The 71,592-nt window shown below is 44.3% G+C and overlaps 1 protein-coding gene and 2 long non-coding RNA genes across 12 annotated transcripts; 2 read left to right on the forward strand and 1 right to left on the reverse strand.

Annotated features, from left to right (window-relative positions):
* The first annotated feature begins 19,048 nt into the window (after positions 1-19,048).
* LOC309338319 lies at positions 19,049-21,202 on the forward strand. Its single transcript, XR_014154871.1, has 2 exons — positions 19,049-19,411; positions 21,015-21,202. It is a non-coding gene; the product is annotated as an uncharacterized lncRNA (long non-coding RNA).
* Positions 21,203-24,776: 3,574 nt separating this feature from the next.
* Positions 24,777-52,136, reverse strand: LOC309337838 (uncharacterized protein). 10 transcript variants are annotated; one of them, XM_081854756.1, is made up of 5 exons: positions 35,423-36,043; positions 34,518-34,643; positions 30,939-31,030; positions 30,573-30,746; positions 24,777-26,310 (listed from the first exon to the last, which is right to left on the reverse strand). In XM_081854756.1, exons 4-5 carry the CDS (start codon positions 30,670-30,672, stop codon positions 25,055-25,057), a joined length of 1,356 nt encoding a protein of 451 aa, XP_081710882.1. In that variant the 5' UTR covers positions 30,673-30,746; positions 30,939-31,030; positions 34,518-34,643; positions 35,423-36,043; the 3' UTR covers positions 24,777-25,054. The 10 variants fall into 10 exon arrangements, 7 of the variants coding, with proteins under 7 accessions (XP_081710882.1, XP_081710881.1, XP_081710880.1 ...); XM_081854755.1 differs by lacking the exons at positions 30,939-31,030; positions 34,518-34,643; positions 35,423-36,043 and adding exons at positions 47,506-47,679; positions 51,192-52,136; XM_081854754.1 differs by lacking the exons at positions 30,939-31,030; positions 34,518-34,643; positions 35,423-36,043 and adding exons at positions 47,506-47,679; positions 47,872-47,985.
* Positions 52,137-64,360: 12,224 nt separating this feature from the next.
* Positions 64,361-69,957, forward strand: LOC309338116. Its single transcript, XR_014154725.1, has 2 exons — positions 64,361-64,835; positions 69,735-69,957. It is a non-coding gene; the product is annotated as an uncharacterized lncRNA (long non-coding RNA).
* The last annotated feature ends 1,635 nt before the right edge of the window (positions 69,958-71,592 follow it).

The following is a 71,592-nucleotide window of genomic DNA, read 5'->3' on the forward strand; positions in this document are numbered from 1 at the left end:
TTCTGTCTTTCTGTTTTCCTGTTTTCTTTATCCTCTCTATCTAGATATAAATCCTTCTTTCAAGTCCTTTCACTTCACAAGGTTATTCCAGACTCAGCCAGATTTCTGCCCTTGAACCTTGGCTTTTGAGGTATTCATTTAGGCACTCCCATTCTTTTTTAACTTCACTTTTTGGTTTTTGTCTTATTATATTTGTCAATTTGGCTAATTCTAAGTATTCTGAGAGCTTACATAGCCACTCTCCCCTAGTGGGTAACTGATTCCCTTTCCAGTACTTAGCCACCAGGATCCTTGCTGCAGACTTGCGTATAAGGAAAAAAAATAGTTTTGTCTTTTGGAATATCGTCATATAAAATTCCTAAAAGGAATGCTGCTGGCCTTTTACTATATGATATTCTTAATATTTTCTTAATTTCTTCGTGGATCATGCTCCAAAATTTCCCAATTTCGGGGCATGTCCACCACATATGGTAGAAGGTTCCTTTTTGTGTCTTGCATTTCCAGCACTTATTATTATATGTTTTATTCATTTTTGCAAGCCTTTCTGGTACCAGGTACCACCTGTGATACATTTTCCTATACCGTATTTTTCGTTCTATAAGACGCACCAGACCACAAGACGCACCTAGTTTTTGGAGGAGGAATAGAAGAAAAAAATATTCTGAATCTCAGAAGCCAGAACAGCAAGAGGGATCTCTGCACAATGAAAGCAGCAATCCCTCTTGCTGTTCTGGCTTCTGGGATAGCTGCGCAGCTTGCATTCGCTCCATAAGACGCACACACATTTCCCCTTACTTTTTAGAAGGGAAAAAGTGAGTCTTATAGAGCAAAAAATACGGTAGTTCTCTCTTATTAGGTAACATGCTGTAAAATTTATAATTTTTGTCCATAGTCTTTCCCATTCAATATATTCAATTGGGTGGCCCAGATCTTGTTCCCATTTTTTAATAGCGTCTCCTTTTTCCTCCTTTTCTACTTTCCCATTTTGTAACAGTTTATATATTTTTGAGAGAGTCTGTTGGTTGTTATATAAAAATTCTTTTTCCCATACCGAAATTTTTTTATCAAACCCCTTAAGCTTAGTATCCTTCTCAAATATTGTTTTTAAATGAAAATATTCTAACCAATTCACCCCCTCTCTTTTAATTCTTCAAATTTCTTTACTGTTGGACAATCTTTTATCTCTTCTACAAGTTCCCTATATGTTAACCAGCTATCTTTCATATTGCTTCTATGCAAGGCTGATGACTCTATAGGTGATAGCCACCAGGGAGTTTTGGCTGTTACTATTGTTTTATTTCTTTCCCAGACTTCAAATAGGGCCTTTCTCACCAAATGATCAGTAAATCCTCTATGTGCTTTTATTTTATCGTGACCCAGATAGCCATGCCAGATATATATATTATCTCCATTGGTAGTATTCCTGATAGAAAAAATTCTGGGTTTTTTAGAAATGTAAATTTGAATAGTTTTTAAATTCACTGTAAATGTTGTTCCAAAATTCACGGATAACCTTGCAATTCCACCACATACGGAAATATGATCCTGTATCTTTTTTGCATATCCAACATAATGTTTCCCATTCTAAAGTTTCCCTTCCCTTACCTCCACTTCTGAATTTGCAATGGACAGGGATCTTTTTTGTTTCTCCTTTTGCAAAGGATTTGCCAAGGAAGACCCAAATCTTGGACCAGATTGCTATAAGAGAGGCAGCACGTGCAAATCTAACAAGTGTCCCAAAGGAATGATTCAAGATGGAATGTGTAACATGAAAAAGATATGTTGCAAGAGGTAAAAAGAGCTCAAACAAGGTGCCGGAGATGAACTTAAATATTATTATATTCTTAACATTTTCATACCATACTTATTTTCATATTTCCACTTACACTTTATTATTTTCCAATTTGTACATCTTAATGTTATTAAGTGTTAAATCGAACCCTGCTAGCAAGTCCACTTCTTTGCAGTTTTTCTGTAGGTAGAACATAAATGATTCCCAGTCTCTATTGTCCTTATCTCTAAGTTTCCCAGTCAACTTCGCCAGCATATTCCACCAGTTTTTCTTACCATTCTTCTTTAATTGGTGTCTTGTCATCTTTCCATTTCTAGGCTGATAAAATCCTAGCCACTGTTGTCACATACATAAATAACATATTCTTCTCTTTTGACAAGTCTTGATCTGTAATGCCTAGCAAGAAAACTTCTTGTTTTTTGTTAACAAATGTTATCTGAAACATTTTTTTTCCCATTTGGTTATAAATCATTTCCCCAAAGTTTTTGGTTATTTTACAGTTCCACCACATATGAAGAAATGTGCCTTCCTTTTCTTTACACTTCCAACACTTATTGGAGCCTAAACAAAAATTTCCTTCCAGTAGCACCTTAAAGACCAACTAAGTTAGTTCTAGGTATGAGCTTTCGTGTGCATGCACACTTCTTCAGATACACTGAAACAGAAGTCACCAGACCCTTCTATATAGTGAGAAGGTGGGGAGGGGTATTACTCAGAAGGGTGGTGGGAATGGGTGATTGGCAGATAGCTGTGATGAGCCTGTTGACGACTCTTAACGACTGCAATAGGTCTTACAGGAAAAAGCAAGGGGTGAGAAGGTGAAAAATGGCTTTGTCATGTATAATGAGATAAGAATCCAATGTCTTTGTTCAGACCAGGTCTCTCCATGGTTTTAAGTTTGGTAATAAGTTGCAATTCAGCAGCTTCTCTTTCCAGTCTATTTCTGAAATTCCTTTGTAATAGAACAGCTACTTTGAGATCTTGTATAGAATGTCCTGAGAGATTGAAGTGTTCTCCTACTGGTTTCTCTGTCTTGTGATTCCACGAAAGCTCATACCTAGAACTAACTTAGTTGGTCTTTAAGGTGCTACTGGAAGGAATTTTTTGTTTTGACTATGGCAGACCAACACGGCTACCTATCTGTAACTGGAATTATTGGAGCCTGTTCTATACATTTTAGCCATTTTTACAGCAGGGATATACCATCTGTACATCATTTTCATATGCAGTGGTACCTCGGGTTAAGTACTTAATTCATTCCGGAGGTCTGTTCTTAACCTGAAACTGTTCTTAACCTGAAGCACCACTTTAGCTAATGGGGCCTCCCGCTGCCGCTGTGCCGCTACTGTACGATTTCTGTTCTTATCCTGAAGCAAAGTTCTTAACATGAAGCACTATTTATGGGTTAGTGGAGTCTGTAACCTGAAGCATATGTAACCTGAAGCGTATGTAACCTGAGGTACCACTGTAATTCTCTTTCAACAGTATACAATCAGCAAATTTTAAGTTCACTTTCCATAATTTCCCCCAGTCTTCCATTTGTATATTATGTCCTAAATCTTGTTTCTACATCATCCTTTAGAATTATGATGCATATTTTATTTTACCTACTTATTTTACCTACTCGGCATCAAAATGATCGGGGACCTATGCTGTTGCATTCTTAGTCTAACTTGTTTTGGCTCATCAATTCCCTGTTCTATCATTTAACATTCTGCCGAGTTTTCTGCCTTCCTTTATATGATTGTAATTTATACATCAGATTCCAGGTGATATGGAAGTAACTGGAGGGTTTTTTTTGCTTTTGTTTTTGTCTGCTTGCTTTTAAGTGTCCCAGAAAATTAATGCCCAGGTTACACAGGACCCTTTGAAAACTGGGAGATGCTCTCTTACTTTGAGAGCTACTGGATCCTGCTTCAGCCCCAGCTAGAGTCTCCTCCTTCTCCAGCAAAGCACCCAGATCAGAAAGTGGAAGCCTTTGCAATATTCTCATTGGTTGTATGTGCTTCTCCCTCGCAATAAAAGCAAATTAAAAAGCCACATTGCCTCTGCTTCTGATTTTTAGCTCACCTTTCTTCTAATTCTGCAATGCAGTACTCTAACCTTATATCATATATATATATATCATATCATATCATATATAATAATGCATATAGTTGGTGAAAGTGGGCATGAATATGGCAATAATAATAATTATAGTAACAACAAATGTTATTATTTATATATCACCCATCTGACTGGGTGATATATTTTTAATTATTTAATTATTTTTAAATTGAGTGCAGAAAAAATCAAAGTGGTTTACAAAATGAATCCCTCCTAAACAATACTGACAGAATGGAAGAAACTTTCTTTTTAATCAGTGAAATATTGACAGAGGAGTTCATTGCTTTTTTTGAGGGGGGTGGGGAAGGACATACCGTATATTTAGCCCTGTCTGACTGGCATTGTTGGGTAGAAATCACCATTAAAGATGATAATGGCTTTCTCTTGCTTTGACCTATAGAGTTTGCATTTTTGTGGTTGTCCTCATTAATTCATCTCTTGCCCTCCAAACAATGTTCCTCTTTTATGCATTGCTTATCATCTCTGTAATAAACGGGCCTGGTTTTAAAGTCCCTCTGTGCATGTCTTTTGGAATGAGCTGCCAGCCACAGCAGAGGACATTCTTCCACGTAATTCATGGCCTCCCTAGGCCAGGTAGCTGGTGGTGACAGAATGTCAGAAAAAAGGGAAAGAGAGTTGAATGCAAAGAAGCAGGAACCCTCATCCTCCCAGAAAGCCATTCATTGATGTCAAGCCCTCTTCAGAAGCATCACATGGAGGTATGCACATCTAGAGAAGGTGTGGGCCAACTTCAGCCATGTGGGATCTTCGCTGGTTTTTACTGGAATCCTGAGATCATAGAATCATAGAAAGGTAGAGTTGGAAGGGGCCCAAGAGTCACCTTCTTCTTTTTCTTCTTTTATTTGATTAAAAATAAATAAGTTACACAGACAGCAAAACAAAGACGCCTAAATTAACATTGCCTTCTACCGATAAGAAATAATAATAACTATTAGGTAAAGGTAAAGGGACCCCTGACCATTAGGTCCAGTCGTGGCCGACTCTGGGGATGCGACGCTCATCTCGCTTTATTGGCTGAGGGAGCCGGCATACAGCTTCCGGGTCATGTGGCCAGCATGACTAAGCCGCTTTCTGGCGAACCAGAGCAGCGCATGGAAACGCCGTTTACCTTCCCGCCAGAGCGGTACCTATTGATCTACTTGCACTTTGACGTGCTTCCGAACTGCTAGGTTGGCAGGAGCAGGGACCGAGCAACGGGAGCTTACCCCGTCACAGGTATTTGAACCACCAACCTTCTGATCGACAAGTCCTAGGCTCTGTGGTTTAACCCACAGCACTGTTGGTTTCTGCTCTCTTCACTGTGCAGCGAAGTGCTTGTCACAAGACAGGTGTTTACATTCCACAGTCAGCGTACTGTTGGGTTTTCCCACGGGAAAGGGAGACTGGATGTGACGTACACTGGTTTCCTGTTTTTCACTGTTCTTTGCAGTTCAGTGTGTGTTGTTCTTCTCTCCGTGCTTTAGAGGAGAGAGGATGCTTTTCTCTGCTCCGGCAGAGGCAAGATGTTTTTCTGTAACATACCAGCTTTGAAGTGTAAATAAAGCAATATAGAGTATGTGGCACGTACTCCTCATCCTTCCGCTGTGCACGGGACACTGCTTATCAACAACATTTGGTTATGGGCTCCAGAAGTCGAATCGGAGTGCCGGCAAAGGATCGGAATGCAGAGGGACATATCTCTGCGCGTCAAGATGATTGATGAGGTATGTGCTACTGCTCCGGGCAGCCTGCCAGCTTCTAATTAATGGCTTTATGGCTGGACTTTGAACTTTTAAGGCAGTTTTTCCGGGCTGGGGAAATCGAAAGTAACTTTTAAAAGTGCTTTTGGACTAAAGCAGCTGCAATAGTGACGCAGCATGGATTTAAGGCAGCATAGAGAAAGCACTTTAGAACTTTCCTTTTGAACTTGCCTTTGGAGTAAGGTTTGAAGCAGCTGCAGATAAGCAGAGTGGCACAGGCTCACAGGCAGAGGCTGCTTTGAACTTGCCTTTGGAATGAAGCAGCACAGATGCAGCTTGTATAAAGCAGCATGATTTAAAGCAGCAGAGATGACGCAGAAGGCTAATGCCAGAGTCATGATGGCTAGCTGCAGAAGGCTGGCTGAGGCAAGTGGGGAATTTCATACCACTGATCAGCCAAATGCTCCACTCACAGTAGCCTGTGATACTGCCATGATTCAGAATCAAGCAGATCGCCGGGGTGCTAGCTGCATGGGCAAGGGGGAGACTTCACAGTCGTCATCCCATAGTGCAGTGGAACCACCAGATGGCGCCAAAGCTTTGAAGGCAGTGAAATGCTACTCGTGTGGACGTCTAGGCCATATGAAGAGGGAATGCAAATATCCCAGGGCCAAGACAGAGCAGCGCAGCGAAAGCTCATCGCGTGGAAGTGGCCAGAGCAAAGGCAAAGGTCCAGTGTCCAGGACAACGCAGCACAAGGCAATGGTCTCACGCTTCACTCCAAAAGTTGCAGAGGTCCAGAAGACGTCTAGATCTTTCTTCGTTGTTGATTCAGCGGCAACACACCACATGTGCAACGATAAGCGACTGTTCGTGTCTTTTACACCGCAGGAAGGTGCGATTCACCAGGCGGATGACCACAGAATCCCCAGTAAAGGCTACGGAACTGTTGTTCTTCACAGTTTGGACTTATCGATACAGAATGTGCTTTATGTGCCGGATGCCAAACATAACCTGCTCAGCGTTGGACAGCTGAATGAGCGGAATATTGACGTTTCCTTTAAGAACAAAAGGTGCATCATCACAAAGAAAAATGATTATGTATTGTATGCTGAATATGTTGATCGTTTGTATGTTTTGTATTATGATGATGTTGTGCAGGATGACACTTGTTGCATTGCAGGTACTAACAAAAGTTTGCATGCAGAATGTATTCATGATTTTCATCAAAAATTTGGTCATTTGCATTTTGAGGCAGTATCTAAAATGCCTGCCTTGGTTGAAGGTATGACTATTAAACCCTGCAGGTACCACATGAAGTGCAAGGCATGCGCAGCAAACAAGGTGAAAATGGCTGCGAAAGGTAAGGTGTCTAGTAGGCAAGCTACAGAACCATACCAAATTGTTCATGCTGATTTGGTTGGACCACTAGCGCCCTCTTTGGGAGGAAACAGGTACTTCATGGTTCTCATTGATGCATTTTCCAGGTATATTTATGTGTACAATCTCAAGCAGAAATCAGAGGCTTTTCCTAGGTTCAAGGAATTCTGTGCTTGGTTGGAAAATGTGCATGGTAAGAAGGTAAAGACCCTTTTCAGTGATCGCGGGGGAGAATTCACTTCTCAGCAGTTTGAAGCTTTTCTGTCTGAGAAAGGAATTCAACACGATTTGTCTAGTCCTCGCTCGCCATGGCAGAATGGACTTGCGGAACGAGCAAATCAGACATTGCTTCAAGGGTTAAAAACCTTGCTGCATGATGCTAATCTTCCAGAGAGTTATTGGGCCGAAGCTCTCTCATGTTTCACTTACAGTTATAATCGCAGGTTATCTTCAGCGATTGGTTGTACCCCGTATGAGAAGATGTTTGGCAAGAAGCCATACATCAAACACATGAAAATTTTTGGTTCTGACATGTGGGTTCACTCACCACAAAACTCCAAGTTAGACAAGCGTGGATTGCATGGTATCTTTCTAGGTTATCAGAAAGGGTCTTACAGAATAATGATGACTGACTCAAAGGCAATTAAGCTCACAAGAAGTGTTGAGTACAATTCCAAGTGGGGGGAGAATGTGGGAATTTTCCAATGTTATCCTGATGACAGTGATGAGACTGAGGATAGTCAAAAGCAGCCACAACAACCCACACCCACTGATGAAGGTTCTGATTCTGAGTCTGAAACTGAATCGGGTGATTCAGAGGATTTCAAGAGTGCGAAAGCCTCTATGCGACCCTCTGAAAGCTCTGATCAGGAATTGGAGGAACCATTGTTCACAATAGGTCACTTTTCTCCCAAGAAGGAAGAGGAGAGTGTTGAAGACCTACGGCTAATTCGCAGGTCACAAAGAGCCACAAAAGGCAGACCTCCAAAGAGATTTGCTGATGAGTTTGCTAAGATAGCAGTAACAGCTGTTAAAAGCTCCAAGAAGGTATTTGAACCTTCAAGTTTCCAAGAAATCCAGGATTTGGATTCAAAAGAAGCTGAGCCATGGTTAAATGCCATGAAGGCTGAGCTTGATTCCTTGGAAAGGAACAAAACATGGGACCTAGTTCCAGTAGTTCCAGGAATGAAATTGCTTGGAAGCAAATGGGTCTTCAAAGCGAAGACTGATCAAAATGGCAAGATAGTCAGACACAAAGCCAGATTGGTAGCCAGAGGTTTTGCACAGGTACCAGGTGAAGACTATCACGAGACCTACTCACCCACAGTGAGGTATGAGAGCATTAGGCTTATGCTCAAGCTAGCTGCAGAGGAGAATCTACACATTAGTCACCATGATGTAAATACAGCTTTTCTGTACGGATCTCTAGATGAATCACTTTATATGCTTCCACCTGATGGCGTACAGGTAAAACAGGGATTTGTTTGTGCTCTGAAGAAGTCCCTTTATGGTCTCAAACAAAGTGCACGGTGTTGGCACACAAAACTCACTGAAGTATTGTTTTCTCTAGGTTTTAAGCAAGGGAAAGCTGATCCATGTGTATTTGTCAAAGAGGAGGGGCAAAAGAAACTGTATTGTTTGTTTTATGTTGATGATCTTTTATTCTTTTGGAAGGATGTCACAATGTACAATAACGCCCTAGCTCAACTGAAAGAGCACTTTGACATGAAAGATCTTGGTGAGGTAAACAACTACCTATCTCTAGAAATAGAGAGAGATCAAGATGGTAACATTCTAGTACACCAGTCACGGAAAATTGCTGATGTGTTAAGCAAACTGAACCTGATGGATGCTAACCCTGTAGACACACCGATGACAACAGGTTATCAGGTAGATGACACTGAAGAAGCATTTTCTGATACTACACTGTACAGAAGTGTGCTAGGCAAGCTAAACTTCATTGCCAGATGTTCAAGACCTGACATTGCTGTTAGCTGTAATTTGCTAAGCAGACAAGTCAACAATCCTACTGTTAAGGATTGGAAAGCTCTGAAACGCATAGCGCGGTATTTGAAAGGCACTATGCATTACAGACTGAGATTTAACAATCAGAAGTCTGGTGGTCTTGAAATATTTGCAGATGCAAGTTTTGGAAGTGACACTACAGACAGGAAAAGTACGTTTGGAATTTGCTATATGTACAATCAGGGTCTATTTGATTGGTCATGCAAGAAGCAAACAACAGTTAGCTTAAGTACTTATGAAGCTGAACTGAATGCACTGTCTTATTCACTTAAAGATTGTGAATGGTTGTTACAATTGTGCAAAGACATGAAAATTCCTGTCAAATGTCCAATCCAGGTTTACCAGGACAACAAAGCATGTTTGGCTTTGCTGAATTCTGAAGGTTGTAAGCAAAGCACGAAGCACTTGCAATTGAAGTTGCAACATGCTAGGGAACGTATTCAAAAGGGACTCGTAACGGTGTCCTATATGCCAGGTAATGAAATTCCTGCTGATGTATTGTCCAAGATTGTATCAAGGGATCAACACTGTACCTATGTGCAGAAGTTGGGTTTGTACTGATATTGTACGAACACGCTGCCCAGTGATGTTCACAGAAAGGGGGAGGATGTTGGTTTCTGCTCTCTTCACTGTGCAGCGAAGTGCTTGTCACAAGACAGGTGTTTACATTCCACAGTCAGCGTACTGTTGGGTTTTCCCACGGGAAAGGGAGACTGGATGTGACGTACACTGGTTTCCTGTTTTTCACTGTTCTTTGCAGTTCAGTGTGTGTTGTTCTTCTCTCCGTGCTTTAGAGGAGAGAGGATGCTTTTCTCTGCTCCGGCAGAGGCAAGATGTTTTTCTGTAACATACCAGCTTTGAAGTGTAAATAAAGCAATATAGAGTATGTGGCACGTACTCCTCATCCTTCCGCTGTGCACGGGACACTGCTTATCAACAACAAGCACCACCCGCATCCCTGAAGTCCTTGTTGGCCTACAACAAATCAGCCATGGATCTAACAGGAGGTACTCAGTGACTCAACTGGGTGCTTTTTTCCTGGTTTTGCATCCTCTGCATCTTGCCAAAAGCCAAGACCTCTTATTTCTTCATATCTACATCTTGTTCCGGGGAAGACTTGCCAAAGGCTCAGCAGAGCGCAGTGAGCTCGTAATGTCCAATTTTTGGAGACGCAACACCGGGAGATGCATCTTCCGTGCTGTGCTCATTGGCAAGTCACATGACCCATGCCTCACTCCCCCCCCCCCACAAAGGCACTTTTTGAGGGGCAAGATCACGCCTCAAACCCAAAAATGCACTTGGCAGGTATGTGAGCTAAGATATGCCTCAAATAAAGGCTCTTTAGTCCTCCTCATTGGACTGTTCTGGGGGATCCTCACATCTCTGCAACAGCTTATACAAAACCCTGCCTCTGAAGACGGTGCAGAATCTTCATTTGCTGCAGAATTCAGCCCCCAGATTGTTCACCAGGATAAAACAGTTTGAGCATATTAAACCGATCCTGCCCCGGCTGCCAATTAGTTTCCAAGTGGAATTCGAAATGCGTTTTGTGTTTTCCTCTTAGACTTTTATACAGTGAACCGTCCCGAGATCCTACAACTACAAATGCTCATGCAAAACTGTTATACAAAATCGTGAATTTGTATCACTGTGTGCAGTTCTGGCCAACACTCCTGTAAAAGGATATTGTGGAGTTGGAAAAGATTCAGAAAAGGGCAATCGCAATGATCAAGGACATCAAGCAACCACCTTAGGAAGAATTCGGTTATTGGGAGGGTTACCATCAAAGCAATCAGCATCCATTTCATAGAAGCTTCTCCATGGCGAGAACCTCACTGCTTTTCAGCTTATTACTGTGTACGTAGCCCAAGCCCAGGAAATTGTTTTCAGCACCAGAACAGAATGGAGCTAATGGTCCTTCCATAGAAAAATTCACTCTTGGTTACCCTCCAAGCTTTCTTTATCTGAGTCATAAAGTTTAGATGGAAGGGGCAGCAGACCATGGAGGATGGACACTCTGTGCTGTTCTCTTAAACAATTGAGATTCAAAGGCCCGTATCAACTGCTGCATGCAACTTTCCTCTAAGCTACAGATCCTGCAACCTTTCTTCATACAGAAGTTGCTCCATTCCTTTCATTGTTTTGGTTGCCCTTTTCCAAACTTTTTCCAACTATTCGATACCCTTTTTCAGGTGAGGAGAACTGCGCACAGTATTCCAAATGCAAACACATCATGTTGTTGTTTAGTCGTTTAGTCGTGTCCAACTCTTCGTGACCCCATAGACCAGAGCACGCCAGGCACTCCTGTCCTCCACTGCCTCCCGCAGACTCGTGTTTGTAGCTTTGAGAACACTGTCCAACCGTCTCGTCCTCTGTTGTCCCCTTGTCCTTGTGCCCTCAATCTTTCCCAACAGGAAAGGTCTTTTCCAGGGAGTCTTCTCTTCTCATGAGGTGGCCAAAGTATTATCATATGTGGCCAAAGTATTATCATATGTGGCCAAAGACACATCATAGATTTGTATAATGGCATTATAGTACCAATAGTTTTTTTTCTGATTCCTTTCCTCATGCTTCCTAGTAAGAAAGAAATCAGTATTTCTGACATGGGTTCCCATGCACCAGAGTTTCCCCGGACATTTTAACCAGTTTTTGAGCATTCTGGTTGTTGAATCCCAGATATGTCCAGGATGTGTGGCATGTTGGAAAACACCCTGGGGTGCCCCTGCAGCCCCTACTGTCCGAGCATCCTCTGGTATGCGCAGCAATGGAAAAGTCATTTCCCTTCTTCTCCAGGGTGCTCTGGCAACATATATAAAATGATACATGCACACTTAAACTTCTGGCATAACACAGCAAGACGCGTGAGACATCGTAGAGCTAAACAACGTATTTATTTACACACAATGTTCGAATCCTGCTTGCAGGGTCCCCAAAGGGCATCTGTTTGGCCACTGCAAGAACAGGATGCTGCAGTAGATGGGCCACTGGCCTGATCCAGCAAGCTCATCCTATGTCCTGAATATATAATAATAATAATAATAATAATAATAATAATAATAATAATAATAATTTATTTATACCCTGCCCATTTGATTGGGTTTCCCCAGCCACTCTGGGCAGCTTCCACCTGAATATTAAAAACAATACAGCATCAGACATTAAAAACTTCCCTAAACAGGGCTCCTTCAGTTGTCTTTTAAAAGTAAAATAGTTGTTTATTGTCTTGACATCTGCTGGGAGGGCATTCCACAGGGCAGGCGCCACTACCAAGAAGGCCCTCTGCCTGGTTCCCTGTAACCTCACTTCTTGCAGTGAGGGAACTCCCAGAAGCCCCTCGGAACTGGACCTCAGTGTCCGGGCTGGATGATGGGGGTGGAGACTGAGGCTGTTTAGGGTTTTAAAGGTCAGCACCAACACTGAATGCACATTGGGGGAGCAGGGGAGCAACCTCACTGCTTTTCGGTCCACTAAAGTGTACGCAGCCCAAGCCCAGGAATTTGTTTTCAAATGGAGCTCACGGTCCTTCCACTCAAAAATTCACTTCTGGTGACCCTCAAGCTATCAAGATGGAAAGGGCAGTAGATCAGGGAGGGTGGGCGCTCTTTGCTGCCCTGTTAAACAATTGAGATTCAGAGGCCCTTATCAGGCTACTGCAAAGCAGCCATGCATAGACCAGTAGGTACTCAGTGGCACAGCTGGGTGCTTTTTCCTGGTGTTCCATCTTTCAGGTCTTGTATGAGGCCAAAGCTTCTTATCTCTATATCTCGTTGTCTCATTCTAGAGAGGACACTGTGCTCTGCAAAGTCCAGCAGCGCTACCTTCCGTCAGGGCATGGTGGCGACCTCTTGGACTTCACAAAGAAGTCGGAGGAAGCAGCTCCCCCAGGACCCTACAAATAGCTCAGCCTTGCCAACCTAACAACCTTCTGACTTGCAGCCTCTCTGCATCCGTCCATTCTGACTGAGCCATGAAGATCCTTCACCTGTGCTTAGCTGTCCTGTCTGTGCTGCTGCTGACTACTTCAGGTAAAGGACGGAGGGAAAGAAGGAAAGAGAGAGTGCTGTTGCACTCAGGGTCTGCACAGGGAAAAATAATAGCAGTAATTCTATATATTTTTTTCCAAATCTTTTTTATTAATTTTCCAAATTTATAACAAACATATCCACAAACATCAAAAAGAAAACATCAAAAAGAAAACAAACAAACAGATATCCTGACTGTAAAAATTCCATTTTTTTATCATTGTTAGGTGACTTCCTTGAATCCCCCTGGCTGAGTTTCCATATAAATCATTGCAGCAGTTTTCCAAAACTGAGTTCACATAAAATTTACTTAGTCCATTAACATCTTTCTTTCTTTCATTTTAACTTTTATCCATAGTATTCTACAACATCACATATTTAAATCCTAGGCCAATCTGATACTCGCAAGTAATTCTATTTAAGTTATCTTAACATATTTAACTAAATAGTCTTTGAATTTCTTCCATTCCTCTTGATACTCCTCCTCCTTCTGGTCGCAGACTCTTCCGGTCAGGTCGGCTAGCTCCAAAAAATCCATCATCTTCATCTGCCATTCTTCCACTGTTGGTACTTCTTGTGATTTCCAGGTGTGCTTTTTAGAAAATAATTTTTATTAACAGGCCAATCAGATCACATTAATTCCAAATCACATCAGTTCCAAATTACATAGCCAAATTTTTAAATTTTTGTTGGGGGTACCCAAACTTCCAGCTTCGAACGGGATCCAAACATCTCTCTTGCTGCTACTTTAATTACATAGTTCTGTCCAAATAATAATCACAGTTCTATTCAATCTTCTCTTTGTTGTTTTCCTCATCTTCTTGTTGTTATCATATATTCCTTTCTTTTCTTTGTGATCTCTGGTAGTTTCCACAAGCAGGTTGAAAACAAACGTTATATCCTGTGTGGCTTTTACATTCATCCAAGAGCCATATCAAAATAAACAGACGTTATTTCAACACTCCGTACAAAACATTTCCCACAGTCTGTCCTGTTTTCCACAGACCTGCCGCTCTCATAAATTTTCTCAGGGGGCCCTGCCAGGCCGAACTCACATTCTGATATAGTTACGAGCCATAGTCCTCCTCCCCCTCATTCCTCCTGCCATAACAGCCTCTTTTTCTAACTGCGTCACAGAGAACCTTCTTTCCTTTCTCGATGTTCCGCAAGCCATATCTTTGATTAGTAATTAATTTCCACACAGTTCTTATCCTCCTGCTTGTGATCAGTAAATTGCAACGATTCTTTCTTAGGGGGGAGGATTATTAGATACTCACATAAGACAAAAAAAGAAAAGTCCCCCCCCCTTTTCAGTCTCGTTCCGACATACCAATCTTCTGATGGGTCTTCTTCTTGATTTATTGTTGAATCCAGCCCGTCGCTCCACATTCCAGAGATCCCATTAATTAGCAGACTTTTACTCCCGTTCTACACTTGAAGTATGTGCATTTGCTTCTTTTCTAATTGTTTATTTCGAGCTGATGTAGCCAGCGTCTGGGAGAGCCGGACCCACCCGAGGGCTTTGTGCCTAGTGCCCTCACCCCCTTCTTTCGAATCTGGGGGTGATTTATGGCCACAGCAGGCAAAGGCAGTGTTCCCCATGTCCTTGGGGCAACAGGGAGGCTGCATACTCCCATATCAGCCTCTTAATTACCTCGTGTGAGCCGGAGAGATGGTATTGTCGGTCATCTTCCAATGCGCCCCCTGGTGGCCCCCTGTGATTTCCAGTTTTTGGCCAACCAAATTCTAGCTGCAGTTGGGGCATACAAAAACAATCTAACATCTTTCTTGGGCAATTCCAAACCTATTATTCCAAGTAGAAAGGCCTCTGGTTTCTTAATAAAATAATAGCAGTAATTCTAACCCAGCAGCACCGGGAAGCAGTGCTTGCCTTGGACATTTGGCTGCCTGGGGTGGACCAGAAAACGCTTCATCCTCACCATAAAACTGTGTGGAGGCTGGAGTTGCATGAGACAGATAAGCCAAAGGGAGAAGAATCATCTCACTCCAAATGCGCCGCCACCATCATGTTTCATGATCTGATTGACATAAGTTACAAGAGTGTTGGTTCCCCAAACCACTTTGAAAGACTGTGAACTTGTGCTCCCCTTTCTCCCCGTTCTGATTCTACTTTGCTCTCCACATTAGTCCACAAACTTTTTTTCTCCCTTTGCTTAGGATTCGCACAGAATGCACCAACGACAGGGAGGCAATGTGTTAAAATAGAGGGTGCTGAATGTGTTGGAAATGGATGTCCCAGTTACTGGACTGAGATTGGAAAATGCAACGAAGAAAAGAAATGTTGCAAAAGGTAACCTCCGCTCACCAAAGAAAAGTGTTCAGACAAGCTCGCTGACATAAGCATCATCTCTCTTTCACCCACCCCTGTCCCACTGCCCAAACCCTGTAGACTGTCTGATCTGTAGTCTCTGATCTGAAGGACTTCAGGCTGAGGGATTCTCAGTACCTTTATTAATGAGTCCTTTCTATGAAACACAATGGGGCTTACTCCCAAGGAAGCACATCTGGTTTTTGCAACATTCTAAACCATGGATAAGCAAACTAAGGCCCGGGGGCCGGATCTGGCCCAATCGCCTTCTAAATCTGGCCCGCGGACGGTCCGGGAATCAGCGTGTTTTTACAGGAGTAGAATGTGTCCTTTTATTTAAAATGCATCTCTGGGTTATTTGTAAGGCATAGGAATTTGTTCATTTCTCTCCTCCCCCCCAAAAAAATAGTCTGGCCCCCCACAAGGTCAGAGGGACAGTGGACTGGCCCCCTGCTGAAAACGTTTGCTGACCCCTGCTCTAAACCTTTTAAGGAAAACAGGGCATTGGCATCCGATTCCAGGTGAAACAGAAGTAAATCTTATATACTTATTTTTTTGCTCTATAAGACTCACTTTTTCCCTCCTAAAAAGTAAAGGGAAATGTGTGTGCGTCTTATGGAGTGAATGCAGGCTGTGCAGCTATCCCAGAAACCAGAACAGCAAGAGGGATTGCTGCTTTCGCTGTGCAGCAATCCCTCTTGCTGTTCTGGCTTCTGGGATTCAGAATATTTTTTTTCTTGTTTTCCTCCTCCAAAAACTAGGTGCGTCTTATGGTCTGGTGCATCTTATGGAGCGAATATACGGTACATTTTCTTTTGTTTTTCAGACCTTAACCTCGTAAAGTGAGATGGCTCCTGGATCCTACTTCAGTCCCAGCTAGAGTCTCCACCTGCTTCTTCACCAAAGCGTCCAGATCAAAAGAAGAAGCCTTGCAAGATTCTGCATGATAAGATGAACCTCTCCCTTGCACTAAAAGCAAATTAAAAAGTCCCTTTCCCTGTGTTTCTGAATTTCGAGCCTAGATGTCATTGCTTATGAAGTCAAAATGATACATTATACTCATGATGGAAGAGGTCTCAGCAGACATGTTGGTGCAGAATAACAGCATGTCTTTAGAAAAGAAGTCTAAAAGGGGAGAGGATCCCCCTCCCTGCAAAAAAAATAAACCAGTCCAGTGAGGAGGAGAACATAATGAGAAGGAGGAATGAGCAAAAATGAGAAGCAGGGAATCAGAGGGAGAGAGAAAAAATTCTATTCAGTTCACATGTTAAAGTAAACCAATACAAAGCAACATGTGAATTGAAACTGGACTTAACTGTCAGGGGTCCTTTACCGTTTTCTATTCTTCAAAACCGGTACTTCTCCAAATCCTGTGATGCCGTTCTCCAACTAAGGAGAACTAAGGCAGACAGTGGTGACAAGAGATGAATTTCCAGGACTAATAGACAAAAGAAACACCGACACATCAGCAGGTCTGGATGGCATCTACCCAAGAGCTTTCAAAGAACTCAAATATGAAACTGCTGATCTTCAAACCAAAACATGTAATTTGCACCATAGCTGAGGACTACAAAGTGGCCATGCCACACTAATCTTCCCAAAGTTATCCAAGGGTGATTTAGGAAAGTACAGGCTGGTTAGATTCAAGTGCGTCCTCAGAAAACTGGTGGAAAGTATTCATCGAATCATAGAATGGTAGAGTTGGAATGGACTCTGGTGGCCATCTAGTCCAACCCCCTTCAATGCAGGAACCTTCCTTGCCCAAGGTGGGGTTCAAACCCACAACTCTGAGCTTAAGAAGAAGAAGAGGAGTTTGGATTTCATACCCCGCTTTATCACTACCCTAAGGAGTCTCAAAGTGGCTAACATTCTCCTTTTCCCTTCCTCCCACACAATAAACACTCTGTGAGGTGAGTGAGGCTGAGAGACTTCAAAGAAGTGTGAATGGCCAAAGGTCACCCAGCAGCTGCATGTGGAGGAGCAGGAAAGCGAACCCGGTTCACCAGATTACAAATCTACCACTCTTAACCACTACACCACGCTGGCTCTCTAAGAGACTTGTGCTCTACTGAGTTCTTGCTCTCTGTGTGCCGAGTAAAACCACTTTGCTTGAAACAACTGTTTTGCGTTGGTGCGCTAGACAGCTTTGCTGAAGCTTCCCTGGCATGCAAACAGAGAGCAAGATTAATAAGTATGGATGATAAACACACACACACCCCAACACTGGATACCAGTGGCTGGAATCCACAGACGGCTCTTGTGCTCAAATCCTGATTGCTAGTGTCCCAAAGGGTTGGCCACTTTGGGGACTGAATGCTGGACTGGATGGGCCCTGGCCTGATCCAGCAGGCTCTTTCAATGCTCTTCACACAGGTGGGAGGGGCATTGATGACCTCACTGCATTTCAGGCCACTAATGTGTGCGTAGCCCAAGCCCAGGGATATCTTTTCAGTGCCAGAACTGTGAATGGAGCTCATTGTCCTTCCACACAAAGCCTCACTCCTGGTTACCCTCCAAGCTTTCGTCACCTATCATCTAGAATGAAAAGAGCAGCAGAGCAGGGAGGATAGAGACTTTTTGTTGTCCTGCTAAACAATTGGGAGACAGCTCAAACTATTGCAAATCATCCATGAATCTACCAATAGGTACTCAGTGTCTCAGGTGGGTGCTTTTTCCTGGTTCTGCATCCTCCAGGTCTTGCCACAGGCCTGAACTTCATCATCTCTCCATCTCATTCTAGGGGGCACACTGTGCTTATGACTTGGCTAGAGGCCCCATGTTCCTTTAGGGCATGGTGATGTCCTGCTGGAGATTGCAGAGTAGTGGGAGGAAACAGCTTCCCAAGGGGCTACAAATACGGAAAGTTCATCCCTCCCAATCCTGACAACATTCTGCCTTGTAGCCGTGCGTTGAGCCTCTCTGCATCCTCTCATCCTCCCTAAGCCATGAAGATACTTCACCTGTTCTGGGCTGCCCTGTGTGTGCTGCTGCTGGCTTTTTCAGGTAAGTAATGAAGAGAAAGAAGGGAGAAGGAGACTTCTGTTCCGCTCGGGTTCTGCCTAGTATATACAGTGGACGCTCGGCTTGTGAATGTGATCCGTGCGGGAAGCACGTTCGCAACCCGCAGCATTCACTACCCGCAGCGTTGTGTCTGCGCATGCCCAGGTTGTGATTTGGCACTTCTGCACGTGCTCTCCCCCCCCCCAAAAAAAAAATAGTCCGGCCACATATGGTAGAAGGTTCCTTTTTGTATCTTGCATTTCCAGCACTTATTATTATATGTTTTATTCATTTTTGCAAGCCTTTCTGGTACCAGGTACCACCTGTGATACATTTTCATATAGTTCTCTCTTATTAGGTAACATGCTGTAAAATTTATAATTTTTGTCCATAGTCTTTCCCATTCATTATATTCAATTGGGTGGACCAGATCTTGTTCCCATTTTTTAATAGCGTCTCCTTTTTCCTCCTTTTCTACTTTCCCATTTTGTAACAGTTTATATATTTTTGAGAGAGTCTGTTGGTTGTTATATAAAATTTCTTTTTCCCATACCGAAATTTTTTAGGGCCTTTCTCACCAAATGATCAGTAAATCCTCTATGTGCTTTTATTTTATCGTGACCCAGATAGCAATGCCAGATATATATATTATCTCCATTGGTAGTATTCCTGAAAGAAAAAATTCTGGTTTTTTTAGAAATGTAAATTTGAATAGTTTTTAAATTCACTGTAAATGTTGTTCCAAAATTCACGGATAACCTTGCAATTCCACCACATACGGAAATATGATCCTGTATCTTTTTTGCATATCCAACATAATGTTTCCCATTCTAAAGTTTCCCTTCCCTTACCTCCACTTCTGAATTTGCAATGGACAGGGATCTTTTTTGTTTCTCCTTTTGCAAAGGATTTGCCAAGGAAGACCCAAATCTTGGACCAGATTGCTATAAGAGAGGCAGCACGTGCAAATCTAACAAGTGTCCCAAAGGAATGATTCAAGATGGAATGTGTAACATGAAAAAGATATGTTGCAAGAGGTAAAAAGAGCTCAAACAAGGTGCCGGAGATGAACTTAAATATTATTATATTCTTAACATTTTCATACCATACTTATTTTCATATTTCCACTTACACTTTATTATTTTCCAATTTGTACATCTTAATGTTATTAAGTGTTAAATCGAACCCTGCTAGCAAGTCCACTTCTTTGCAGTTTTTCTGTAGGTAGAACATAAATGATTCCCAGTCTCTATTGTCCTTATCTCTAAGTTTCCCAGTCAACTTCGCCAGCATATTCCACCACTTTTTCTTACCATTCTTCTTTAATTGGTGTCTTGTCATCTTTCCATTTCTAGGCTGATAAAATCCTAGCCACTGTTGTCACATACATAAATAACATATTCTTCTCTTTTGACAAGTCTTGACCTGTAATGCCTAGCAAGAAAACTTCTTGTTTTCTGTTAACAAATGTTATCTGAAACATTTTTTTTTTCATTTGGTTATAAATCATTTCCCCAAAGTTTTTGGTTATTTTACAGTTCCACCACATATGAAGAAATGTGCCTTCCTTTTCTTTACACTTCCAACACTTATTGGAGCCTAAACAAAAAATTCCTTCCAGTAGCACCTTAAAGACCAACTAAGTTAGTTCTAGGTATGAGCTTTCGTGTGCATGCACACTTCTTCAGATACACTGAAACAGAAGTCACCAGACCCTTCTATATAGTGAGAAGGTGGGGAGGGGTATTACTCAGAAGCGTGGTGGGAATGGGTGATTGGCAGATAGCTGTGATGAGCCTGTTGACGACTCTTAACGACTGCAATAGGTCTTACAGGAAAAAGCAAGGGGTGAGAAGGTGAAAAATGGCTTTGTCATGTATAATGAGATAAGAATCCAATGTCTTTGTTCAGACCAGGTCTCTCCATGGTTTTAAGTTTGGTAATAAGTTGCAATTCAGCAGCTTCTCTTTCCAGTCTATTTCTGAAATTCCTTTGTAATAGAACAGCTACTTTGAGATCTTGTATAGCATGTCCTGGTTTCTCTGTCTTGTGATTCCACGAAAGCTCATACCTAGAACTAACTTAGTTGGTCTTTAAGGTGCTACTGGAAGGAATTTTTTGTTTTGACTATGGCAGACCAACATGGCTACCTATCTGTAACTGGAATTATTGGAGCCTGTTCTATACATTTTAGCCATTTTTACAGCAGGGATATACCATCTGTACATCATTTTCATATGCAGTGGTACCTCGGGTTAAGTACTTAATTCATTCCGGAGGTCTGTTCTTAACCTGAAACTGTTCTTAACCAGAAGCACCACTTTAGCTAATGGGGCCTCCCGCTGCCGCTGTGCCGCTACTGTACGATTTCTGTTCTTATCCTGAAGCAAAGTGATGCATATTTTATTTTACCTACTTCTTTTACCTACTCGGCATCAAAATGATCGGGGACCTATGCTGTTGCATTCTTAGTCTAACTTGTTTTGGCTCATCAATTCCCTGTTCTATCATTTAACATTCTGCCGAGTTTTCTGCCTTCCTTTATATGATTGTAATTTATACATCAGATTCCAGGTGATATGGAAGTAACTGGAGTTTGGTTTTTTTTGCTTTTGTTTTTGTCTGCTTGCTTTTAAGTGTCCCAGAAAATTAATGCCCAGCTTACACAGGACCCTTTGAAAACTGGGAGATGCTCCCTTACTTTGAGAGCTACTGGATCCTGCTTCAGCCCCAGCTAGAGTCTCCTCCTTCTCCAGCAAAGCACCCAGATCAGAAAGAGGAAGCCTTTGCAATATTCTCATTGGTTGTATGTGCTTCTCCCTCGCAATAAAAGCAAATTAAAAAGCCACATTGCCTCTGCTTCTGATTTTTAGCTCACCTTTCTTCTAATTCTGCAATGCAGTACTCTAACCTTATATCTCATATATATATATATCATATCATATCATATATAATAATGCATATAGTTGGTGAAAGTGGGCATGAATATGGCAATAATAATAATTATAGTAACAACAAATATTATTATTTATATATCACCTATCTGACTGGGTGATATATTTTTAATTATTTAATTATTTTTAAATTGAGTGCAGAAAAAAATCAAAGTGGTTTACAAAATGAATCCCTCCTAAACAATACTGACAGAATGGAAGAAACTTTCTTTTTAATCAGTGAAATATTGACAGAGGAGTTCATTGCTTTTTTTGAAGGGGGGTGGGGAAGGACATACCGTATATTTAGCCCTGTCTGACTGGCATTGTTGGGTAGAAATCACCATTAAAGATGATAATGGCTTTCTCTTGCTTTGACCTATAGAGTTTGCATTTTTGTGGTTGTCTTCATTAATTCATCTCTTGCCCTCCAAACAATGTTCCTCTTTTATGCATTGCTTATCATCTCTGTAATAAACGGGCCTGGTTTTAAAGTCCCTCTGTGCATGTCTTTTGGAATGAGCTGCCAGCCACAGCAGAGGACATTCTTCCACGTAATTCATGGCCTCCCTAGGCCAGGTAGCTGGTGGTGACAGAATGTCAGAAAAAAGGGAAAGAGAGTTGAATGCAAAGAAGCAGGAACCCTCATCCTCCCAGAAAGCCATTCATTGATGTCAAGCCCTCTTCAGAAGCATCACATGGAGGTATGCACATCTAGAGAAGGTGTGGGCCAACTTCAGCCATGTGGGATCTTTGCTGGTTTTTACTGGAATCCTGAGATCATAGAATCATAGAAAGGTAGAGTTGGAAGGGGCCCAAGAGTCACCTTCTTCTTTTTCTTCTTTTATTTGATTAAAAATAAATAAGTTACACAGACAGCAAAACAAAGACGCCTAAATTAACATTGCCTTCTACCGATAAGAAATAATAATAACTATTAGGTAAAGGTAAAGGGACCCCTGACCATTAGGTCCAGTCGTGGCCGACTCTGGGGATGCGGCGCTCATCTCGCTTTATTGGCTGAGGGAGCCGGCGTACAGCTTCCGGGTCATGTGGCCAGCATGACTAAGCCGCTTTCTGGCGAACCAGAGCAGCGCACGGAAACACCGTTTACCTTCCCGCGGGACCTATTTATCTACTTGCACTTTGATGTGCTTTCGAACTGCTAGGTTGGCAGGAGCAGGGACTGAGCAACGGGAGCTCACCCCGTCGCAGGTATTTGAACCACCAACCTTCTGATCGGCAAGTCCTAGGCTCTGTGGTTTAACCCACAGCACCACCCGCATCCCTGAAGTCCTTGTTGGCCTACAACAAATCAGCCATGGATCTAACAGGAGGTACTCAGTGACTCAACTGGGTGCTTTTTTCCTGGTTTTGCATCCTCTGCATCTTGCCAAGGAGCAGCCAAGCATACTAGGTCTCAATTTCTTGACTTTAAGAAAGCCGACTTCATAAAACTTAGGGAAGTGCTGGGTGAGATCCCATGGACAGTAATACTAAAAGGAAAGGGAGTTCATGATGGCTGGGAGTTTGTTAAGAGGGAGATAGTAAAAGCACAACTTCAGGCAATACCAATGAGACGGAAACTTGGAAGGTGCCTAAAGAAGCCAGGGTGGCTATCTAAAGAACTTTTAACTGAGTTAAGATTTAAAAAGGATGTGTACAAAAAATGGAAAAGGGGGGAAACCACCAAAGAGGAATTCAAATAAATAGCCAGCACGTGTAGACACAAAGTCAGAAAAGCTAAAGCACAGAATGAACTCAGGCTTGCTAGAGAGGTTAAAAGCAACAAAAAAGGCTTTTATGGGTATGTTCGTAGCAAAAGGAAGAACAAAGAAACAGTGGGGTCACTCAGAGGAGAAGATGGTGAAAAGCAAACAGGGGACACAGAAAGGGCTGAACTCCTCAATGCCTTCTTTGCCTCAGTCTTCTCCGATAAAGAAAACAATGCCCGACCTGAAGAATTTGGAGCAAATGATTCAGCAGAGGAAACACAGCCCAGAAAAACTAAGGAGATAGTACAAAAATACTTGGCTAGTTTAGATGTATTCAAGTCTCCAGGGCCAGATGAACTGCATCCAAGAGTATTAAAAGAACTGGCAGATGTGATCTCAGAACCACTGGCACTCATCTTTGAGAATTCCTGGAGAACAGGCGAAGTCCCGGCAGACTGGAGGAGGGCAAATGTTGTCCCTATTTTCAAAAAGGGGAAAAGAGAGGACCCAAATAATTACCGCCCAGTCAGTCTGACATCAATACCAGGGAAGATTCTGGAGCAGATCATTAAGCAAACAGTTTGTGAGCACCTAGAAAGGAATACTGTGATCACCAATAGTCAGCATGGATTTCTGAAAAATAAGTCATGTCAGACTAAACTGATCTCGTTTTTTGACAGAATTACAAGCCTGGTAGATGAAGGGAATGCAGTGGATGTAGCCTACCTTGATTTCAGCAAGGCATTTGACAAGGTGCCCCATGATATTCTTGTCAAGAAGAGTGACTAGTGGGGTGCCACAGGGTTCTGTCTTGGGCCCGGTCTTATTCAACATCTTTATCAACGACTTGGATGATGGACTCAAGGGCATCCTGATCAAATTTGCAGATGACACCAAACTGGGAGGGGTGGCTAACACCCCAGAGGACAGGATCACACTTCAAAACGACCTTGACAGATTAGAGAACTGGGCCAAAACAAACAAGATGAATTTTAATAGGGAGAAATGTAAAGTATTGCACTTGGGCAAAAAAAATGAGAGGCACAAATACAAGATGGGTGACACCTGGCTTGAGAGCAGTACATGTGAAAAGGATCTAGGAGTCTTGGTTGACCACAAACTTGACATGAGCCAACAGTGTGACGCGGCAGCTAAAAAAGCCAATGCAATTCTGGGCTGCATCAATAGGAGTATTGCATCTAGATCAAGGGAAGTGATAGTGCCACTGTATTCTGCTCTGGTCAGACCTCACCTGGAGTACTGTGTCCAGTTCTGGGCACCACAGTTCAAGAAGGACACGGACAAACTGGAACGTGTCCAGAGGAGGGCAACCAAAATGGTCAAAGGCCTGGAAACGATGCCTTATGAAGAACGGCTAAGGGAGCTGGGCATGTTTAGCCTGGAGAAGAGGAGGTTAAGGGGTGATATGATAGCCATGTTCAAATATATAAAAGGATGTCACATAGAGGAGGAAGAAAGGTTGTTTTCTGCTGCTCCAGAGAAGCGGACACGGAGCAATGGTTCCAAACTACAAGAAAGAAGATTCCACCTAAACATTAGGAAGAACTTCCTGACAGTAAGAGCTGTTCGACAGTGGAATTTGCTGCCAAGGTGTGTGGTGGAGTCTCCTTCTTTGGAGGTCTTTAAGCAGAGTCAGGAGTGCTCTGATGGTGTTTCCTGCTTGGCAGGGGGTTGGACTCGATGGCCCTTGTGGTCTCTTCCAACTCTATGATTCTATGATTCTATGATTCTAAATGATCATCATCATCATCTATTTTTTAGTATTTTTAATATTTTTAATATTTTATATTAAGATTCCTTTATTTTGAATTTAGGAGGACACACATAGGAAGAGGACAGTTGGAGGTCCGAGGGACCTGCAAGGAACGCAGGGAAGGAAGGATCTCTCTGGGTGGGATACGGGGAGAAGAGGGGGTCACGCAGGGGAGAAGTGGGGGAGCCTGCCTTTCTATGTGTTGACGAATGATATGATATATATGATACAAATGTCATAAACAGTATTTTTAGTTTATATCCCCCCCTTTCTCTTTTCTATACAATTGTATTTTGTAACGGTTGTTTAATATTTTTCCTTTTATTTCTCTTTTTTGGTTTCCCCACTGTATGAATTCTTTGATGGCAAGTGAGATGGGAGCTTCTTCGGAAGCTCTTTCCACATTCCAAGCACTGATAGGGTTTCTCCCCTGTATGAATTCTGCGATGGCAAGTGAGATGGGAGCTATTAGTGAAGCTCTTTCCACATTCCAAGCACTGATAGGGTTTCTCCCCTGTATGAGTTTTTTGATGCAAAGTGAGCTGCGTCCACTCCCGGAAGTTCTTTCCACATTCAAAGCACTGATAGGGTTTCTCTCCTGTATGTATTCTTTGATGGGAAGTGAGATTCACCTTCTGACTGAAGCTCTTTCCACATTCCAAGCAGTGAAAGGGTTTCTCCCCTGTATGAATTCTTTGATGGGAAGTGAGATTCACCTTCTGACTGAAGCTCTTTCCACATTCCAAGCAGTGATACGGTTTCTGCCCTCTATGAACTCTTTGATGGGAAATGAGAGTGTCCTTCCGCCTGAAGCTCTTCCCGCATTCGAAGCACTGATAGGGTTTCTCCCCTGTATGAGTTCTTTCATGCAAAGTGAGTTTGGCCCCCTCCCCGAAGCTCTTCCCGCATTCGAAGCACTGATAGGGTTTTTCTCCTGTATGAATTCTTTGATGGCAAGTGAGACTGTACCTGCGAATAAAGCTCTTCCCACATTCCAGGCAATGATAGGGTTTCTCCCCTGTATGAATTCTTCGATGGGAAGTGAGATGTGCACTTTGACTAAAGCTTTTTCCACATTCCAAGCACTGATAGGGTTTCTCCCCAGTATGAATTCTGTGATGCAAAGTGAGCTTGGCCGTTTGACTGAAGTTCATTCCACATTCCAAGCACTGATAGGGTTTCTCCCCGGTATGAATTCTGCGATGGGAAGTGAGATGGGAGCTATTAGTGAAACTCTTTCCACATTCCAAGCAGTAATAGGGTTTCTCCCCTGTATGAATTCTTTGATGGGAAGTGAGATTTGTGCTTTGATTAAAGCTCTTCCCACATTCCAAGCACTGATAGGGTTTCTCCCTACTCTGTGCTCTTTCATGTGAAGTAAGGCTATCCCTCTGAACGAAGCTCTTTCTTTGACGGGAGGTGGACTGCGAGCTCTGACGGATGTTCTCTCCACACTCTGAATATTTATATGACTTCTCCACTATGTGGATTCTGTTGTGCTCCCCCTTGTTCTTCCCTTCCAGTTCATCACTATCTGCAATGAAGAGAGAAGCGAATTAGAGCCTCAAGAAGAAATGGAGCTCCAGATCATTGAACAAAGTTAATGAATGCTTGTGATAGAGGAAGAACTAAAAATAGTTAGATGTGGGGCCTTTCTATAGTTTTCACTGCCTTTGTTGGCTGGTATTTACTGACATATTGCTTGGCTTTTATCTGGAATGGATCTTGTTCTGGCTCAATCCTGGAATCCACTCCATCTCCAAGGTCAGTCATCTCTTTGGTCAATCAAATGCAAACAGAAGCAAAAACAACAAGCCTGACAGAATTTGCATCAACTTCCCTAAAAACTCTGAAGCCGGCATTTAAGAAGGCCTGGGTGGTTCAGAGAATCCTGGTCACTGTTTTATTTATTTATTTTTAAATGATATTTATTCAAAGTTTCATCAGTACATAGAAAAACCCCACCCCTAATCCGAAAAAGAAAAAGAGAGAAAAAAAAGAAAAAATACAAATCTCAGATTACAGCTTTTCATTTGCTTAATTCTTAAACCTCCTCACACCTCCCTTTTTGTATTCTAGTTTAATTCATTATTTCAGCAAATTCTTCCCATATTTCTCAATTTTAATTTAAATAATTAATCTTCACAATCTATCTTATTTGTTAATCAACATAACCTTTCCATCTTTTAATATAATCTGTTATTCAATTTACCTTAATCTCTTTAACCTTATCTTATCTTAAAAATCTTAAAATTTCAAAATCACATCACATTCATACATTTCTCCTTAAAATCATTTCTACTAAAGCCAATTTAGTTCCTTTCCAGCATAGTCCCTCAAATTTCATTAATATTACACTAATTCCAAAATTAACAAAAGAATTTCCCTTCATATCTCTAATTTTCATCCAACGTCCCTTCTTCCTGGTTTCGGGTCATGTCAGTCCTTTCTGTCCATTACATAGTCCATCAATCTGGTGTTCTAATGTCCGAGGCCCTTAAATCTCTTCTAGGCCCCTTCTGCAAAAATTTTTGTTCTTGTTTGTGCTTACGTACTTCTTTGTCTATTGTTGGCTTCTGGGGGAGTGGGTCTCCGGAGGGTTCTATCCAGTGATGGTTTCCATTTTCTTTTTTTATATATATATATAAATATTTATTAAGGTTTTTTTTTTATAAAAGAAATGCACAGATAATAAACAACATTGGTTAAATCATAACATAATTTCATAACTTCTTTGGACTTCCTCATGTCTTCTGCTCCCACTTACATCGTTGGAAAGTTTTTCAAGCAAATTATCAACTTATTTGCAATCTTATATCCAATCATTTAAATATAATCTAATAATTCTCCAAAAGGTTTATGTTTTCCTTAATCTGACTTATCATCAAATTCCAGTCTAATTTAGTGGTGGCCAGTTATTTATGATCAAGCATCCTTCTTAACATTCAACCAAATTACAATATTTTTGTAAATAAGTCTTAAATTTCTTCCAATCTTCTTCAATCCTTTCTTCTTCCAGGTCTCGGATTCTGCCAGTCATCTCCGCCAGTTGCATATAGTCTATCAGCTGCATCTGCCACTCTTCCAGTGTGGGTAGATCTTGAGTTTTCCATTTCTTGGCGATGAGTATCCTTGCTGCCGTTGTTGCATACATAAAAAATGTTCGGTCCTTCTTTAACACCTTCTGGCCGACAATACCCAGGAGGAAGGCCTCTGGTTTCTTAGTGAAGGTATACTTAAATACCTTTTTCAACTCATTATATATCATTTCCCAGAAGGCCTTCACTTTAGGGCAAGTCCACCAGAGGTGAAAGAATGTTCCTTCATTTCCTTTACATTTCCAACACTTATTATCAGACGAATGGTATATTTTGGCAAGTTTAACTGGGGTCATGTACCATCTGTATATCATTTTCATTACATTTTCCTTCAAAGCATTACATGCAGTGAAGTTCAGCCCAATGGTCCACAACCTTTCCCAGTCCTCAAACATAATGTTATGCCCAATGTCCTGTGCCCACTTTATCATAACCGATTTAACCATTTCGTCTTGTGTGTTCCATTTTAACAGCAAGTTATACATTCTTGATAATACCTTAGTCTTTGGTTCTAACAATTCTGTTTCCAACTTTGATTTCTCCACCTGGAACCCTAATTTTTTGTCATTTTTAAAAACTTCTTTAATCTGGGCGTAATGTAACCAGTCTCGCACTTTATCCTTCATTTTCTCCAAACTCTGCAAGTTCCAATTGTCTTCATCTTTTTCTAATATTTCCCAATATTTTGGCCATTTGGCCTCCATATTGGGTCTTTTTCGGGCCTATTAAATCATATTCACTGGCCACAGCATTCATAAAGTCCAATTTTTCATTCATCAAGCTCATTTTCTCGTGCAGCTGCTCCAGCAAAGCATTAGTCATGCCAAGGGCAGACACCAAACCTTCCTGCCAACACATTTCTGTTCAAGGACAAGGTCAAACGGCTGGTCCCACGATCCAAATCTCACATCTGTGGAGTCTCCAAGTAAGCTGCGACAGCAAACTGACAGGCTCCCTCTAGGGGACACAATTTCTATTTGTATCCATTTTTAAAATATATCCAACAAAGGAAATTACTTTCGATTTCAAGTCCTTTCAGTTTCAAATACTTTGTTTCTTTAAAGAGCAAAAATGCAGAAAGTAGCATTGAAGTTAATTTGTTTCTCTTTTCTTTTTCTTTTTTGGCTATCTGTCAAAGTACTCCACTTTCAATCAATGGACGTCTCAAACAGTTTCTGTCCCGAAACCCCGTCCCCAGGTTTGGGACAGTGGAAACTTAAATTCCTTTTCTCTCTTCCTGCAGGATTAAACAGTCAAATCCCCCCCCCTTTCTCCTGCTTCCAAGGGGGTTTTGTTGGTTATGGATGCAGGAAATTTCCAACTTTAAAAGAACTTTTCAGGCTATTAGGTTGCAAGATCTTTGTTTCAATCTATATACAAGAACAGGAGGCGTGCTTCCTGTTTACACCTTCCCGCTTCGTGCCTAAGTCATAAATTTTGCAGATTTCTTAATCCGATTCTCCGTTTTTACTCACGGGTACTTGATTTAGAGTCCAAATGTCATCAGGAAAAAGTAGCGTTCTCCGGCGATGGCTGTGCGGCTTCCCTCCATGGAAATAGCGATCGGTTCGCAGCACCGCGCTGCTCACCCCACTTCACTCCGGAGCCCCGAAAATGGGTTTCCTCGTGAGTAGGGGAGGCGCTCTTGGTGCTCTGCTGAAACCCACGTTCCCAGGCTTCTCCGCCTGGGATTTCTAGCGGGCCCCCGCCTTCGCCGCGGCGGGAAGACCCAATTTCCACAGAGCCCGTTCCTCCGGTCGGAGGAACTCCACCATTCGCCGATGGCACTAACCCGGAAGTCTCTCCAGAGAATCCTGGTCACTGTTTTAAAAGGCATGACTAGACGAAGAACATTCACAGAGGAAACAGTTGACATCCCTCCATTCTGGGTTCACGGTGGGAGATGTTAGAATCCCAGATGCTGTTGGTCTCCAGCCAAAGAGTTGAAGTTCATCACATACTGGTATGTATGGAACGTCCACACCTTGTCTGTGAAACAAACAGCAACATCTTCACCTGAACACTGACCGTCAGCTGTTGCCTCAATCTGGTTGGTCTAAATTTAAATTTATAAGTAAATCGCTTTCCTCTCTTTGAACCCCCCTCCCATGTCCATGAGGAGACCAACTCTGTATTGTTTCATTAGCAACAGAAGAGGAAAAGTGACTATAACTCAGTTCAAACCAATTCATGAACCCAGAACTAATACACCGACCACTAACGATGAACCGTATGTTAAAGATAATCCTGCAAAATTATTCTGCTATTTTTGATATGCAAATGGCATGCGAAGACTTAGTCTACATATTTGTATCATTTATTAGTCCTATGTTCCTTGTTTTTAAAAGCAAATAAAAAGTTATTCCAAAAGGAAAAAGACAACACACAGAGGCCCCATCTGCATTCAAACTGCAAAGCGGGATCAGTGAGTTGTCTGACATTGGCAGGGCATTCAGATCACAGAACTGGTTTTAGACCTTTTGAGCTGCGGTGGCTGGGGAGCTGTGACCTATTCCTAGCTCAAATTGCCTGCAGATGACCAAGGAGCAGGCAGGCAGGTGGGGGAGCCCAAAAAGGTGCTCCCCCTTCTCCATCTTCATCTGCCTGCCTGCCTCCCCCCACCCCCTAGCTGAGCAAGCCCCTATACCTCTCTGGCTCCATCCATCCAGGTCCCCATCTCCACTCTCCTGGAACTCACCACATCTCTCGGAGGTCCCTGGGAGGGAATGCTCAGTGGTTGAGAGGAGGGATGCAGGAGACAACCTGACCAGGTCAACCATCCATCTTCCCCCTTCCATCCTCACTAGCTTTGAAGGATCTGTGTCTTTTATCCTTCCTGAGGAGTCAAGGAGCCAAAAGAAGCTGCAGGGTCCTGGGAGAGAGGAAGAAGCAAAGGCAGCCTCAGAGGCCCTGCAGGGATTTTCTGGCTGGAGGGGAAGCCTCCCAATATGTTGGGGGCCCCACCCACAGCAAAACCCCTCCTTTATCTCATTTCTGGCCAGAGAGCTTTCCCTCCTCACCCTCCATCCATCCATGTCCCCATCTCCACTCTCTTGGAACTCACCAGATTTCTCGGAGGTCCCTGGGAGGGAATGCTCAGAAATTGTGGGGAGCGATGCAGGAGACAACCTGACCAGGTCAACCGTTCATATCTTCCTGTGACGTTAACATATAAGAATAATAGTAATAAAATTTTATTTATACCCCCCTCCCCAGCCAAGACCGGGCTCAGGGAGGCTAACAACCAATAATAAAAAGTTGATTAAAATACAATTTAAAAGATTCAGATACATTAAAACATTAGGATGCAGTCTCTTCATAGGAGGAGAAAGGAAAGAGAAAGGGGGAGGGAATCAAACTGATTCTAAGCCAAAGGCCAGGTGGATCAACTCTGTCTTACAGGCCCTGCGGAAAGGAATCAGATCCCGCAGGGCCCTGGTCTCATGAGGCAGAGCGTGCCACCAGGTCGGAGCCAGTGTTCAAAAGGCCCTGGCTCTGGTTGAAGCTAATCTAACTTCCTTAGGGCCCGGGCCCGGAATCCAAGGCAGACCTACAAGAAATTGAATACAGATTTCCAAAGAATAGCAAGGAGACAAGAAGGCCTTATTAAACAAGCAATGAAAAGAAATAGAGGAAAACAATAGAATGGGAAAAACCAAGATCTGTTCAATAAAATTGGAGATATGAAAGATCGTACAAAGATTACCATAATAAAGGACAAAAGTGAAAGGACCTAACAGAAGCGGTAGACATCAAGAAGAGGTGGCAAGAATACACAGAGGAATAATACCAGAAAGAAGTCTCATACACCCCAGGTAGTGTGGTTGCTGACCTTGAGCCAGACTTCCTGGAGAATGAAGTCAAATGGGCCTTAGAAAGCACTGCAAATAACAAGGCCAGTGGAAGTGATGGTATTCCAGCTGAACTATTTAAACTTTTAAAAGATGATGCTGTTAAGGTGCTACACTCAATATGCCAGCAAGTTTGGAAAACTCAGCAGTGGCCTGAGGATTGGAGAAAATCAGTCTACATCCCAATCCCAAAGAAGGGCAGTGCCAAAGAATGCTCCAACTACTGCACAATTGCGCTCATTTCGCACGCTAGCAAGGTTATGCTTAAAATTCTACAAGGCAGGCTTGAGCAGTATGTGGACTGAAAACTCCCAGAAGTGCAAGCCGGATTTTGAAGGGGCAGAGGAACCAGAGACCAAATTGCAAACATGCGCTGGGAAAGGAGTACGACAAGGCTGTATATTGTCTCCCTGTTTATTTAACTTATATGCAGAATTCATCATGCGAAAGGCTGGGCTGGATGAATCCCAAGCCGGAATTAAGATTGCCGGAAGAAATATCACAACCTTGATGGCAGAAAGTGAGGAGGAATTAAAGAACCTTTTAATGAGGGTGAAAGATGGTGAAAATACGGTCTGAAGCTCAACATCAAAAAAACGAAGATCATGGCCACTGGGCCCATCATCTCCTGGCAAATAGAAGGGGAAGAAATGGAGGCAGTGAGACAATTTACTTTCTTGGGCTCCCTGATCACTGCAGATGGTGACAGCAGTCACGAAATTAAAAGACGCCTGCTTCTTGGGAGAAAAGCAATGACAAACCTAGACAGCATCTTAAAAAGCAGAGACATCACCTTGCCAACAAAGGTCCATATAGTTAAAGCTATGGTTTTCCCAGTAGTGATGTATGGAAGTGAGAGCTGGACCATAAAGAAGGCTGATCATCGAAGAATTGATGCTTTTGAATTCTGGTGCTGGAGGAGATTCTTGAGAGTCCCATGGACTGCAAGAAGATCAAACCTCTCCATTCTGAAGGAAATCAGCCCTGAGTGCTCACTGGAAGGACAGATCCTGAAGCTGAGGCTCCAATACTGTACTTTGGCCACCTCAGGAGAAGACTCCCTGGAGAAGATCCTGATGTTGGGAAAGATGGAGGGCACAAGGAGAAGGGGCGACAGAGGAAGAGATGGTGGGACAGTGTTCTCGAAGCTACCAGCATGAGTCTGACCAAACTGAGGGTGGAAATAAACACCACCTAACAGGCTGGGTCCAGTATCACCAAATAAATGAGGTCTTCAAAGCTGACAAGAAAAAGGGTTTTGCAATTTCAGTATTGGATAAAGAATTATTACAAAACAAAACAAAACAAAAGTAGTTTCTAAAATGTATGGAACCTTATCGGAGTGGGGGGATGTGAATGAACAGGTAAAGGCGGTAATGATCAAATGGGATATGGATTTAGGTAAACCTATTCAATTAACATCATGGGAAAAATTATGGAAGGAGAGTTGGAATTTTACGGCTTGTGAGGCAATAATAGAAAATTTGATAAAGATGTTTTATAGATGGTATTTAACACCAACCAAGATATGTAAAATGTATAAAAGAAAATCAAAATTATGTTGGAGGTGTAACCAAGTAGAGGGGACACTTCTGCATATGTGGTGTCTATGTGATAAAATCAAGGGCTTCTGGGATACGGTGTATGAAGAACTAAAGAAACATTTGAACAAAAATTTGCCCCCCAAACAGAAGCCTTTTTATTGGGAATATTGGATGCAGATATACCAAAAGAAAATAAGGAAGCATTTCTTTACGCCACAGTGGCAGTGAGAACATTAATTGCCAAAAATTGGAAAAAAAGAAATAATTCCAACAAATTAAAGCTCTTTTTGGAGGAGGGTCCATGGCACTCGGGGAGACACCATAAATTTTGTAACTACTCCAGGTCAATGCTATCTTTCCCCTTAATTCTTCATGAAGTTTCCTAAAACCGGTTATACCATATGCCTTATACCATTTTCTAAAATTCTATGATTATTCCTGCTGTGTTTTATTTAATGGAAATTGAGACTAGTTTCCTAGGTGAAACTTTTTAGATTCACCAACTGAATGAAGCTCTTTCTACATTCCAAGCACTGATATGGTTTCTGACCTGTATGAAGCTTTTTCCAAACACTCCCCTGTATGAAGTATCTCATGGGAATTGTGGGTGGAGCTACGAAGGAAGCTTTCCACATTTCAAGCACTAATTCTTCCCCCCGTTAGTTCTGGGAGCTCTGACTCAAGTTCTCTCCACACTCTGAATATTTATATGGGTTCTCCATTGTGTGCAAATAAATACTTGTGACAGAGGAAGAAGGGAAGGGAGTTACTGCCTTTTTTGGCTAGTACTAGCTAACCGGAGATTTATGGGAACCGGAGATTCAAAAAGCCTGGCTCTTTCCAGGGATGGATTTAATTTGGCTCAGTCATGGAATCCGCTCCAGCTCCAAGCTCAGTCATTTCTTTGCTCAACCAAAAACAGAGAGATGCAGAAAGGGAAAGAGAAAATTGACAGGATGTACCTCCACGTCCCTAAGATCTCTGAAGCCCACACTGAAGAAGGCCTGGGCAGCTCAGACCAGCCTCATCATGGTTTGAAAAGTCAGGACTGGTGGAAAAATATTCCCAGACAGAACAGGAGATACATCTCCTATTGAGAGTTTTCCATTCCAGGAGAGTTGTGGGTGTGTTAACATCTCAGATGCTGTAGGTGGTGCTATTGGGCTCCCTAAAAATAGGGGAGGTTTGTCCTTCAGAGATCTGTATGGAATTTCAAAACTGATCTTATGATCCAGCAGGGAGCCTTACCAGAGAGGCCACGATCCCACGATTCTCCTCCTTGAATTCCTTCTGCAGAGTTCTCTGGTCAGGATCCAGGAAAGCCCAGTCCTCCTCTGTGAAAGAAACAGCTACATGCTCAAAGCACACTGGACCCTAAGAGAAAAAGGGAGAAGAAAGATGATTGTCTGCACATTGCTCTGTTCATTTCTGTAACAATTTTCTTGTGTATTTAAATGATGGGTATTAATCTTTGTGTAAGTGGGGCAATTCCATAACATAATAATTTTATTATCTATATGGCACTCATTTTCAAGTAAATCTTTGCAAGCATTCCCATTTTCCAGATGGAAAGACCTCCACTCTCTTCATCTGGTGGGGTGGACCCTCCCAATGCCCTCAAGCCAACTTCAAGGGGCACCAGGAGGGGGAGGGGAGGGAATGTTGGTTGGTTGGCACCCATCTGTCTTAGGAGACCATGGAAGAGTGTGTCTTTGGGAGTGAGATCTGGGGGAGAGACATGTGTTGTTGCATCTGGGACAGAGGAAGGGGTCCGGTTGTGCTGCTGCAGATGCAGAAGGGCTTTTCTTCTCCCTGTGCTCCCCCCATGTGCAAATGTTGCCGTCTGGCTGCAGCCTCTGTTCACATATGTGACTTTTCCCTCCATCTGAAGGGGGTTTATTTTCCTGACCCAAAGTCCCCTCCCCCAAAAGGAAGGCAGCATCTGGATCCCAGGGAAGAACAGGGCAGCAGACCTCCTGCGAAGTGGCCCCTCCCTGGCTTGGCAGAGGACAAGGGAGGACCCTCTGCTCCCTGACTTGGGGGTCTCTCCCCACCATGCATGATCTGAACAGGGACCCCCATGCCCCCTCCCTGCACCCCTGGGACCCCCTTCTCCCCACTGCAAAATCAGGGGGAAGAGAGAGGTGACTCACCGGATTCCAGGAGGGGCACCAAGGAAGCTTTTGCAAAGGAGAGGGAAGAAAGCAGGAAGGGACGGGGAGGGAGGGGCTTCTGCTCTGGAGGACCTTGCCCCCTCCCCGTCACTTCCCGTCCTCTCTAGGAATCCAGCTCTGCTCCATTTAACCCTTACAAAGCCTAGCGCGCCCCTCCCTCTCCCTGCCTTCAGTTTTCCTGCTTCTGCGCCTGCGCTCTAGCGACTGCCCCCCTTCCCTCCCTCTTTCTCCCTCTGGGTCAAGGACTCTGCCCCAAGGAGCCCACATCCAAGCCGACTAACTGCAAGGGAGACGGGGGGGGGTCCCTTGGCTCTCCCCCAACATAGAGGCTCCTGGATCCCAAGGAAAGGCTGGGAGGGAGAAGAGGCGAAGGGCTGCCTAGTGGCGGGAGGTGCCTTGGGCTCAGAAATGGCTCCCTCAAGACACCCCTCCAAAAAACACCCTCCAGCTCAGCGGGGGGGGGGTAGATGGAGGGGGGGCTTCCCAGCCGGGAGACCCCTCCCCTCCCGAAAATCATGCCCCCCCCCCGGTCAAGTGGATTTTTCTGCTTCTGCAGCCGCTTTTCACCCCAGGAAAAGAGACAGAGGAGGAAGTGTCCCAGGCGAGGAATGAAACGCACACGCGACCCGGGGGGGGGGCAGTGTGGAAGCCCAGGAGGGGGGGCGCGGGTTCAAAGCAGTTCCAGTTCAAAGCAAGAGGGACCCCTGCCATCCTTTCCCTGCGTTTCCTGCCAGAAAACCAGTTTCTACTGGGCTCCCAGAACCACATGGAGGCAGGAGACCCCATTTCCCACCCCAGAGCAGGGCTGGACCAATCAGAAGCCTCTCCATTGGACAGCTGGCCAATCCCCTTTCAGATTCCCCTGGGCCGCCTCCTCTCCTTCGCTGGTTTCCTGAGGGAGTTTTCCCCCTGAGTTTCCCTCATGGCTGCTCCCCCTCCCAGCTTATCCTTCATTTCTCCTTCCTTCTCTTCCTGTTCCTCGTTCCCCTCATTGTTTGGGGGCAGCTGGATTTCCCCCCCCCCCCCAGGTCCAGGGAGGCCGTTTAGGAGCCCACGGAGGCGGCAGGGCCAGGAGAAGGCGTTTCCCGCCCTTTTCCAAAAATAGGCGGGAACGCCATTTTGTTTGTTCCGGGGGCCCCAGCCGCTCCCACAGACGCCATTGGCTCCCCTGTGGGCCTCGGGGGTCCCACGCTCTCGGGGTCTCTCCTCCCGGATCAAGGAGGGCGGCACCTTTGGTCCTCAGCCGCCTTCCTGCTATGATGGCTTGGCCTCCGCAGGGGAGCCTCTCTCCTCGCCATGTTGGCCCCACGGAGGAGGCCTCTCTGTTGGGAGACACCAGGCAAGCGGCCTTGGGGGATCCGCCAGGTTCTACAAAGGGGGCCAGGAGGGAAAGCCCCTCTCTGTCTCGGAGGCCCAAGAAGGAGGAGAATAACAGTAGTAGTAGTAGTACTAAGGGCTTCATCCCCCTCAAAGGTGGAGGGTTCCCTGAGGGGAGTTTGACCCCCGGAGCAGCATCCTTGGTCACCCCAAGAGTCAGCGCTAGAAGAAGGGCTCCACCTGCAGGCCTAGGGGAAAGGGGGCTCTTGCCTAGACGAGGCTGGAGACTCCCCTTCTGGCCCCTCGGGGTCCCAGGAGCCCTTTCTGGATGGTCCTCACTTGCCCCCCAAATGGGCCAAGACATCTGTTCCTTCCCCTCAGGCAGTAGTTGAACAGGAGAAGCCGCTCCCACTCCTGATCCCTGTGGGTCTCAGGAGGCAGTGGGGGGACTCTAGGGAACTGGCTGAACTGGGGTCCTCCCAGTCCAGCCCAGACAAGAAAGAGAGGGGGCTCTCAGAAGAGGAAGCCATTGCGGAGAAGATCTGGACTTGGCTGTTCTCTGCTGAGGGTCTCCTGCCTTTCTTCCAAGGCTTCCTGGGGGTGCCCCACCCTGAATCCCCTGCAGGGCCCTGGGGAGCAAGTAGAGCCTGCCTCAGTTTCCTTCCCCAAGGCTTTGGGGGAACCTTGGGGTGCGGAAGGAGGAACCCCAAATGGAGCTCAGACTCCTGGCAAGTGGGGAAAGGAACATGATATGGCACTTTACAGATGAGTCTCAATACAGTACGATAATCTTTATTGTCATTGTCCCATACAGAACGAAATTGAAAAAATGTACATCAGACATTCAAAAACCAACAAGCCTGCTATCCCAACCTGGTCAGCCCCCTAAAAACTCTGATACCCCATAATTAAATACAATATACTCTCATAGAGACTACCTTACACTGCATCTAAAACCAAAATCACATTTGGATAGAAACTGTTTCTCAGGTGGCTAGTCCTAGTCTTTATAACCCTGTACCTTCTTCCAGAAGGCAGAAGCTGAAAGAGATCATTTCCGGGGTGCGCACTATCCGGCACTATCTCTGCAGCTTTTTTATGTAGCACCAACTGCAAATGCCTGCAGGGCCATGAGTAGTATGCATGAAAACATCAATGCTAAATTGAGCAGATACCCTGAGGCAGCGCAGATTATCGTGGGAGACTTCACTCACACAGATGTGAGGGCAGTACTCCCAAAATCCCATCAGCACATTGAATGCGCAATAAGGGGAGAAAATACTCTTGACAAGGTGTATACGAACATCAGCCGGGAATATGAGGCGCACCTCAGTGATTTATGTGTCCCTGCTTCTGACACCAGTGTACACACCCCTCAGGAAACAAGGCCAGCTACAAACACGGATGGTTACTCTGTGGCCTGAGGGAGCCTCTCAGCAGTTGCAGGACTGTTTCCAGGAGACCGATTGGAATATGTTTGACCATCAAGATCTAGAAACTTCTACATCAACGGTCCTGGATTATATTAGATTCGGCACAGGAAATGCACCAGGGAAAGGTATGTTAAGTTGTATCCGAATAGGAAGCCCTGGATGATGGGAGAGGTTAGGAGATTCTTGAAGGCCAGAAACTATGCTTTTAGAACTGGGGACCGGGTACCATATGCTATAGAAAGAGCGAACTTGAAGAGGGGTATCAGGAAAGCAAAAGTGGGTAAGGAACTGTAACGGGAAAATCCGAGGGCTCTCTTGGACAAATGAAGACACCGACCAGGGCAAATCAGAGCAAAACGGCAGCCAGTAGGCTCGGTCTTTATTAGGGAAAAGACTGTCGCGACAGGGCTCCCACCGTCCACGAGGTGAAGCAAGATGGAAGCCCCGAACAAAGGATGACCCCAACCTTTATTAGTTGCTAATCCCCCAAACTACACCCCCAGAATTACATCATATTTACATCACGATTACATTAGAATTAGGAGGAGTCGAGGAGGGGTTTCACAGGTAATCCGAGTGTCCTGACACCTGGCCAGAGCTTCCTCTCCCCTCCCCACATGAGTCACTCTGAAAAACAAAGGAGAAGGGCGAAGTTTCCTGCCCCCTGAGGGGAATCCGGTCAGTGTCCTTTGTGAGGGTCCGTGCGGAATACACTAAGATATGCAAGTTATTGAATCCCTGACAGCCCTGTGTCTAAGCCCATCACGAGGGCTATCAAGGTTGTCCTGTCAGCGGAAAAAGGTCGCAGAGTACGTGACTGCTCGGTCAAGGGATTATGGCCACTCCGTCCCAAGTCACCCCCCTTTGATAGTCCTTGTAACGTGCAGTGGAATAAAAGTGGTCCGATGAAAATCCGACATACGGCTGATTTTTGGTGAATATAAAACGGCGAAAGACTTTGAAGTTCAAACCAGCTCCAAGTTCAGGAAACAATGTAGCAAGGTCTTGATTGGATCAGTCATGGTTGACTGAACTCGGAAACATTGTATCAGTGAGCTGTCAAACAGGGACATGGCGAATGCCGGCTGCAGTACCAGCGCAGCCGCCACCAGGGGCGCTGTTCGGCAACGATGATTGGCTGAGGCGGCCGCTGTTTGACCTAGAGTTCAGGCGCCCGGTCTACTCACAGTAAAATGGGGCGAAGCGGAGCGCTTATGGCGAACGGTTGTCAGTCTTGCGCTTCCTTATTTACGGAAGGCTTTTAGGAGATGACCCTCTAAAGGGACATCTCTCAGGTCAGGGAGGGGAGATGCGTGTATGTGTGTGTGGTGCTTGTGTGGTACACGTGTAGATGGGGGGGGGGTGATTTCCGGTGACAGGAACCATATCATATCTTGTCTGCCAGTAGGACTTGACCCTTACCAGTTTGCGTACAAGGCAAAGAGATCCACGGAGGATGCTGTGGCAATGGCTTTACATCCTGTCCTGACTCATTTGGAGAAGAAAGGGAACTACGTGAGATTGTTATTTGTAGACTTCAGTTCTGCATTTAATACTATTCTTCCGCATAGATTGGTGCCCAAACTATTAGACCTGGGATTTCCACCATGTTTGTGCAGGTGGATATTAAATTTTCTATCAAACCGTTCCCAATGGGTCCAGATGGGTTCCCATGTCTCTGCGGATCTCATCATGAATATGGGGATGCCACAGGAGTGCATGTTGAGACCACTTTTATATACGCTCTATACAGCTGACTGGGCCCCCCCCCCCCAACTCCAGTAATAAGATCATTAAGTTTGCATATGATACATGGCCACTAGTCCCATCACCTGGCAAATAGAAAGGGAAGAAATGGAGGCAGTGAGACAATTTACTTTCTTGGGCTCCACAATCACTGCAGATGGTGACAGCAGTCACGAAATTAAAAGACGCCTGTTTCTTGGGAGAAAAGCAATGACAAACCTAGACAGCATCTTAAAAAGCAGAGACCTCACCTTGCCAACAAAGGTCTGTATAGTTCCCAGTAGTGATGTATGGAAGTGAGAGCTGGACCATAAAGAAGGCTGATCGCCAAAGAATTGATGCTTTTGAATTCTGGTGCTGGAGGAGACACTTGAGAGTCCCATGGACTGCAAGAAGATCAAACCTCTCCATTCTGAAGGAAATCAGCCCTGAGTGCTCACTGGAAGGACAGATCCTGAAGCTGAGGCTCCAAGACTTTGGCCACCTCATGAGAAGAGAAGACTCCCTGGAAAAAACCCTGATGTTGGGAAAGATGGAGGGCACAAGGAAAAGGGGACGACAGAGGATGAGATGGTTGGATAGTGTTCTTGAAGCTACCAGCATGAGTTTTACCAAACTGCGGGAGGCAGTGGAAGACAGAAGGACCTGGCATGCTCCGGTCCAGGGGGTCACAAAGAGGCGGACACGACTAAACGACTAAACAACATGATACAACAGTGGTTGGTTTAATCACGGCTGGAGAGGGGGAATCGGCCTATAGAAAGGATGTTGAGCAGTTGGGGGAGTGGTGCAGGAAAAACTTACTCTTTAGCTTAAAGAAAACAAAAGAGATTATTGTGGATTTAGGAAATGTAAATTGAATATTCAGCCACTCCTTATTGAGGGGAAGTGTGTGAAACATAGCACATGGAATCGCCTCCAAGGTCCAGGGACTGATCCACCCTGGCTTCCACCTCAGAGGTCCCTTCAGAAGGAGAAGGGGTCCCAGGTCTCCATGGGGGAAAGCGTTCCTGAGGCCTGCGTTCGAGGCCAATGCTTTCGCCTTTCAGGCTCCAGCCCACCTTCTCTCTGGTGTTTTTGTGAGCTGTAGAGATGGGATCACATGCAGACATTCCCAAGTTTAATAAGGATCCCTTGAAAAAGCTGAGAAACCTTTAGTCGAAAGTTCTTTTGCCAATGAACTTTGCCTCTGCGTGATTTAAGGAGAACCAGATGCATCCACTCCAAAGAAGCTTCTGCAGCTCTGCTCTCCATGCAGACATGGATCACCTTGGGACTGAAGACACAGAAAAAGAGACGGAGGGGAATGTGTGGGTCATAAGCTGTGAGTCGTTGGAAAGGAGTCGCTGGGAGAGGCAGAAGGTTGTGTTGAGCAGGCGAGGGAAGAACAGGAGGGGACAGAAAGAGCCCCAGGGAAAGACGAATTTGGGCTGAGCTGGTGTGGGAATGAGCGGCAGAGAAAAATGTACAGCCAACAAAAGAGGATGCAAAGCAACTCCTGAAACGGTGAACAAGGCAAGCTATGATCTCGTTTGAGGAAAAGGAATTAAGATGCCTTCTTCCCCATCCCCAGTGGATTGAAATGTCCAAAGATTAGGGAAAGAAGAAAGAAGAGGAAACAGGATTGGATGAACATTATAAGAGACCAAAATTTTCCATTGTGACTTGGCTGAGATTTGTTGGAACAGTTTTTAAAAGGCTTTATAGAAACTGGACCTAGAAACTGGAGAAATACTAATTTGGATTATTAGACGATCCTTATGAGAGTCATATTGCACTGTCTGAGTTGATTAAGATTTGAAAGCTGGGCTGGGGGGGGGGAATGAAGGGAAAGTGTCATCTTGGTGAAGAGGATAAGAAGAGTTTGGATTTGATATCCCGCTTTATCACTATCCAAAGGAGTCTCAAAGCGGCTAACATTCTCCTTTCCCTTCCTCCCCCACAACAGACACTCTGTGAGGTGAGTGGGGCTGAGAGACTTCAAAGGAGTGTGACTAGCCCAAGGTCACCCAGCAGCTGCATGTGGAGGAGCGGAGACGCGAACCCGGTTCTCCAGATTATGAATCTATCGCTCTTAAGCACTACACCACTGTATACGAAATACAGCTGGGTTTATTCTGGATTGCAAATTATGAATAATTGTTGCTACAGATGATTTTCAGACGGAGATGGGAGTTTCCTTTTCGGTGCCTGCCCTGTGGAACACCCTCCCAGTAGATGTCAAAGGAAAAAACAACTACCAGTCTTTAAGAAGACATCTGAAGGCAGCCTTGTTTAGGGAAGCTTTTAATATTTGATGGATTACTGTATTTTAATATTTTGTTGGAAGATGCCCAGAGTGACTGGGGAAAACCAGCCAGATGGGAAGCGTATCAATAAATGATCATCATCATCATCTATTTTTTAGTATTTTTAATATTTTATATTAAGATTCCTTTATTTTGAATTTAGGACACACATAGGAAGAGGACAGTTGGAGGTCCGAGGGACCTGCAAGGAATGCAGGGAAGGAAGGATCTCTCTGGGTGGGATACGGGGAGAAGAGGGGGTCACGCAGGGGAGAAGTGGGGGAGCCTGCCTTTCTATGTGTTGACGAATGATATGATATATATGATACAAATGTCATAAACAGTATTTTTAGTTTATATCCCCCCTTTCTCTTTTCTATACAATTGTATTTTGTAAGGGTTGTTTAATATTTTTTCTTTTATTTCTCTTTTTTGGTTTCCCCACTGTATGAATTCTTTGATGGCAAGTGAGATGGGAGCTCCTTCGGAAGCTCTTTCCACATTCCAAGCACTGATAGGGTTTCTCCCCTGTATGAATTCTGCGATGGCAAGTGAGATGGGAGCTATTAGTGAAGCTCTTTCCACATTCTAAGCCCTGATAGGGTTTCTCCCCTGTATGAATTTTGTGATGCAAAGTGAGATGGGCCCTCTGACTGAAGTTCTTTCCACATTCCAAGCACTAATAGGGTTTCTCCCCTGTATGAATTCTGCGATGGGAAGTGAAATTCACCATCTTACTGAAGCTCTTTCCACATTCCAAGCAGTGATAGGGTTTCTCCCCTGTATGAGTTTTTTGATGCAAAGTGAGCTGCGTCCACTCCCGGAAGTTCTTTCCACATTCAAAGCAATGATAGGGTTTCTCTCCTGTATGTATTCTTTGATGCGAAGTGAGACTATGCCTCTGACTGAAGCTCTTTCCACACTGCAAGCACTGATAGGGTTTCTCCCCTGTATGGATTCTTTGATGGGAAGTGAGATTCACCTTCTGACTGAAGCTCTTTCCACATTCCAAGCAGTGAAAGGGTTTCTCCCCTGTATGAATTCTTTGATGGAAAGTGAGATGCACCTTCTGACTGAAGCTCTTTGCACATTCCAAGCAGTGATACGGTTTCTGCCCTCTATGAACTCTTTGATGGGAAATGAGAGTGTCCTTCCGCCTGAAGCTCTTCCCGCATTCGAAGCACTGATAGGGTTTCTCCCCTGTATGAGTTCTTTCATGCAAAGTGAGTTTGGCCCCCTCCCCGAAGCTCTTCCCGCATTCGAAGCACTGATAGGGTTTTTCTCCTGTATGAATTCTTTGATGGCAAGTGAGACTGTACCTGCGAATAAAGCTCTTCCCACATTCCAGGCAATGATAAGGTTTCTCCCCTGTATGAATTCTTCGATGGGAAGTGAGATGTGCACTTTGACTAAAGCTCTTTCCACATTCCAAGCACTGATAGGGTTTCTCCCCAGTATGAATTCTGTGATGCAAAGTGAGCTTGGCCGTTTGACTGAAGTTCATTCCACATTCCAAGCAGTGATATGGTTTCTCCCCGGTATGAATTCTGCGATGGGAAGTGAGATGGGAGCTATTAGTGAAACTCTTTCCACATTCCAAGCAGTAATAGGGTTTCTCCCCTGTATGAATTCTTTGATGGGAAGTGAGATTTGTGCTTTGATTAAAGCTCTTCCCACATTCCAAGCACTGATAGGGTTTCTCCCTACTCTGTGCTCTTTCATGTGAAGTAAGGCTATCCCTCTGAACGAAGCTCTTTCTTTGACGGGAGGTGGACTGCGAGCTCTGACGGATGTTCTCTCCACACTCTGAATATTTATATGACTTCTCCACTATGTGGATTCTGTTGTGCTCCCCCTTGTTCTTCCCTTCCAGTTCATCACCATCTGCAATGAAGAGAGAAGCGAATTAGAGCCTCAAGAAGAAATGGAGCTCCAGATCATTGAACAAAGTTAATGAATGCTTGTGATAGAGGAAGAACTAAAAATAGTTAGATGTGGGGCCTTTCTATAGTTTTCACTGCCTTTGTTGGCTGGTATTTACTGACATATTGCTTGGCTTTTATCTGGAATGGATCTTGTTCTGGCTCAATCCTGGAATCCACTCCATCTCCAAGGTCAGTCATCTCTTTGGTCAATCAAATGCAAACAGAAGCAAAAACAACAAGCCTGACAGAATTTGCATCAACTTCCCTAAAAACTCTGAAGCCGGCATTTAAGAAGGCCTGGGTGGTTCAGAGAATACTGGTCACTGTTTTATTTATTTATTTTTAAATGATATTTATTCAAAGTTTCATCAGTACATAGAAAAACCCCAACCCTAATCCGAAAAAGAAAAAGAGAGAAAAAAAAGAAAAAATACAAATCTCAGATTATAGCTTTTCATTTGCTTAATTCTTAAACCTCCTCACACCTCCCTTTTTGTATTCTAGTTTAATTCATTATTTCAGCAAATTCTTCCCATATTTCTCAATTTTAATTTAAATAATTAATCTTCACAATCTATCTTATTTGTTAATCAACATAACCTTTTCATCTTTTAATATAATCTGTTATTCAATTTACCTTAATCTCTTTAACCTTATCTTATCTTAAAAATCTTAAAATTTCAAAATCACATCACATTCATACATTTCTCCTTAAAATCATTTCTACTAAAGCCAATTTAGTTCCTTTCCAGCATAGTCCCTCAAATTTCATTAATATTACACTAATTCCAAAATTAACAAAAGAATTTCCCTTCATATCTCTAATTTTCATCCAACGTCCCTTCTTCCTGGTTTCGGGTCATGTCAGTCCTTTCTGTCCATTACATAGTCCATCAATCTGGTGTTCTAATGTCCGAGGCCCTTAAATCTCTTCTAGGCCCCTTCTGCAATTTTTTTTGTTCTTGTTTGTGCTTACACACTTCTTTGTCTATTGTTGGTTTCTGGGGGAGTGGGTCTCCGGAGGGTTCCATCCAGTGATGGTTTCCATTTTCCTTCATCAAATTGTCCCCTTCCCCCCAGTCCCACTCCCCGTCTTCATCTTTGTAGTCCAAAAAGTATTTATGCAGAAGATAACTGTTCACCTGTTTCATAGTCCCACTAGAGTTAAAAGCTTCCTTGACTTCAAATACTTCCCAGCACTCTCCAAGTTCAATCTTCCAACGCAGTAACTTTTGTTCCTGCAGGACTTTGGATCTTTCCATTTGTGTTGTTTGAGAAATAACTACTGCCTCTTCCTTCTCCATCTGCCCTTGGACTTGCCTTGTCAAACCAGATCCCTGAGTTGATCGCTGTATAGCTTCTTTATCCTTATTCCCTATTAAATCATATTCACTGGCCACAGCATTCATAAAGTCCAATTTTTCATTCATCAAGCTCATTTTCTCGTGCAGCTGCTCCAGCAAAGCATTAGTCATGCCAAGGGCAGACACCAAACCTTCCTGCCAACACATTTCTGTTCAAGGACAAGGTCAAACGGCTGGTCCCACGATCCAAATCTCTCATCTGTTGAGTCTCCAAGTAAGCTGCGACAGCAAACTGACAGGCTCCCTCTAGGGGACACAATTTCTATTTGTATCCATTTTTAAAATATATCCAACAAAGGAAATTACTTTCGATTTCAAGTCCTTTCAGTTTCAAATACTTTGTTTCTTTAAAGAGCAAAAATGCAGAAAGTAGCATTGAAGTTAATTTGTTTCTCTTTTCTTTTTCTTTTTTGGCTATCTGTCAAAGTACTCCACTTTCAATCAATGGACGTCTCAAACAGTTTCTGTCCCGACACCCCGTCCCCAGGTTTGGGACAGTGGAAACTTAAATTCCTTTTCTCTCTTCCTGCAGGATTAAACAGTCAAATCCCCCCCCCCTTTTCTCCTGCTTCCAAGGGGGTTTTGTTGGTTATGGATGCAGGAAAATTCCAACTTTAAAAGAACTTTTCAGGCTATTAGGTTGCAAGATCTTTGTTTCAATCTATATACAAGAACAGGAGGCGGGCTTCCTGTTTACACCTTCCCGCTTCGTGCCTAAGTCATAAATTTTGCAGATTTCTTAATCCGATTCTCCGTTTTTACTCACGGGTACTTGACTTAGAGTCCAAATGTCATCAGGAAAAAGTAGCGCTCTCCGGCGATGGCTGTGCGGCTTCCCTCCATGGAAATAGCGATCGGTTCGCAGCACCGCGCTGCTCACCCCACTTCACTCCGGAGCCCCGAAAATGGGCTTCCTCGTGAGTAGGGGAGGTGCTCTTGGTGCTCTGCTGAACCCCACGTTCCCAGGCTTCTCCGCCTGGGATTTCTAGCGGGCCCCCGCCTTCGCCGCGGCGGGAAGACCCAATTTCCACAGAGCCCGTTCCTCCGGTCGGAGGAACTCCGCCATTCGCCGATGGCACTAACCCGGAAGTCTCTCCAGAGAATCCTGGTCACTGTTTTAAAAGGCATGACTAGACGAAGAACATTCACAGAGGAAACAGTTGACATCCCTCCATTCTGGGTTCACGGTGGGAGATGTTAGAATCCCAGATGCTGTTGGTCTCCAGCCAAAGAGTTGAAGTTCATCACATACTGGTATGTATGGAACGTCCACACCTTGTCTGTGAAACAAACAGCAACATCTTCACCTGAACACTCCCCGTCAGCTGTTGCCTCAATCTGGTTGGTCTAAATTTAAATTTATAAGTAAATCGCTTTCCTCTCTTTGAACCCCCCTCCCATGTCCATGAGGAGACCAACTCTGTATTGTTTCATTAGCAACAGAAGAGGAAAAGTGACTATAACTCAGTTCAAACCAATTCATGAACCCAGAACTAATACACCGACCACTAACGATGAACCGTATGTTAAAGATAATCCTGCAAAATTACTCTGCTATTTTTGATATGCAAATGGCATGCGAAGACTTAGTCTACATATTTGTATCATTTATTAGTCCTATGTTCCTTGTTTTTAAAAGCAAATAAAAAGTTATTCCAAAAGGAAAAAGACAACACACAGAGGCCCCATCTGCATTTAAACTGCAAAGCGGGATCAGTGAGTTGTCTGACATTGGCAGGGCATTCAGATCACAGAACTGGTTTTAGACCTTTTGAGCTGCGGTGGCTGGGGAGCTGTGACCTATTCCTAGCTCAAATTGCCTGCAGATGACCAAGGAGCAGGCAGGCAGGTGGGGGAGCCCAAAAAGGTGCTCCCCCTTCTCCATCTTCATCTGCCTGCCTGCCTCCCCCCACCCCCTAGCTGAGCAAGCCCCTATACCTCTCTGGCTCCATCCATCCAGGTCCCCATCTCCACTCTCCTGGAACTCACCAGATCTCTCGGAGGTCCCTGGGAGGGAATGCTCAGTGGTTGAGAGGAGGGATGCAGGAGACAACCTGACCAGGTCAACCATCCATCTTCCCCCTTCCATCCTCACTAGCTTTGAAGGATCTGTGTCTTTTATCCTTCCTGAGGAGTCAAGGAGCCAAAAGAAGCTGCAGGGTCCTGGGAGAGAGGAAGAAGCAAAGGCAGCCTCAGAGGCCCTGCAGGGATTTTCTGGCTGGAGGGGAAGCCTCCCAATATGTTGGGGGCCCCACCCACAGCAAAACCCCTGCTTTATCTCATTTCTGGCCAGAGAGCTTTCCCTCCTCACCCTCCATCCATCCATGTCCCCATCTCCACTCTCCTGGAACTCACCAGATTTCTCGGAGGTCCCTGGGAGGGAATGCTCAGAAATTGTGGGGAGCGATGCAGGAGACAACCTGACCAGGTCAACCGTTCATATCTTCCTGTGACGTTAACATATAATAATAATAGTAATAAAATTTTATTTATACCTCCCTCCCCAGCCAAGACCGGGCTCAGGGAGGCTAACAACCAATAATAAAAAGTTGATTAAAATACAATTTAAAAGATTCAGATACATTAAAACATTAGGATGCAGTCTCTTCATAGGAGGAGAAAGGAAAGAGAAAGGGGGAGGGAATCAAACTGATTCTAAGCCAAAGGCCAGGTGGATCAACTCTGTCTTACAGGCCCTGCGGAAAGGAATCAGATCCCGCAGGGCCCTGGTCTCATGAGGCAGAGCGTGCCACCAGGTCGGAGCCAGTGTTCAAAAGGCCCTGGCTCTGGTTGAAGCTAATCTAACTTCCTTAGGGCCCGGGACCGGAATCCAAGGCAGACCTACAAGAAATTGAATACAGATTTCCAAAGAATAGCAAGGAGACAAGAAGGCCTTATTAAACAAGCAATGAAAAGAAATAGAGGAAAACAATAGAATGGGAAAAAGCAAGATCTGTTCAATAAAATTGGAGATATGAAAGATTGTACAAAGATTACCATAATAAAGGACAAAAGTGAAAGGACCTAACAGAAGCAGTAGACATCAAGAAGAGGTGGCAAGAATACACAGAGGAATAATACCAGAAAGAAGTCTCATACACCCCAGGTAGTGTGGTTGCTGACCTTGAGCCAGACTTCCTGGAGAATGAAGTCAAATGGGCCTTAGAAAGCACTGCAAATAACAAGGCCAGTGGAAGTGATGGTATTCCACCTGAACTATTTAAACTTTTAAAAGATGATGCTGTTAAGGTGCTACACTCAATATGCCAGCAAGTTTGGAAAACTCAGCAGTGGCCTGAGGATTGGAGAAAATCAGTCTACATCCCAATCCCAAAGAAGGGCAGTGCCAAAGAATGCTCCAACTACTGCACAATTGCGCTCATTTCGCACGCTAGCAAGGTTATGCTTAAAATTCTACAAGGCAGGCTTGAGCAGTATGTGGACTGAAAACTCCCAGAAGTGCAAGCCGGATTTTGAAGGGGCAGAGGAACCAGAGACCAAATTGCAAACATGCGCTGGATTATGGAGAAAGCTAGAGAGTTCCAGAAAAACATCTACTTCTGCTTCATTGACTTCGCAAAAGCATTTGATTGTGTCAACCACAGCAAACTATGGCAAGTTCTTAAAGAGATGGGAGTGCCTGATCATCTCATCTGTCCCCTGAGAAATCTCTATGTGGGACAAGAAGCTACAGTTAGAACTGGATATGGAAGTATTGATTAGTTTAAAATTGGGAAAGGAGTACGACAAGGCTGTATATTGTCTCCCTGTTTATTTAACTTATATGCAGAATTCATCATGCGAAAGGCTGGGCGGGATGAATCCCAAGCCAGAATTAAGATTGCCGGAAGAAATATCACAACCTTGATGGCAGAAAGTGAGGAGGAATTAAAGAACCTTTTAATGAGGGTGAAAGAGGAGAGTGCAAAATATGGTCTGAAGCTCAACATCAAAAAAAGGAAGATCATGGCCACTGGGCCCATCACCTCCTGGCGAATAGAAGGGGAAGAAATGGAGGCAGTGAGACAATTTACTTTCTTGGGCTCCCTGATCACTGCAGATGGTGACAGCAGTCACGAAATTAAAAGACGTCTGCTTCTTGGGAGAAAAGCAATGACAAACCTAGACAGCATCTTAAAAAGCAGAGACATCACCTTGCCATCAAAGGTCCGTATAGTTAAAGCTATGGTTTTCCCAGTAGTGATGTATGTAAGTGAGAGCTGGACCATAAAGAAGGCTGATCGTCGAAGAATTGATGCTTTTGAATTCTGGTGCTGGATGTGACTCTTGAGAGTCCCATGGACTGCAAGATCAAACCTCTCCATTCTGAAGGAAATCAGCCCTGAGTGCTCACTTGAAGGACAGCTCCTGAAGCTGAGGCTCCAATACTGTACTTTGGCCACCTCAGGAGAAGACTCCCTGGAGAAGACCCTGATGTTGGGAAAGATGGAGGGCCCAAGGAGAAGGGGCGACAGAGGACGAGATGGTGGGACAGTGTTCTCGAAGCTACCAGCATGAGTCTGACCAAACTGAGGGTGGAAATAAACACCACCTAACAGGCTGGGTCCAGTATCACCAAATAAATGAGGTCTTCAAAGCTGACAAGAAAAAGGGTTTTGCAATTTCAGTATTGGATAAAGAATTATTACAAAACAAAATAAAACAAAAGTAGTTTCTAAAATGTATGGAACCTTATCGGAGTGGGGGGATGTGAATGAACAGGTAAAGGCGGTAATGATCAAATGGGATATGGATTTAGGTAAACCTATTCAATTAACATCATGGGGAAAATTATGGAAGGAGAGTTGGAATTTTATGGCTTCTGAAATAATTCCAACAAAAAAAGCTCTTTTTGGAGGAGGGTCCATGGCACTCGGGGAGAGACCATAGATTTTGTAACTACTCCAGGTCAATGCTATCTTTCCCCTTAATTCTTCATGAAGTTTCCTAAAACCAGTTATACCATATGCCTTATACCATTTTCTAAAATTCTATCATTATCCCTGCTGTGTTTTATTTAATGGAAATTGAGACTGGTTTCCTAGGTGAAACTTTTTCCACATTCTAAACAGTCCCCTGCAGGAAATATTTCATGGAAAATTAGATTCACCAACTGAATGAAGCTCTTTCTACATTCCAAGCACTGATATGGTTTCTGACCTGTATGAAGCTTTTTCCAAACACTCCCCTGTATGAAGTATCTCATGGGAATTGTGGGTGGAGCTGCGAAGGAAGCTTTCCACATTTCAAGCACTAATTCTTCCCCCCGTTAGTTCTGGGAGCTCTGACTCAAGTTCTCTCTTCACTCTGAATATTTATATGGGTTCTCCATTGTGTGGATTATCTTGTTGTCTCCTTTCTTCTTGTTGTCTCCCGTCTGGCTGCAGCCTCTGTTCACATATGTGACTTTTCCCTCCATCTGAAGGGGGTTTATTTTCCTGACCCAAAGTCCCCTCCCCCAAAAGGAAGGCAGAATCTGGATCCCAGGGAAGAACAGGGCAGCAAGTGGCCCCTCCCTGGCTTGGCAGAGGACAAGGGAGGACCCTCTGCTCCCTGACTTGGGGGTCTCTCCCCACCATGCATGATCTGAACAGGGACCCCCATGCCCCCTCCCTGCACCCCTGGGACCCCCTTCTCCCCACTGCAAAATCAGGGGGAAGAGAGAGGTGACTCACCGGATTCCAGGAGGGGCACCAAGGAAGCTTTTGCAAAGGAGAGGGAAGAAAGCAGGAAGGGACGGGGAGGGAGGGGCTTCTGCTCTGGAGGACCTTGCCCCCTCCCCTGTCACTTCCCGTCCTCTCTAGGAAGCCAGCTCTGCTCCATTTAACCCTTACAAAGCCTAGCGCGCCCCTCCCTCTCCCTGCCTTCAGTTTTCCTGCTTCTGCGCCTGCGCTCTAGCGGCTGCCCACCTTCCCTCCCTCTTTCTCCCTCTGGGTCAAGGACTCTGCCCCAAAGAGCCCACATCCAAGCCGACTAACTGCAAGGGAGACTGGGGGGGTGCGTCCATTGGCTCTCCCCCAACATAGAGGCTCCTGGATCCCAAGGAAAGGCTGGGAGGGAGAAGAGGCGAAGGGCTGCCTAGTGGCGGGAGGTGCCTTGGGCTCAGTAATGGCTCCCTCAAGACACCCCTCCAAAAAACACCCTCCTGCTCATCGGGGGGAGGATGGGGGGCTTCCCAGCCGGGAGACCCCTCCCCCCAAAAAATATTCCCCGCGCTCAAGTGTCTTTTTCTGCTGCAGCCGCTTTTCACCCCAGGAAAAGAGACGGCGGAGGAAGTGTCCCAGGCGAGGAATGAAACACACCTGCGACCCGGGGGGGGGGGCAAGTGGGGGGCGCATGTTGCTCAGGGGTGTGGCCCCTCCCTCTGGGACTCTTCCCAGTTCAAAGAAAAAGAGGGACCCCAGCCATCCTTTCCCTGCGTTTCCTGCCAGAAAACCAGTTTCTACTGGGCTCCCAGAACCACATGGAGGCAGGAGACCCCATTTCCCACCCCAGAGCAGGGCTGGACCAATCAGAAGCCTCTCCATTGGACAGCTGGCCAATCCCCTTTCAGATTCCCCTGGGCCTCCTCCTCTCCTTCGCTGGTTTCCTGAGGGAGTTTCCCCCCTGAGTTTCCCTCATGGCTGCTCCCCCTCTGAAATATACTCAGAGTCGCAAAGTGATTTCATGCTCTTTATTCAGCTCATAGTGGAGAGGAGGAATGAATGAAAGTCCCCTCAAAGTATCTGCTTTATATACATTATTTACACAATGGGCTGCACATGATTGGCTAATTCCGGAATTCTACTGTAAGCCAATCAGGTTCACTTCTATCTGGAGCATGATTGGGTGGTTCCTGCCAACCAATCATACTGCTACATTGTTCTAGGACCAATCAGACTGCTGCATTCTGAATCCTATTGTTCTAGGACCAATCAGACTGCTGCCTTTTGGATCCTATTCGACTGAGTACATAACACCCTCCCAGCTTATCCTTCATTTCTCCTTCCTTCTCTTCCTGTTCTTCGTTCCCCTCATTGTTTGGGGGCAGCTGGATTTCCCCCCCCCCCCCAGGTCCAGGGAGGCCGTTTAGGAGCCCACGGAGGCGGCAGGGCCAGGAGAAGGCGTTTCCCGGCCTTTTCCAAAAATAGGCGGGAACGCCATTTTGTTTGTTCCGGAGGCCCCAGCCGCTCCCACAGACGCCATTGGCTCCCCTGTGGGCCTCGGGGGTCCCACGCTCTCGGGGTCTCTCCTCCTGGATCAAGGAGGGCGGCACCTTTGGTCCTCAGCCGCCTTCCTGCCATGATGGCTTGGCCTCCGCAGGGGAGCCTCTCTCCTCGCCATGTTGGCCCCACGGAGGAGGCCTCTCTGTTGGGAGACACCAGGCAAGCGGCCTTGGGGGATCCGCCAGGTTCTACAAAGGGGGCCAGGAGGGAAAGCCCCTCTCTGTCTCGGAGGCCCAAGAAGGAGGAGAATAACAGTAGTAGTAGTAGTACTAAGGGCTTCATCCCCCTCAAAGGTGGAGGGTTCCCTGAGGGGAGTTTGACCCCCGGAGCAGCATCCTTGGTCACCCCAAGAGTCAGCGCTAGAAGAAGGGCTCCACCTGCAGGCCTAGGGGAAAGGGGGCTCTTGCCTAGACGAGGCTGGAGACTCCCCTTCTGGCCCCTCGGGGTCCCAGGAGCCCTTTCTGGATGGTCCTCACTTGCCCCCCAAATGGGCCAAGACATCTGTTCCTTCCCCTCAGGCAGTAGTTGAACAGGAGAAGCCGCTCCCACTCCTGATCCCTGTGGGTCTCAGGAGGCAGTGGGGGGGGGGCTCTAGGGAACTGGCTGAACTGGGGTCCTCCCAGTCCAGCCCAGACAAGAAAGAGAGGGGGCTCTCAGAAGAGGAAGCCATTGCGGAGAAGATCTGGACTTGGCTGTTCTCTGCTGAGGGTCTCCTGCCTTTCTTCCAAGGCTTCCTGGGGGTGCCATGGCCAGAGGAAGACACAGGGCCCCCACCCTGAATCCCCTGCAGGGCCCTGGGGAGCAAGTAGAGCCTGCCTCAGTTTCCTTCCCCAAGGCTTTGGGGGAACCTTGGGGTGCGGAAGGAGGAACCCCAAATGGAGCTCAGACTCCTGGCAAGTGGGGAAAGGAACATGATATGGCACTTTCCAGATGAGTCTCAATACAGTACGATAATCTTTATTGTCATTGTCCCAAACAGAATAACAAAATTGAAAAAATGTACATCAGACATTCAAAAACCAACAAGACTGCTATCCCACCTGGTCAGCCCCCTAAAAACTCTGATACCCCATAATTAAATGCATAAGTAGTATGCATGTAAACATCAATGCTAAATTGAGCGGATACCCTGAGGCAGTGCGGATTATTGTGGGGGACTTCACTCACACAGATGTGAGGGCAGTACTCCCAAAATCCCATCAACACATTGAGTGTGCAATAAGGGGAGAAAATAGTCTTGACAAGGTGTATACGAACATCAGCCGGGAATATGAGGCGCACCTCAGTGATTTATGTGTCCCTGCTTCTGACACCAGTGTACACACCCCTCAGGAAACAAGGCTAGCTATAAACACGGATGGTTACTCTGTGGCCTAAGGGAGCCTCTCAGCAGTTGCAGGACTGTTTCCAGGAGACCGATTGGAATATGTTTGACCATCAAGATCTAGAAACTTCTACATCAACGGTCCTGGATTATATTAGATTCGGCACAGGAAATGCACCAGGGAAAAGTATTTTAAGTTATATCCGAATAGGAAGCCCTGGATGACGGGAGAGGTTAGGAGATTCTTGAAGGCCAGAAACTCTGCTTTTAGAACTGGGGACCGGGTACCATATGGTATAGAAAGAGTGAACTTGAAGAGGGGTATCAGGAAAGCAAAAGTGGGTAAGGAACCATATCATATCTTGTCTGCCAGTAGGACTTGACCCTTACCAGTTTGCGTACAAGGCAAAGAGATCCACGGAGGATGCTGTGGCAATGGCTTTACATCATTCCCAAGGCTCTGTTTATATTCCAGAGACTCCAGGCTGTTGGAAGTCTCACGAGAGACGGATGTTGATATTACTGGTTTCCTGGTTTCTTTGTTCCAGTTGCCTCTCTGCTTTCACAGAGAGAGGGTGTGTGTTTCTTTTATGTCTGTGTAGTTAGAAATAAAACTCCTAGCATCTAGCTCACATCTCATCTGCTGCTGCTGTATACTCTACGTAATGAGGGAATGTGCCTGGAGCCTCATCAAAGGCTCAGGTCGTTAATCACGTTGGAGGACTCAGCTGGAGGAGTAGCTTGGTCGAACGCAAGTCTGACATGAGCTGTGTTGTTCAGTGCCCTGCTCACTCACTCCTGCTGTGCTTCCAAGTAGATTTGTGAAGGCCTTTTCCCTTGTTACATTTTCAAAATACCAGAGGCTGGCAACTCTGTGGTATAGATGTAAAACGGATGCTGAATGCTTCCAGTGCCTTCAAACAAATTTGTGTTACTATAAAGAAGCAATGCGGAAGCAAGAAGCAGCTAAGCCAGCTGCTGCTGGCTGGAAAGCCAGACAGGATGTTTGTGACTGTTACCATGGCAAGAAAGGGGCAGTCCATTCTCCGTATTGAGCACCGGATGTGAGCTCAGTGTGTGTCATATGACCTGTACAGGATGTGCATGGGTGGAGTTTTGGAGTTTCTCTGTTGTTCGAAGCGTGCAGACATCTTTATCTGTATGGCTGCTAAAGACAGAAATAAAGGCATGTAAATACACTTCTGTCTGTCTGATTCCCCTCCCTGGGGATATGCAGGGAGGAGGAAGAAGCGGTGGTGTGTTTTTCTCACAGTCTGGGAAAAATCGCCGATACAGACCTCGTTTTGTTTACCTGCCGGGAGTCGCAGCGGAAGGTCTAAAGGAATTCAGCCGGTGCCTGGAGAAGAAGGCACATTCCTCTGACCGAGGCAGAATTCCAACAGTGGTAGCAGAGCTGCTGGTTCCTTCGATCCATGGAAGTCTGCAAAAATAGTAGCAGAGCTGCTGTTTTCATCGCTCCATGGAAGCCTGAAGTGAGGGGCTGTTTCTCTGCAGCCAGAAGCTGACCAGAAGAAGCTGACAGCCAAGCCACGGTATGAGCCCAAGGTATGAGATTTTCGGGCTTAGAAATGTGAATGCAGATTGATTCATTCTCTGCTTCACGGGAGCAGCGTTTTGGAAAAACAGCTCCAAGTGAAAGAGACCTGCATTCCAGAAATTCTTGTGGTTTCCTGTCCAAGGAAAGGAATGCACTGTTGCTAAGCAACACCGGCCAGTTACTCGAGAGGGCTGGACAGTCAGGCTATGCCTCAGAGAGGCAAAAACAACCTATGTTTTGACTAGGCTCTCACGAACCCTTGGAAGAAACATTCCAACGCAGCCTGTGTCAGAGCTGCCAGGTGCCCAAGAGTGTAAACAAGCCAGCTATTGGATTTTAGAGGCTTGTGTTTGAAAATTAAGGCAAAGGACTCAAAATGGATGCCAAGAAGGGGAGAGGTTTGCCTTCTCCACCCCTCCTGACCAATGACAATTATGCATCTTGGTCTATTAAGATGAAGGCCCTGCTGCAGAATCAGAGAGTGTTTGGGGTGATTGAGAACCCCATCCCTGCAGCACCAACGCGTGCTTGGGAGTCACAGAATGTGAAGGCCAGAACGGCTATAATTCTGTGTGTGTCAGACTCTCAGCTTATCCATATACAAGATTTAGAGCACGCGAAAGATGTTTGGGACACGCTGAGAAGGACACATCAGAGAGATGCAGGTTCTTCAGCGTTGCTGTATTTTGAAAAGCTGACCAACCTGAGGCTTGCGCCTGATGGAGATGTTCAAGCGCACCTGACGGAAATGAAATATCTGCGCCAACAGATGGTGGAACGCAATTTCCGTCTGGATGAGGAAGTGTTTTGCTTCATGGTGATAAACAGCCTGAATCGGACTTACAAATCCGTTGCCAGTCAGCTTGGTTCGCTACCGGCTGCTCGGTTAACTTCGGAGAGGGTCTATGCAGTTGTGCTTAATGAACATGACAGACTTGCTGCCCTGGAGGTCAAGGACAGGGGGAGACAAGAACGGAGTTCTGACACCCCCACTGCTACTGCTACTGGAGAAAATGCTGTAGCTTTGAACGTTGTCCGATGTTTCAATTGTGGACAGACTGGGCATCTTCAGCGGAACTGCAAGAAGCCACGTCAGAACAAAGGTGCCAAGGGAAGCTCCACGAAGTCTGAGGCGTCAGGCAGAAGTCATGCCAAGTCACAGGCGAAGCCTGCAAAGGCTTTGATGTCCCTAAAAGGCACACCAGAAGTGGAGAACGCTTTTGTCATTGACACGGGAGCGACGGTTCACATGACCCATCACAGAGAGCTATTTTCGTCGTTTAAGAAGCAAAGCTTCGTTGTACAACAAGCCAACGGTCAAGAGCTAGAAGCCACCGGAATTGGAACTGTGTATCTTGAAAGTCTGAACTTGACTATAAACAATGTTTATTTGGTTCCAGGGTTGAAGTACAATCTGCTCAGCATTTCGCAGATTGCCAAGAAGGGACTAAAACTGTCCTATGATGATGAATGCTGCGAGATCTACAAAGATGGAGAGTTGTATCTTTCTGCCAAAGAGAAAGATGGACTGTATTTGTTGACTTTTGATCAAAGTGATTAAATGAATTGTGATTCTAACATGATCTCTTTTGCAGGTGTAACCAAGAAGAACGCCAAGCAGGTCACCTCGAGGGTCGACAGGGCATTTCAGCGGGTGTATGCTGATGTGATTGGTCCTCTAGCACCATCTAGAGGCAATGCAAAGTATTACCTAATATGTGTTGATTCTTTCACAGGTTTTGTCTGGATTTATCTTTTGGAGAGACCAAAAGACGCCTTAGAAAGGTTTAAAGAGTTTTGTGACAAGGTTAAAAATATGCATGATGCTGACATAGATTGTCTTTGCACAGATGAGAAGCCAATTTTTCTCTTACAGGATTTCCAGAGGTTCCTGAAGAAGAAAGGGATAAGACACAAAATTGCAGCTTCCGAAGAAGCATGGAAGAGATGTGCCTGTGTTAGGGTGAACAAAGAATTGCAAAAGGGAATGGAAGCGCAATTGCTTAGTTCACATCTGCCACATGAGTACTGGGCTGAGTCGCTAACGTCGTTTTGTTATACGTGGGTGAGAAAGTTTTCAAAAGAGTTGGAAAGTTCTCCTTTTGAGAAACTGTTCCATAGAAAACCTTCTGTTGCCCATTTCAAGGTTTTTGGGTCTCATGTGAGGACAGAAGCTCCGGGTGGAGTAAAGAATGCCAGAGGCATTTTTGTGGGTTATGAAAAGAGTCTCTACAGAGTAATTTTGTCTGAATCTGGTCAGGTGATTCTCACAAAATTTCTAGAGAGTGCTCCTGAACAGGAGAGAGTGATTGCTCACACATTTCCCACAGGAGATGATGATTCTGATGATGATAATGATGTTGATTTTATTGAATTCAGTAGTACAGATGATGACAGCGATAGCTCAGACAGCTCAGTTGTCACAGTCATTGAGAGGAAATCTCACATAATGACTAGACCCTCAGAGGAGGAGGACGAACCACTGTTTACAATTGGTACTGGTTCTCCAAAGAGTCCAAAGGCTGAACCAGAAAGCAAAGAAGAGCAGCACCTCTTACGTAGGTCTGAGAGAGCAACGAAGGGTGTACCACCCAAGAGGTATTCAAAAGAGTTTGCCAACCTAGCTATTGCATGTGTTGCTGTTGTAAACGACCAAGGTCAAATTGAAGCTGTGTCTGAGTCAGAGACAAAGGCACAACAGAGAGTTGCTAACCAAGGTAATGCAGAAGCACTCATTCCTTGGAAGTCACACAACCAGAGAGGTACATTGGTAAAACCAGTGGCGGGTAGTTCCAAGGGTGGAACTCAAACAACAGGGGAATGTTATACATATAACTGTTTGTTTTCTTCTCTGGATCAAGCATTGCACGCTGCACGCATTGATTCTTTAGGGGGAGTATGTTACTATAAAGAAGCAATGCGGAAGCAAGAAGCAGCTAAGCCAGCTGCTGCTGGCTGGAAAGCCAGACAGGATGTTTATGACTGTTACCATGGCAAGAAAGGGGCAGTCCATTCTCTGTATTGAGCACCGGATGTGAGCTCAGTGTGTGTCATATGACCTGTACAGGATGTGCATGGGTGAAGTTTTGGAGTTTCTCTGTTGTTCGAAGAGTGCAGACATCTTTATCTGTATGGCTGCTAAAGACAGAAATAAAGGCATGTAAATACACTTCTGTCTGTCTGATTCCCCTCCCTGGGGATATGCAGGGAGGAGGAAGAAGCGGTGGTGTGTTTTTCTCACAGTCTGGGAAAAATCGCCGATACAGACCTCGTTTTGTTTACCTGCCGGGAGTCACAGCGGGAGGTCTAAAGGAATTCAGCCGGTGCCTGGAGAAGAAGGCACATTCCTCTGACCGAGGCAGAATTCCAACAATTTGTACTTTTATCTGCTTCACCTGCACAATAAGAAGGATTTCTGGAGGGGCCTAATATCTGGCCTTTATTGAGCATTAGTTTCAATTTGTTCATGAGGAGGTTACACTACAATGCACATTCGCCCTGCATTTGTTCAGATTTGCTTGTATGAAGAATATATGTTTCCCCATTAATCCCATTTTTTGTGCATTTCCCCATTACTTTCCTAACTGCAAAAAGTCTGGGTTTCTCTTGTAGTGAATATGTTGCACTAGGGCAACAGATCGTTTAAACCCACTTTAAACATGCAAACCTAACTTTCCTGTATGCGCTTGAATCCCTTATGCACAATAGTGGTGACAATCTGGAGGCAACCTCAGTGAAATATTGGCAAAGGGTCCTTGTTTGTTGCTGTTGTTTTCCTACCATCAGCCTACTGCCATTCTTGGTGGAAAATGGCTATTATAAAGTTCATATTTGCTTTTTCTTGCTTTGGCCTATAGGGTTTGCATTTCAGTGAGTATCATCTTTAATCTCTGCCCATGGCCTCACTGGACCTGGGTTTTGCAGGGGTGACAGGCGAGGTAAACTGAAAGAAAAAGGACCCTCTTCCTCCCAGTGTTGCAGGGCAAATCTTCTGTCTCACTAGTACCATTAACTACTCTTTTGTTGGGTTGAAAAAAGAGTCCAAAAGTTTATTTACTGCAGTAAATAGGTTCAGCGTGGTCATTTCCACAAAGGCTGAACAGAGGGGGGGTGTTACCCCCCCGGACCTTTTATAGGGTATACAGACAAAGAATTCGTATAAAATCCAACCAAAAAGCTGCAGACATCAGCAGACGGTAGCTGGCAAAACACCCATTGGATACAACTGTCTGGATGTCCAGCCTGCAACTTGAGATGTGTCCAGCTCTTCTAGGGCCCCTCGCTTCTAAAGTTTTGAAGCCTACTGTGGCGTTTGCCCGTTCGTTTGGAAATGTCTGTACAGGGGGAGAGAAAGAGTTAATAGGTAGACCAATAGAAAAGCCAGAGGCGGAGCCTACCTGTTTATAAAAGGGCTTAGCCCGAGGTTTGGGGTGGGTAGTTGGTTTTAGTGGGTTGATTGGTTGGGAAAGGCAGTTGGAAAAGCAGTTGGCAGGCAGTTGGAAATAGAGAGACAGTGCGGTTGGTTCTTGTGTGAGGGGAGGTAGAAGAGAAAGAGAGAATAAAATAAGACTAAGAAAGTAAAGAGTAGCAACGTTTGGAATGCAGTTAAAGTTTATTTGTGCTTGCAATAAACTACACTCTTCTTTTTAAACTTAAGAACCTGACTGAGACTAAGTGATTTCCCGGGGAGGACCTGGTTGGTGGCAGTGTACGGGTCAATAGTCTGTGAGACGACCGGGGGCTGCGTACGAATAATAATAATAATAAATTTTATTTATACCCCGCCCTCCACAGCCAAGACTGGGCTCAGGGCGGCTAACAACCAATAATAAAAACAAGTTGATTAAAATACAACTTAAAAAACAAGATTACAATACAACATTAAAACATTAGGATGCAGCGTCTTCACAGGAGGAGAAAGGAAAAAGAAGGAGGGGGGAGGGAATCAAACTGATTCTAAGCCAAAGGCCAGGTGGAACAACTCTGACTTACAGGCCCTGCGGAAAGAAATCAGATCTTGCAGGGCCCTGGTCTCATGATGTAGCCTTATGAGGCTTTGCCCTCGGGTGGGAAAAATATTGCGCCTGGGAAAGGGAAGTGGGAGTCAACAGACCCTCAAGGAATAGTTTCGGAGAAAAGGCTTTTATTTCTACCATCCATGAACTGGTAGAAGGAGCAAGTGTGATAAGTCACAAAAAGCATGCACGAAATTCACAGTCATGTGCACAAGCATATACCCCTTTCCAGTTCCCTCCTCCTTTCTCCTCCCTCAGGAGTCCTCTGAGCATGAACAGAAAGCTGTCTTGGGACTCTTGGCACCCTTCCCAGGAAAGGGGTTTCAGAGTGTTCAGATATGTTTCAATCTCTTGTTCTGGCATGGCTCCCGGACAGAAAGTAAGTTGCAATGTGGTTCTTTAGCAAGGCCAGAAGGCATGAGAAAGGCCTGAGAAACAATGGACTGTTCTCTACCTTTGTTACAGCAGAGTGGAATGTTTCTGATGCTTAGCTGCTGAGAAAATGATTTTGAAAAGCTCTGAGAAGCTTTGAGCCTGCTTTGGTGGGGGGTGACTTCGGGCCTAGGTGAGGTCACCTGTCCTCACCTTCCTTCAATGAGACAGAGCGTTCCACCAGACCAGTTGAAAAGGCCCTGGCTCTGGTTGAGGCTAATCTGTCTTCCTTAGGGCCCAGGACCTCTAGGGTGTTGCTATTTATGGACCTTAAGGTCCTCTGCAGGGCATACCAGGAGAGGCAGTCGCGTAAATACGAGGGCCCTAAGCCTAAGGGCTTTAAAGGTCAAGACCAGCACCTTAAATCTGACCCTGTACTCCACCGAGAGCCAGTGCAACTGGTAGAGCACTGGGTGAATATGCTCCCATGGCAGAGACCCCGTGAGGAGCCTCGCTGCAGCATTGTGCACCTGCTGGAGTTTCTGGGACAGCTTCAAGGGCAGCCCCGTGTAGAGCGAATTACAGCGAATGCCACACCTACGTACTAAAGAAAGGAGAATTGTAGTCTGCGATTAATGTTCATCTAGCTAACAAGCCTGTATGAGGGCAAGTTGTCCTTGGTAAACTGGCATAGCCAGACTCCCAGCTGTCAGACTTCCATAATTTTGCTACTTCCAAGTTCCTCAATATCATTCTTATATGGTCTCCCACAGCCAAGCAGCAACTGTTCTATGTGTCTTTTATGCACAAAAGGGAACTGTTACGAGCCAAAAAAGCTCGTATAAAGCTCATGTATAATGAGATAAGAATCATGTTGACAAAGCCATTTTTCACCTTCTCACCCCTTGCTTTTTCCTGTAAGACCTATTGCAGTCGTTAAGAGTCGTCAACAGGCTCATCACAGCTATCTGCCAATCACCCATTCCCACCACCCTTCTGAGTAATACCCCTCCCCACCTTCTCACTATATAGAAGGGTCTGGTGACTTCTGTTTCAGTGTATCTGAAGAAGTGTGCATGCACACGAAAGCTCATACCTAGAACTAACTTAGTTGGTCTTTAAGGTGCTACTGGAAGGAATTTTTTTATTTTGTTAAAACATTTATATCATCAAAACATTACCTACTCTAAAAAGAGCTATAAAAGTACCTTAATATACAAGTTAAGACATTAAACAATAAAATTTATAAGCTAAAATTATCACATGGCCACTAATATATTAAAAAATAATGTTAATTAATACAATGTGCAATTATATTTGGAGTTTAGTGATAAAGATAGAATATAGCTTGATGTAGATAGGGTCAGATAAATTCATCTCCTTTACATTTGGTGGTTACCTTGGCTATATAATTTGCTCTAATTTTCCTAGCAGCATTTGCAAAGAGTGCTACACGCCAGGTCACATACCTATGTCTGTCTGCAATATAAATTCATGTCAGAGGGGTTCTGGCCAGGGGACCTTGTCATTATAGGTGCTAAAAATCTTTCTCTTGCTTCATTATATAAGGGGCAGCGCAGGATATAATGCATAAGGTCCTATACTTCAGGACATCCCCTAATGCAAACACGTTCGTTTGTTGGTATGCCTCTGTGTCTCCCATCTCTATAAGCAGAGTTTATTGTATTTAATCATAAATCTGTAAAAGCTTACCTTCTTTATCGAACGCATGACATTTAGACTCTAAGAAGCAGTAGAGCAGGGGAAATGGTGACGTCTTGCTGCCCTGTGGAACAACTGAGAGTCAGAGGTCCTTATCTACTGATTACAAATCATCCATGAATCTACCAGAATGCACTCATTAACTCAGCTTTTTCCTGGCTTCACATCCTCCTGGTCTCACCACAGGCCTAAACCTCTTATCCCTACATCTCATTTTGGGGAGGATATTGTGCTTATGGGACGCGGGTGGCGCTGTGGGTAAAAGCCTCAGCACCTAGGGCTTGCCGATCGAAAGGTCGGCGGTTTGAATCCCCGCAGCGGGGTGCGCTCCCGTTGCTCGGTCCCAGCGCCTGCCAACCTAGCAGTTCAAAAGCACCCCAGGGTGCAAGTAGATAAATAGGGACCGCTTACTGGCGGGAAGGTAAACGGCGTTTCCGTGTGCTGCGCTGGCTCGCCAGATGCAGCTTTGTCACACTGGCCACGTGACCCGGAAGTGTCTCCGGACAGCGCTGGCCCCCGGCCTCTTGAGTGAGATGGGCGCACAACCCCAGAGTCTGTCAAGACTGGCCCGTACGGGCAGGGGTACCTTTACCTTTACCTATTGTGCTTCCAGTTAGAACAACAGCCCCACCTTCCTTCAAAGCATGGTACGACTTGCTGGACGTTGCAAAGGAGTGCTCAGAGGCAACTTCTCCAGGAGCTTACAACTGCAGAAAGCCCAGCCGTCCTCTGGCAACCTTCTGGTTTCTAGTCGTGCATTGAGCTTCGCTGCTTCAACCCATCCTAACGCAGCCATGAAGATCCTTCCCCTGTGCTTGGCTGCCCTGTGTTTACTGCTCCCGGCTGCCTCAGGTAAGGGATGGAGAGAACGTGCACAGTCCGTACGGATGCTGCACATGTGCAGCCGAGCTGTTTGCCTCGTCCCGAGTGCCAGAGAGGGTTCCTCCGCCACTGTCCTCATCCAGCCCATCCTTGAAATTGTCCAAATCCTGGTGCTTTGGCCAAAACAGCACCATCCATGCATACAAGTAACATATCAGCAAGGCTTGGGGGCAACGTAACGTTTGCCAAACTTCAGGGAACCTCCCGCCGCCACCCAAAAATAAACCCACCGTCTAATGAGGCTGACTGGTGTGGTTGGGGTGTGTGTGTGTGTGTGTGTGTGTGTGTGTGTGTGTAGGGCCATTTTTAGGTTTGATGAGTCTCTAAGCTACTGAAAGTAATAGGGCCCTTTATATATCCAGCTGCCCTTTGTCAACAACAAATTGCGGCTGTTTTTTGTGTTGAATAAATGTTATATGGTAATTTATGGACCTAATAGGTCTCTAAAGCCATTTGCACATGCAACCAGTCCATGCAGAATGTAGGCACCCTATATATAGAAAGGAGCAAACCAGTGGTATTTTAGGGAGCAGGCTAGCAGGCGGGGCCCATGACTTACATCCTAGGAGCCTACACAACACAAAACACTGTTGCTGTATGTAGGTTTTATTTTATTTCTTTTTTAATCTTATATTTTGGAAATGTACATCCAGGTCTTTTTCCTTTAATGTTTTTTTTTGGGGGGGCCCTAAGAGAGTGGTGCCCTAAGCTATATCTTATTTAGCTTATACGTAAATCCGGCAGTGTGTGTGTGTGTGTGTGTGTGTGTGTGTGTGTGTGTAAAACTGGGAAGAGGGAGATTGGAATGAAGTTATCCTGAATGAGAGCGTGGCTGGCTGGAACCATGAAGGAAGCAGCCTGTACTATGAAGATGTTCTGGATTGTCCCATTTATGATGAACTGATTGTAAAGTGGGAGGTTGGGGACCATGAGGAACATCTGGGGCCAATGGTTGTGGGGTAATGGGACTGCCACAACACTCAGAGGGGCACGGGATTCCTTACCTCCCCTTCTAAAGCCGGTGAACTTGTGTCTCCCTTTTCTCCTCTTCTGAATTTGCTTTACTCTCCGAAGTAGACAGTGATATTCCCCCCTCCCTCCGTTTATGCAGGATATGCAAGGTACATAGTGCATAATAATCTACAATGCCGGGCTGCTCGTGCAGAATGCCTCTATTCCTTCTGTCCCAAGAAGATGTTTAAGATTGGAGTGTGCAAAAACCGCAAGACATGTTACAAAAGGTAACTACAGCTCACCAAAGAAAAGTTCTCAAAGGTTGTTGGATGAAAGTTGCACCTCTGCCCTGTCTCACTCCCAGCACTCGTCGGATTTGAGCGACAACAGGCTGCCATCTTAATCACCTTTGCTAGTTAGTCATTTCCGCTAAAAATTATTTATTTATTTATTTATTTATTATTTAGTTATTTATTTATTTATTTGTACCCCGCCCACCTGGCTGGGTTGCCTCAGCCACTCTCGGTGGCTTCCAACAAAATATTAAAATACAATATTCTATTAAACATTCAACACTTCCCTAAACAGGGCTGCCTTCAGATGTCTTCTAAAAGTCAGATAGTTGTTTATCTCCTTGACATCTGATGGGAGAGCATTCCACAGGGCAGGCGCCACCACTGAGAAGGCCCTCTGCCTGGTTCACTGTAACCTCACTTCTCCCCAAGGAAACCTACAGTGGTACCTCGGGTTAAGTACTTAATTCGTTCCGGAGGTCCGTTCTTAACCTGAAACTGTTCTTAACCTGAAGCACCACTTTAGCTAATGGGGCCTCCTGCTGCTGCTGCGCCACTGGAGCACGATTTCTGTTCTCATCCTAAAGCAAAGTTCTTAACCTGAAGCACTATTTCTGGGTTAGTGGAGTCTGTAACCTGAAGCATATGTAACCTGAAGCGTATGTAACCCAAGGTACCACTGTATTGGGTTTTTTACCCAGCATTCCTTTTTTTTTTTTTTAATATTTTTATTAATTTTACAAAATAAAAAAGAACAAAGAATAGAATACAAAAGTTTCATAAATCATATTTCTTTTACAGAGTCTTTCGGACTTCCCCACATCTTCCCGAATCTGCATTATTTATAATACCAATTTCAGCATTTTGTTATCTTATTTCATCACTTATTGTATCTTTCATTTTGTCATGTTACCCATTTCAATATATTTATAACCCAATGTTCATAATACAAAGTCTTCAGCTATTTGTTATCTTATTTCATTACTTATTGTATCTTTCAGTTCGTTATTGTATCTTTCAATTTCATGTTACCAAAGTCAAAGTTATTGTGACCATGATCTTATATATTGTGATTAAAACGTAATGCAATAAAGATTTTTCTTAATTTCACCTCTCTTTTCTTGTGCCTTAATTTTGATTTCACCTAATTACCATTGCTGGGGCTAATATTTCCTAAAAAGTGCATTTTCTTAACATTCATACAGCTTATAATATTTTTGTAAATAGTCCTTAAATTTTTTCCAGTCCTCTTCCATTTTTTCTTCTCCCAAGTCTCGGATTCTGCCAGTCATTTCCGCCAGTTCCATATAGTCCATCAACTGCGTCTGCCATTCCTCCAGTGTGGGTAAATCTTGTGTCTTCCAACACTTTGCGATGAGAATTCTTGCTGCTGTTGTAGCATACATAAAAAAAGTTCTATCCTTCTTTAACACATTCTGGTCTACAATGCCCAGAAGGAAGGCCTCCGGTTTCTTAGGCAAGGTATATCTAAATACCTTTTTTAACTCATTATAGATCATTTCCCAAAAGGCCTTCACTTTCGGACATGTCCACCAGAGATGAAAGAACGTCCCTTCCGCCTCTTTACACTTCCAGCATTTATTATCAGACAGGTGATATATCTTAGCAAGCTTGACTGGGGTCATGTACCACCGGTATATCATTTTCATAATATTTTCTTTCAGGGCACTGCATGCCGTGAATTTCAATCCGGTGGTCCATAACCTTTCCCAGTCCTCAAACATAATGTTATGTCCAATATCCTGTGCCCACTTTATCATGGCGGATTTGACTGTCTCATCCTGTGTATTCCATTTAAGCAGCAAGTTATACATTCTTGAAAGTAATTTGTCTTTAGGTTCTAACAATTCTGTCTCTAATTTCGATTTTTCCACCTGGAACCCAACCTTTTTGTCTGTTTTGAAAATTTCCCGAATTTGGGCATAATGCAACCAGTCTCGCACCTTACTTTTTACATTTTCAAAACTCTGCAGCTTCCAATTGTCACCATCTTTTTCTATTAATTCCCAATATTTTGGCCAGTAGGCCTCCATGTTAAGTCTCTTGCGTGCCTTGGCCTCTGCCGGTGAAAGCCACCTTGGTGTTTTACTCTCCAATAAGTCTTTATATTTTGTCCAGACCATAAAGATTGCTCTTCTAACAATATGGTTTTTAAACATTTTATGAACTTTAACCTTGTCATACCACAAATACGCATGCCACCCAAAAGCGTTATCAAACCCTTCCAGATCTAGGACATCGGTGTTCTCTAACAAAAACCAGTCTTTCAACCAGCAGAAGGCTGCAGATTCATAATATAACCTCAAGTCTGGCAGGGCAAATCCCCCCCTTTCTTTCGCATCTGTTAGTATTTTAAACTTAATTCGGGGCTTTTTGCCCTGCCAAACAAACTTAGAAATATCCCTCTGCCACTTTTCGAAGCATACCACTTTGTCCACAATCTGCAGGGTCTGAAACAAAAATAACATTTTCGGCAAAACATTCATCTTTATAGCTGCTATTCGGCCTAACAAGGAAAGTTTTAGTCTTGTCCAAGTTTCCAAATCCCTTTTGATTTCTGACCAACATTTCTCATAGTTGTCCTTAAACAAATTCAAGTTTTTAGAAGTCAAGAACACCCCTAAATATTTTACCTTTTTAACCACATTTAATCCTGTCTCTTTCAAAAACTCATCTGTTTCTGTAGACGTTAGGTTCTTAGCTAAGACCTTAGTCTTTTGCTTGTTCAACTTAAATCCCGCCACCCGACCATAATCAGATATTAAATCCAAAACTCTTTTTGTGCTAGAAACTGGCTCCTGTAATGTTAGTACCAAATCATCTGCAAATGCTTTCAGTTTATATTGTTTCACTCCGACCTCAATGCCCCGAACTGACCGGTCCCTTCTAATCATATTCAAAAGCACCTCCAGGACCGAGATAAACAATAATGGGGATAGAGGGCACCCTTGTCGTGTCCCTTTTTCAATATTGAATTCCTCCGTCACCACATTGTTTACTATCAATTTAGCTTTTTGGTCTGAATATATTGCTTCTATACCATTTTCAAACCCCCGTCCCACTCCCATCCCTTCCAAATTTTTCTTCATGAACATCCAAGAAATGTTGTCAAAGGCTTTCTCCGCATCAATAAAAATTAACGCCGCTCTAGTGTTAATATTTGTTTGTAAGAGTTCCAAGATGTCAATAATGTTTCTCGTGTTGTCAAACAAATGCCTACCCGGGAGAAAGCCTGCTTGGTCCTTGTGAATCACTTCATTCAATACCTTTTTAAATCTATTTGCCAAAATGTCTGCAAAAATTTTGTAATCCACATTTAGGAGTGAGATGGGACGGTAGTTCTTAAGTTGAGTCTTTTCAGTTTCTGTTTTAGGAATCAATGTGATGAAAGCTTCTTTCCACGTTTCTGGTGCCTTCTTACCCTCCATAATCTGGTTACATACCTCCATCAACCAGCATTCCTAATGTCTGAAGTCCAGGTCAGAAATAAAATCTTGTAAAATATTTCCTAAAAGCGACTCAATGAGAAAGGCAGGATTTCTATTTCAGTTTAGTATCAGTGTTAAAGATTACCTCCTTTTGCCTCCCCGGTGTTTTTAAGTTAGTGCTGCAGATTTTACACGAGCAGCAATTCTGCCATCTTGGATATTGGCTGAGGGACCTGCTGAACTAAGAAAGTAGTTTTATTATGACTAACTCTGATAATCTTTTGTGCATGGGAGGATAATTGAAGAAAAGTGTTTATGATGCTTGCCAGAATTAGCCATACATTTATTTACATGCTGACAATCTTTGGTAAGTTACAGATAGGTAGCCGTGTTGGTCTGCCATAGTCAAAACAAAACAAATTCCTTCCAGTAGCACCTTAAAGACCAACTAAGTCAGTTCTTGGTATGAGCTTTCGTGTGCATGCACACTTCTTCAGATACCACTTCTTCAGGTATCAGGTATTCTTCAGATACCACTTCTTCAGGTATCTGAAGAAGTGTGCATGCACACGAAAGCTCATACCAAGAACTGACTTAGTTGGTCTTTAAGGTGCTACTGGAAGGAATTTGTTTTGTTTAATCTTTGGTAAGGTAAGTGTGTTTGCATGCATTATTTATAATGGCTTTATAATTCTTTATAATGAGTATATAACGGAAAATAGTTTTATTACTTAAATAGTCTCCTAAATTCTCCCTCTTCCATTTCTTTTAGACCCAAGGTGCAACCTACCTAACTCCCAGTGTCCAAAGCAATACACAAACTGAAACGCAGCCATCCTTTGAATTTCACACTTCTCTGAATTTTGCAGCACCGTTCCCTAGTCACGTAATGTGTGCAAAAGTGCACAGGAGTGGAGAGGTGTACACAAAGAGGCATAAAACCAAAACAAAACAAAATTTGCAAACTGAGATGAAGAACTGAACTTAACATTGAGAAAATGAGGAGCTGAATTTGCCTGCAACCCATCCATACCAAATGATGGGCTTAGGAATGTTTCTTATGCCAACCTAGCAGTTCAAAAGCACACCAGTGCAAGTAGATAAATAGGTACCGCTGTGGTGGGGAGGTAAACAGCATTTCCGTGCGCTCTGGTTTCCGTCACGGTGTCCCGTTGTGCCAGAAGCAGTTTAGTCCTGCTGGCCACATGACCCGGACAGCTGTCTGTGGACAAACACCGGCTGCCTCGGCCTGAAAGCGAGATGAGCGTCACAACCCCAGAGTCGCCTTGGACTGGACTTAACCATCCAGGGGTCCTCTACCTTTACCTTACTTTATGCACCAACATGACTTCCTTTGTTTTTCCACGTGTCAACTGTTGTGGCTTTGCTATGAAGTTATTTGCTATCAACTAACCCTTGGGTTTTCTTCTTCTTTGTTTTTAAGTAAGTAAGTATGCTGTTGAGTGCTGCCTGCTCACCCAGGAATCTGTGAAAAACAAGAGGTGCTTCCTCCTTCCGAGAGCCACTGGATCCTGTTTCATCCCGGACTGGAGACGTCTTCTGCTTATTCACCAGAGAATCTGAACCAAAAAAAGGAAGCCTTTGCAACATTTTTAATGAGTACACAAGCTTCTCCTTTGCAATAAAAGCAAATTAAGAGGCATGGTTCCCTCTATTTCCAAGTTTCTTTTTTTAATAGTAAAGGTAAAGGGACCCCTGACCATGAGGTCCAGTCGTGTCTGACTCTGGGGTTGTGGCGCTCATCTAACTTTATTGGCTGAGGGAGCCAGCGTACAGCTTCCGGGTTATGTGGCCAGTATGACTAAGCCGCTTCTGGCAAACCAGAGCAGCGCACAGAAACGCCGTTTATCTTCCCACCGGAGTGGTACCTATTTATCTACTTGCACTTTGACGTGCTTTCGAGCTGCTAGTTTGGCAGGAGCAGGGACCGAGCAACGTGAGCTCGCCTCGTCGCGAGGATTCGAACCACCGACCTTTTGATTGACAAGTCCTAGGCTCTGCAGGAGCACAATGGGGGAAAGGTAGACTGCAAAGGTAGATAAGTGGCATGGACAGCTCAGTTGGGTAGAGCATGGGGCTGATGATGCCAAGGTTGCAGGTTCGATCCCCTATAATGGACTTTGGGTATAACATTGAGTATGAAGCATGGTTGAGGTTGTGGAATGAGAGTCTAAAATGTACAGCATGTGCCACCTTAAAAGAGAATGTAATGAAAATGATGTACCGATGGTACTTAACACTGGTTAAGCTGGCTAAAATGTACAGGATGAGTAATAAATTATGCTGGAAATGTAAAGAGAAAGATGGAGACCTTTATCATATGTGGTGGACGTGTGAGAAAACAAAATTATTTTGGGAATTAATTTATAATGAATTGAAAAAGATGTTTAAATATACCTTTCCCAAAAAGCCAGAAGCTTTCCTGCTAGGCTTGATGGGAGAGGAAATTGGATCAAAGATTATTTATGTATGCAACAATCGCGGCGAGAACTTTATTGGCCCAAAATTGGAAATTACAGATTCGGCTGGCACGCATACTTATGGTACGGGAAAGGGAAGGTTCATAGAAGTTTTTACAACCATATAATCAGGAAATCACTAATGAGAGTATGGGAGAGATACAAAGACCTCTTGGAACAAAAGTGGCTCTCACCACATGAAGCATTACTGCTCAAACCACTTGGAAAAGAAAGGAAAATGGCTCACATATGTTGATTTATTAAAGGAACATGATGGAAAATGGAAATTAAGAGATTATGATGAGATCAAAGACCACTTTCAGAGTTGGTTGCATTATCAACAACTATATGAAACACATAAAGAAGACAGCAAGAAAGGATTTAGTTATACAAGATCTAGGTTTCAAACGGAAGTTATCGAAGGGAAAGTGAAATAACTGAAGGCCGCATACAGCATACTATTAGAATGGGAGAAGAAAGATGAAGAGGTAAAATCAGTTATGATTAAATGGGCACAAGATGTAGGTCACAACATTATGATGAAAGATTGGGGAGAATTATGGAAAACTGACTTAAAATTTACAGATTGTTCCCTACTGAAGGAGAATTACATAAAGATGATGTACAGATGGTACACAACACCAGTGCAGTTAGGGAAAATGTACAAAACTAGTTCAAATATATGTTGGAAGTGTAAGGAAAAGGAGGGGACATTTTATCATATGGGTGGGATTGTAAGGTAATTAAAAAAAATTGGGAAATGATATACAACGAATTGATGAAAATGTTCCATTTAACATTTGTTAAAAAACCTGAAGCATT

This window comes from Podarcis erhardii (assembly GCF_964252035.2).
Source record: "Podarcis erhardii genome assembly, chromosome: 3".
In the NCBI taxonomy this organism is placed as follows: Eukaryota; Metazoa; Chordata; class Lepidosauria; order Squamata; family Lacertidae; genus Podarcis; species Podarcis erhardii.

Excerpts from the sequence above, each read along its gene's own strand:
- LOC309337838 (XM_081854752.1), bottom strand. The coding sequence starts at position 47,842 with ATGGATGGATGGAGGGTGAGGAGGGAAAGCTCTCTGGCCAGAAATGAG. Across the intron at positions 30,747-47,505 it reads AGGGACCTCCGAGAGATCTG|GACCCTGCAGCTTCTTTTGG; the intron begins GTGAGTTCCAGG and ends CCTCTCTCCCAG. Across the intron at positions 26,311-30,572 it reads AGGGACCTCCGAGAGATGTG|ATAGTGATGAACTGGAAGGG; the intron begins GTGAGTTCCAGG and ends TCTTCATTGCAG.